The sequence below is a fragment of the Calliopsis andreniformis genome, unplaced genomic scaffold, assembly GCF_051401765.1.
Source record: "Calliopsis andreniformis isolate RMS-2024a unplaced genomic scaffold, iyCalAndr_principal scaffold0025, whole genome shotgun sequence".
Classification (NCBI taxonomy): domain Eukaryota; kingdom Metazoa; phylum Arthropoda; class Insecta; order Hymenoptera; family Andrenidae; genus Calliopsis; species Calliopsis andreniformis.
The window spans coordinates 7955949-8028037 of record NW_027480434.1 but is presented as its reverse complement, the minus strand read 5'-3'; positions in this window follow the sequence as shown (position 1 = coordinate 8028037).

Here is a 72089-nt window from a genome sequence, read left to right as displayed (position 1 = left end):
TAGGGCCTAAGAAGTGAACGCCAGAAGCATAAAATACAATATAAATACAACAGTTTTTTCATCGTATAAAACGAATAATCGCAACCAGTATGAAGGTTATGGTCTCTTCTACTTTCCGGGCAACCCAGGCTTCAACCTAGGGCGTTGCTCCAACAGATTGAATAGTTAGGGCCTTAGAAGTCATTGCCCGAAGCATAAAATGCAATAAAAATACAACAGTTTTTCCATCGTATAAAACGAATAATTGCTACCAGTGTGGAAGTTATGTTCATTTCTACGTTCCGGGCAACCTAGGCTTCACCCTAGGGCGTTGCTCCACCAGATCGAATAGTTAGGTCCTAAGAAGTCAACGCCAGAAGCATAAAATACGATATAAATACAACAGCTTTTCCATCGTATAAAACGAATAATTGCAACCAGTGTGAAAGTAATGGTCAGTTCTACGTTCCCGCCAACGTAGGTTTCACTCTACGGCGTTGATCCACCAGAGGGAATAGTTAGGTCCTAAGAATTCAACGCCAGGAGGATAAAATACAATATAAGTACAACAGTTATTCCATCGTATAAAATGAGTAGTTGCAAACATTGTGAAAGTAATGGTCATTTCTACGTTCCGGGCAACCTAGGCGTCACTCTAGGGCGTTGCTCTACCTGACCGAATAGTTAGGGCCTTAGAAGTCAACGCCAGAAGCATAAAATGCAATAAAGATGCAACAGTTTTTCCATCGTATAACAGGAATAACTGCAAACAGTGTGAAAGTTATGGTCATTTCAACGTTCCGGGCAATCTAGGCTTCACTCTAGGGCGTTGCTCCACCAGGTCAATCAGTTAGGGCCTTAGAAGACAACGCCCGAAGCATAAAATACAATATAAATACAACAGTTTTTCCATCATATAAAACGAATAATTGCAACCAGTATGAAAGTTATGGTCATTTCTACTTTCCCGGCAATCTAGGCTTCACCATAGGTCGTTGCTCCAACAGATGGAATAGTTAGGGCCTTAGAAGTCAATGCCCGACGCATAAAATGCAATAAGTATACAACAGTTTTTCCATCATATAACAGGAATAATTGCAACCAGTTTGAAAGTGATGGTCATTTCTACGTTCCGGGCAACCTAGGCTTCACTCTGGGTCGTTGCTCCACCAGATGGAATAGCTGGGGCCTTAGAAGTCAACGCCCGAAGCATAAAATACAATATAAATACAACAGTTTTTTCATCGTATAAAACGAATAATTGCTACCAGTGTGAAAGCTATGGTCATTTCTGCGTTCCGGGCAACCTAGGCTTCACCCTAGGTCGTTGTTTCACCAGTTCGAATAGTTAGGGCCTAAGAAGTGAACGCCAGAAGCATAAAATACAATATAAATACAACAGTTTTTTCATCGTATAAAACGAATAATTGCACCAGTATGAAAGTTATGGTCACTTCTACTTTCCGGGCAATCTAGGCTTCACCCTAGGGCGTTGCTCCAACAGATTGAATAGTTAGAGCCTTAGAAGTCAATGCCCGAAGCATAAAATGCATTAAAAATACAACAGTTTTTCCATCATATAACAGGAATAATTGCAACCAGTTTTTTTGTGATGGTCATTGCTACGTTCCGGGCAACCTAGGCTTCACTCTGGGGCGTTGCTCCACCAGATGGAATAGCTAGGGCCTTAGAAGTCAACGCCCGAAGCATAAAATACAAAATAAATAGTACAGTTCTTCCATCGTATAAAACGAATGATAGCAACCAGTGTGAAAGTTATGGTCATTTCTACGTTCCGGACAACCTAGGCTTCACTCTAGGGCGTTGCGCCACCAGATCGAATAGTTAGGGCCTTAGAAGTCAACGCCCGAAGCATAAAATACAAAATAAATAAAACAGTTTTTCCATCGTATAAAACGAATAATTGCAACCAGTATGAAAGTTAACGTCATTTCTACTTTCCAGGCAACATAGGCTTCACCCTTGGGCGTTGCACCAGCAGATTGAATAGTTAAGGCCTTAGAAGTCAACGCCCGAAGCATAAAATACAAAATAAATAGAACAGTTTTTCCATCGTATAAAACGAATAATTGCAACCAGTGTGAAGGTAATGGTCTTTTCTACGTTCCGGGCAACCTAGGCTTCACTCTAGGGCGTTGCTCCACCAGATCAAACAGTTAGGGCCTTAGAAGTCAACGCCCGAAGCATAAAATACAAAATAAGTGGAACAGTTTTTCCATTGTATAAAACGAATAATTGCTACCAGTGTGAAAGTTATGGTCATTTCTACGTTCCGGGCAACCTAGACTTCACCCTAGGTCGTTGTTTCACCAGTTCGAATAGTTAGAGCCTAAGAAGTGAACGCCAGAAGCATAAAATACAATATAAATACAGCAGCTTTTCCATCGTATGAAACGGATAATTGCAACCAATGTGAAAGTAATGGTCATTTCTACGTTCCGAGCAACCTAGGCTTCACTCTAGGGCGTTGCTCCACCAGATCGAATAGCTAGGGCCTTAGAAGTCAACGCCCGAAGCATAAAATACGAAATAAATAGTACAGTTTTTCCACTGTATTAAACGAATAATTTCTACCAGTGTGGAAGTTATGGTCATTTCTACTTTCCGGGCAACCTAGGCTTCACCCTAGGGTGTTGTTCCACCAGATGGAATAGTTAGGGCCTAAGAAGTCAACGCCAGAAGCATAAAACACGATATAAATACAGCAGCTTTTCCATCGTATGAAACGGATAATTGCAACCAATGTGAAAGTAATGGTCATTTCTACGTTCCGAGCAACCTAGGCTTCACTCTAGGGCGTTGCTCCACCAGATCGAATAGCTAGGGCCTTAGTAGTCAACGCCCGAAGCATAAAATACGCAATAAATAGTACAGTTTTTCCATTGTATTAAACGAATAATTGCAACCAGTGTGAAGGTAATGGTCATTTCTACTTTCCGGGCAATCTAGGCTACACCCTAGGACGTTGCTCCAGCAGATTCAATAGTTAGGGCCTTAGAAGTCAATGCCCGAAGCATAAAATGCAATACAAATACAACAGTTTTTCCGTCATATAAGAGGAATAATTGCAACCAGTTTGAAAGTGATGGTCATTTCTACGTTCCGGGCAACCTCGGTTTCACTCTAGGGCGTTGCTCCACCTGTTCGAATAGTTAGTGCCTTAGAAGGCAACGCCAGAAGCATAATATACAATATAAATGTAACAGTTTTTCCATCGTATAAAACGAATAATAGCAATCAGTGTGAAAGTTGTGGTCATTTCTACGTTACGGGCAACGTAGGCTTCACCCTAGGGCGTGGGTCCACGAGGTCGAATAGTTAGGGCCTTAGAAGTCATCGCCAGAAGCATAAAAGACAATAAAGACGCAACAGTTTTTCCATCGTTTTACAGGAATAACTGCAACCAGTGTGAATGCACTGGTCATTTCTACGTTCCGGATAACCTAGGTTTCACTCTAGGGCGTTGCTCCACCAGGTCGAATAGTTAGGGCCTAAGAAGTCAACGCCAGAAGCATAAAATGCGTTAAAAATACAACAGTTTTTCCACCATATAACAGGAATAATTGCAACCAGTTTGAAAGTGATGGTCATTGCTACGTTCCGGGCAACCTAGGCTTCACCCTGGGGCGTTGCTCCACCAGATGGAATAGCTAGGTCCTTAGAAGTCAACGCCCGAAGCATAAAATACAAAATAAATAGTACAGTTCGTCCATCGTATAAAACGAATAATTGCTACCAGTGTGGAAGTTATGGTCATTTCTACTTTCCGGGCAACCTAGGCTTCACCCTAGGGCGTTTTTCCACAAGATGGAATAGTTAGGGCCTATGAAGTCAACGCCAGAAGCATAAAACACGGTATAAATACAACAGTTTTTCCACCGTATGAAACGAATAATTGCTACCAGTGTGAAAGTTATGGTCATTTCTACGTTCCGCGCAACCTAGGCTTCACCCGAGGGAGTTGCTCCACCAGATCGCATAGTTATGGCCTGAGAAATCAACGCCAGAAGCATAAAATACAATATAAATACAAGAGTTCTTCCATCGTATAAAACGAGTAATTGCAACCAGTGTGAAAGTCATGGTCATTTCTACGTTCCGGGCAACCTCGGCTTCAATCTAGGGCGTTCTTCCAACAGATCGAATATTTAGGGCCTGAGAAGTCAACGCCCGAAGCATAAAATACAAAATAAATAGTACAGTTCGTCCATCGTATAAAACGAATAATTGCAACCAGTGTGAATGTAATGGTCATTTGTACGTTCCGCGCAACATAGGCTTCACTCTAGGCCGTTGCTCCACCAGATCGAATAATTAGGGCCTTAGAAGTCAACGGCAGAAGAATAAAATGCAATATAAGTCCAACAGTTTTTCCATCGTATAAAATGAATAATTGCATACATTGTGAAAGTAATGGTCATTTCTACGTTGCAGGCAACCCAGGCGTCACTCTAGGGCGTGGCTCCACCAGATCGAATAGTCGGGGCCTAAGAAGTCAACGCCAGAAGCATAAAATACAATAAAGATGCAACAGTTTTTCCATCGTATAACAGGAATAATTGCAACCAGTGTGAAGGTGATGGTGATTTCTACGTTCCGGGCAACCTAGGCTTCACTCTAGGTCGTTGCTCCACCAGATCGAATAGCTAGGGCCTTAGAAGTCAACGCCAGAAGCATAAAATACAATATAAATACAACAGTTGTTCCATCGCATAACAGGAATAATTGCAACAAGCGTGAAGGTAATGATCATTTCTACGTTCCGGGCATCGCAGGCTTCACTCTAGGGCGTTGCTCCACCAGATAGAATAGTTAGGGCCTTAGAAGTCAACGCCCGAAGCATAAAATACAAAATAAATAGAACAGCTGTTCCATGTATAAAACGAGTAATTGTTTCCAGTGTGAAAGTTATGATCATTTCTACGTTCCGGGCAACCTAGGCTTCACCATAGGGCGTTGTTCCACCAGATGGAATAGTTGGGGCCTAAGATGTCAACGCCAGAAGCATAAAATACGATATAGATACAACAGATTTTCCATCGTATAAAACGAATAATGGCAACCAGTGTGAAAGTTATGGTCATTTCTACGTTCCGGGTAACCTAGGTTTCACTCTAGGGCGTTGCTCCACCAGATCGAATAGCTAGGGCCTTAGAAGTCAACGCCCGAAGCATAAAATACAAAAAAATAGAACAGTCTTTCCATGTGAAAAGCGAATAATTGCTACCAGTGTGAAAGTTATGGTCATTTCTACATCCCGGGCAACCTAGGCTGCACTCTAGGGCGTTGCTCCACTAGATCGAATAGTTAGGGCCTTAGAAGTCAACGCACGAAGCATAAAATACAAAATAAATAAAACAGTTATTCCATCGTATAAAACGAATAATTGCTACCAGTGTGAAAGATATGAACATTTCTACGATCCGGGCTACCTAGGCTTCACTCTATGGCGGTCTTCCACCACATCGAATAGCAACGGCCTCAGAAGTCAACGCCAGAAGCATAAAATACGATATAAATACGACAGCTTTTCCATCGTGTAAAACAAACAATTGCAACCAGTGTGAAAGTTATGGTCATTTCTACGTTGCGGGCAACCTAGGCTTCACTCTACGGCGATGCTCCACCAGATCAAACAGTTAGGGCATTAGAAGTCAGCGCCCGAAGCATAAAATACAAAATAAATAGAACAGTTTTTCCATTGTATAAAACGAATAATTGCTACCAGTGTAAAAGTTATGGTCATTTCTACGTTCCGGGCAACCTAGGCTTCACCCTAGGGCGTTGCTCCACCAGATCGAATAGTCAGGGCCTAAGAAGTGAACGCCAGAAGCATAAAATGCAATAAAAATACAACAGTCTTTCCATCCTGTAACAGGAATAATTGCAACCCGTGTGAAAGTGATGGTCATTTGTACGTTCCAGGGAACCTAGGCTTCACTCTAGGGTGTTGCTCCAGCAGATCGAATTGTTAGGGCCAAAGAAGTCAACGCCCGAAGCATAAAATACAAAATAAATAGAACAGTTTTTCCATTTTATAAAACGAAGAATTGCTACCAGTGTAAAAGTTATGGTCATTTCTACGTTCCGGGCAACCTAGGCTTCACCCTAGGGCATTGTTCCATCAGATCGAATAGTTGGGCCCTAAGAAGTGAACGCCAGAAGCATAAAATACAATATAAATACAACAGTTTTTCCATCGTATACAACGAATAATAGCAACCAGTGTGAAAGTTATGGTCATTTCTACGTTCCGGGCAACCTAGGCTTCACTCTACGGTGATGCTCCACCAGATCAAACAGTTAGGGCCTTAGAAGTCAACGCCCGAAGCATAAAATACAAAATAAATAGAACGGTTATTCCATTGTGTAAAACGAATAATTGCAACCAGTGTAAAAGTTATGGACATTTCTACGTTCCGGGCAACCTAGGCTTCACCCAAGACCGTTGTTCCACCAGATCGAATAGTTAGGGCCTAGGAAGACTACGCCAGGAGCATAAAAAACGATATAAATACAACAGCTTTTCCATCGTATAAAACAAGTAATTGCAACCAGTTTGATAGTTATGGTCATTTCTACGTATCGGGCAACCTAGGCTTCACTCTAGGGCGTTGCTCCACCAGATCGAATAGTTAGGGCCTTAGAAGTCAACGCCCGAAGCATAAAATACAAAAAAATAGAACAGTTTTTCCATGTGAAAAGCGAATAATTGCTACCAGTGTGAAAGTTATGGTCATTTCTACATCCCGGGCAACCTAGGCTGCACTCTAGGGCGTTGCTCCACTAGATCGAATAGTTAGGGCCTTAGAAGTCAACGCACGAAGCATAAAATACAAAATAAATAAAACAGTTATTCCATCGTATAAAACGAATAATTGCTACCAGTGTGAAAGATATGAACATTTCTACGATCCGGGCTACCTAGGCTTCACTCTATGGCGGTCTTCCACCACATCGAATAGCAACGGCCTCAGAAGTCAACGCCAGAAGCATAAAATACGATATAAATACGACAGCTTTTCCATCGTGTAAAACAAACAATTGCAACCAGTGTGAAAGTTATGGTCATTTCTACGTTGCGGGCAACCTAGGCTTCACTCTACGGCGATGCTCCACCAGATCAAACAGTTAGGGCATTAGAAGTCAGCGCCCGAAGCATAAAATACAAAATAAATAGAACAGTTTTTCCATTGTATAAAACGAATAATTGCTACCAGTGTAAAAGTTATGGTCATTTCTACGTTCCGGGCAACCTAGGCTTCACCCTAGGGCGTTGCTCCACCAGATCGAATAGTCAGGGCCTAAGAAGTGAACGCCAGAAGCATAAAATGCAATAAAAATACAACAGTCTTTCCATCCTGTAACAGGAATAATTGCAACCCGTGTGAAAGTGATGGTCATTTGTACGTTCCAGGGAACCTAGGCTTCACTCTAGGGTGTTGCTCCAGCAGATCGAATTGTTAGGGCCAAAGAAGTCAACGCCCGAAGCATAAAATACAAAATAAATAAAACAGTTTTTCCATCGTATAAAACGAATAATTGCAACCAGTATGAAAGTTAACGTCATTTCTACTTTCCAGGCAACATAGGCTTCACCCTTGGGCGTTGCACCAGCAGATTGAATAGTTAAGGCCTTAGAAGTCAACGCCCGAAGCATAAAATACAAAATAAATAGAACAGTTTTTCCATCGTATAAAACGAATAATTGCAACCAGTGTGAAGGTAATGGTCTTTTCTACGTTCCGGGCAACCTAGGCTTCACTCTAGGGCGTTGCTCCACCAGATCAAACAGTTAGGGCCTTAGAAGTCAACGCCCGAAGCATAAAATACAAAATAAGTGGAACAGTTTTTCCATTGTATAAAACGAATAATTGCTACCAGTGTGAAAGTTATGGTCATTTCTACGTTCCGGGCAACCTAGACTTCACCCTAGGTCGTTGTTTCACCAGTTCGAATAGTTAGAGCCTAAGAAGTGAACGCCAGAAGCATAAAATACAATATAAATACAGCAGCTTTTCCATCGTATGAAACGGATAATTGCAACCAATGTGAAAGTAATGGTCATTTCTACGTTCCGAGCAACCTAGGCTTCACTCTAGGGCGTTGCTCCACCAGATCGAATAGCTAGGGCCTTAGAAGTCAACGCCCGAAGCATAAAATACGAAATAAATAGTACAGTTTTTCCACTGTATTAAACGAATAATTTCTACCAGTGTGGAAGTTATGGTCATTTCTACTTTCCGGGCAACCTAGGCTTCACCCTAGGGTGTTGTTCCACCAGATGGAATAGTTAGGGCCTAAGAAGTCAACGCCAGAAGCATAAAACACGATATAAATACAGCAGCTTTTCCATCGTATGAAACGGATAATTGCAACCAATGTGAAAGTAATGGTCATTTCTACGTTCCGAGCAACCTAGGCTTCACTCTAGGGCGTTGCTCCACCAGATCGAATAGCTAGGGCCTTAGTAGTCAACGCCCGAAGCATAAAATACGCAATAAATAGTACAGTTTTTCCATTGTATTAAACGAATAATTGCAACCAGTGTGAAGGTAATGGTCATTTCTACTTTCCGGGCAATCTAGGCTACACCCTAGGACGTTGCTCCAGCAGATTCAATAGTTAGGGCCTTAGAAGTCAATGCCCGAAGCATAAAATGCAATACAAATACAACAGTTTTTCCGTCATATAAGAGGAATAATTGCAACCAGTTTGAAAGTGATGGTCATTTCTACGTTCCGGGCAACCTCGGTTTCACTCTAGGGCGTTGCTCCACCTGTTCGAATAGTTAGTGCCTTAGAAGGCAACGCCAGAAGCATAATATACAATATAAATGTAACAGTTTTTCCATCGTATAGAACGAATAATAGCAATCAGTGTGAAAGTTGTGGTCATTTCTACGTTACGGGCAACGTAGGCTTCACCCTAGGGCGTGGCTCCACGAGGTCGAATAGTTAGGGCCTTAGAAGTCATCGCCAGAAGCATAAAAGACAATAAAGACGCAACAGTTTTTCCATCGTTTTACAGGAATAACTGCAACCAGTGTGAATGCACTGGTCATTTCTACGTTCCGGATAACCTAGGTTTCACTCTAGGGCGTTGCTCCACCAGGTCGAATAGTTAGGGCCTAAGAAGTCAACGCCAGAAGCATAAAATACGATATAAATACAACAGCTTTTCCATCGTATAAAACGAATAATTGCAACCAGTGTGAGAGTTCTGGTCATTTCGACGTTCCGGCAACCTAGGCTTCACTCTAGGGTGTTGCTCCACCAGATCGAAAAGTTAGGGCCTTAGAAGTCAACGCCAGGAGCATAAGATACAATAAAAATACAACAGTCTTTTCATCGTATTAGAGGAATAATTGCAATAAGCGTGAAAGTAATGATCATTTCGGCGTTTCGGGCATCCTAGACTTAACTCTGGGGCGTAGCTCCACCAGATGGAATAGCTAGGGCCTTAGAAGTCAACGCCCGAAGCATAAAATACAAAATAAATAGTACAGTTCTTCCATCGTATAAAACGAATGATAGCAACCAGTGTGAAAGTTATGGTCATTTCTACGTTCCGGACAACCTAGGCTTCACTCTAGGGCGTTGCGCCACCAGATCGAATAGTTAGGGCCTTAGAAGTCAACGCCCGAAGCATAAAATACAAAATAAATAAAACAGTTTTTCCATCGTATAAAACAAATAATTGCAACCAGTATGAAAGTTAACGTCATTTCTACTTTCCAGGCAACATAGGCTTCACCCTTGGGCGTTGCACCAGCAGATTGAATAGTTAAGGCCTTAGAAGTCAACGCCCGAAGCATAAAATACAAAATAAATAGAACAGTTTTTCCATCGTATAAAACGAATAATTGCAACCAGTGTGAAGGTAATGGTCTTTTCTACGTTCCGGGTAACCTAGGCTTCACTCTAGGGCGTTGCTCCACCAGATCAAACAGTTAGGGCCTTAGAAGTCAACGCCCGAAGCATAAAATACAAAATAAATGGAACAGTTTTTCCATTGTATAAAACGAATAATTGCTACCAGTGTGAAAGTTATGGTCATTTCTACGTTCCGGGCAACCTAGGCTTCACCCTAGGTCGTTGTTTCACCAGTTCGAATAGTTAGAGCCTAAGAAGTGAACGCCAGAAGCATAAAATACAATATAAATACAGCAGCTTTTCCATCGTATGAAACGGATAATTGCAACCAATGTGAAAGTAATGGTCATTTCTACGTTCCGAGCAACCTAGGCTTCACTCTAGGGCGTTGCTCCACCAGATCGAATAGCTAGGGCCTTAGAAGTCAACGCCTGAAGCATAAAATACGAAATAAATAGTACAGTTTTTCCACTGTGTTAAACGAATAATTTCTACCAGTGTGGAAGTTATGGTCATTTCTACTTTCCGGGCAACCTAGGCTTCACCCTAGGGTGTTATTCCACCAGATGGAATAGTTAGGGCCTAAGAAGTCAACGCCAGAAGCATAAAATACAATATAAATACAACAGCTTTGCCATCGAATAAAATGAATAATTGCAAACAGTGTGAAAGATACGGTCATTTCTACGTTCCGGGCAAGCTAGGCGTCACACTAGGGCGTTGCTCCACCACTACTAATAGCTACGGCCTTAGAAGTCAACGCCAGAATAATAAAATACAATAAAGATGCAACAGCTTTTCCATCGTATAAAACGAATAATTGCCACCAGTGTGATAGTTATGCTCATTTCTACGTTCCGGGCAACCTAGGCTTCACTCTACGGCGATGCTCCACCAGATCAAACAGTTAGGGCATTAGAAGTCAGCGCCCGAAGCATAAAATACAAAATAAATAGAACAGTTTTTCCATTGTATAAAACGAATAATTGCTACCAGTGTAAAAGTTATGGTCATTTCTACGTTCCGGGCAACCTAGGCTTCACCCTAGGGCGTTGCTCCACCAGATCGAATAGTCAGGGCCTAAGAAGTGAACGCCAGAAGCATAAAATGCAATAAAAATACAACAGTCTTTCCATCCTGTAACAGGAATAATTGCAACCCGTGTGAAAGTTATGGTCATTTCTACGTTCCGGACAACCTAGGCTTCACTCTAGGGCGTTGCGCCACCAGATCGAATAGTTAGGGCCTTAGAAGTCAACGCCCGAAGCATAAAATACAAAATAAATAAAACAGTTTTTCCATCGTATAAAACAAATAATTGCAACCAGTATGAAAGTTAACGTCATTTCTACTTTCCAGGCAACATAGGCTTCACCCTTGGGCGTTGCACCAGCAGATTGAATAGTTAAGGCCTTAGAAGTCAACGCCCGAAGCATAAAATACAAAATAAATAGAACAGTTTTTCCATCGTATAAAACGAATAATTGCAACCAGTGTGAAGGTAATGGTCTTTTCTACGTTCCGGGTAACCTAGGCTTCACTCTAGGGCGTTGCTCCACCAGATCAAACAGTTAGGGCCTTAGAAGTCAACGCCCGAAGCATAAAATACAAAATAAATGGAACAGTTTTTCCATTGTATAAAACGAATAATTGCTACCAGTGTGAAAGTTATGGTCATTTCTACGTTCCGGGCAACCTAGGCTTCACCCTAGGTCGTTGTTTCACCAGTTCGAATTGTTAGAGCCTAAGAAGTGAACGCCAGAAGCATAAAATACAATATAAATACAGCAGCTTTTCCATCGTATGAAACGGATAATTGCAACCAATGTGAAAGTAATGGTCATTTCTACGTTCCGAGCAACCTAGGCTTCACTCTAGGGCGTTGCTCCACCAGATCGAATAGCTAGGGCCTTAGAAGTCAACGCCTGAAGCATAAAATACGAAATAAATAGTACAGTTTTTCCACTGTGTTAAACGAATAATTTCTACCAGTGTGGAAGTTATGGTCATTTCTACTTTCCGGGCAACCTAGGCTTCACCCTAGGGTGTTATTCCACCAGATGGAATAGTTAGGGCCTAAGAAGTCAACGCCAGAAGCATAAAATACAATATAAATACAACAGCTTTGCCATCGAATAAAATGAATAATTGCAAACAGTGTGAAAGATACGGTCATTTCTACGTTCCGGGCAAGCTAGGCGTCACACTAGGGCGTTGCTCCACCACATCTAATAGCTACGGCCTTAGAAGTCAACGCCAGAATAATAAAATACAATAAAGATGCAACAGCTTTTCCATCGTATAAAACGAATAATTGCCACCAGTGTGATAGTTATGCTCATTTCTACGTTCCGGGCAACCTAGGCTTCACCCTAGGGCGTTGCTCCAACAGATCGAATAGTAAGGGCCTTAAAAGTCGATGCCCGAAGCATAAAATACAATATAAATACAACAGCTTTTCAATCGTATAAAACGAATAATTGCAACCAGTGTGAAAGTTATGGACATTTCTACATTGCGGCCAACCTAGGCTTCACCCTGGGGCGTTGCTCCGCCTGATCGAATAGTTAGGGCCTTAGAAGTCAACGCCAAAAGCATAAAATGCAATAAAGATGCAACAGTTTTACCATGGTATAACAGGAATAACTGCAAACAGTGTGAAAGTACTGGTCTCTTTTTCGTTTCGGGCAACCTAGGCGTCACACTAGGGCGTTACCCCACCTGATCGAATAGTTAGGGCCTTAGATGTCAACGCCAGAAGCATAAAATGCAAGAAAGATGCAACAGTTTTTCCATCGTATAACAGGAATAACTGCAAATAGTGTGAAAGTACTGGTCATTACAACGTTCCGGGCAATCTAGGCTTCACTCTAGGGCATTGCTCCACCAGATCAATCAGTTAGGGCCTTAGAAGTCAACGCCCGAAGCATAAAATGCAAAATAAATAGAACAGTTTTTCCATTGTATAAAACGAATAATTGCTACCAGTGTAAAAGTTATGGTCATTTCTACGTTCCGGGCAACCTAGGCTTCACTCTAGGGTGTTGCTCCACCAGATCGAAAAGTTAGGGCCTAACAAGTCCACGCCCGAAGCATAATATACGATAAAGATGCAACAGTTTTTCCATCGTATAAAACGAATGATTGCAACCAGTGTGATATTTATGGTCATTCCTACATTCCGAGCAACCTAGGCTTCACTCCAGAGCGTTGCCCCACAAGATCGAATAGTTAGCTCCTTAGACGTCAACGCCAGAAGCATAAAATACGATATAAATACAACAGTTTGTCCATCGTAGAACAGGAATAATTTCAACCAGTGTGAAAGTTATGGTCATTTCTATGTTCCGGGCAACCTAGGCTTCACTCTAGGGCGTTGCTCCACCAGATGAAACAGTTAGGGCCTTAGAAGTCAACGCCCGAAGCATAAAATACAAAATAAATGGAACAGTTTTTCCATTGTATAAAACGAATAATTGCTACCAGTGTGAAAGTTATGGTCATTTCTACGTTCCGGGCAACCTAGGCTTCACCCTAGGTCGTTGTTTCACCAGTTCGTATAGTTAGAGCCTAAGAAGTGAACGCCAGAAGCATAAAATACAATATAAATACAACAGTTTTTTCATCGTATAAAACGAATAATTGCAACCAGTATGAAAGCTATGGTCACTTCTACTTTCCGGGCAATCTAGGCTTCACCCTAGGGCGTTGCTCCAACAGATTGAATAGTTAGGGCCTTAGAAGTCAATGACCGAAGCATAAAATGCGTTAAAAATACAACAGTTTTTCCACCATATAACAGGAATAATTGCAACCAGTTTGAAAGTGATGGTCATTGCTACGTTCCGGGCAACCTAGGCTTCACCCTGGGGCGTTGCTCCACCAGATGGAATAGCTAGGTCCTTAGAAGTCAACGCCCGAAGCATAAAATACAAAATAAATAGTACAGTTCGTCCATCGTATAAAACGAATAATTGCTACCAGTGTGGAAGTTATGGTCATTTCTACTTTCCGGGCAACCTAGGCTTCACCCTAGGGCGTTTTTCCACAAGATGGAATAGTTAGGGCCTATGAAGTCAACGCCAGAAGCATAAAACACGATATAAATACAACAGTTTTTCCACCGTATGAAACGAATAATTGCTACCAGTGTGAAAGTTATGGTCATTTCTACGTTCCGCGCAACCTAGGCTTCACCCGAGGGAGTTGCTCCACCAGATCGCATAGTTATGGCCTGAGAAATCAACGCCAGAAGCATAAAATACAATATAAATACAAGAGTTCTTCCATCGTATAAAACGAGTAATTGCAACCAGTGTGAAAGTCATGGTCATTTCTACGTTCCGGGCAACCTCGGCTTCAATCTAGGGCGTTCTTCCAACAGATCGAATATTTAGGGCCTGAGAAGTCAACGCCCGAAGCATAAAATACAAAATAAATAGTACAGTTCGTCCATCGTATAAAACGAATAATTGCAACCAGTGTGAATGTAATGGTCATTTGTACGTTCCGCGCAACATAGGCTTCACTCTAGGCCGTTGCTCCACCAGATCGAATAATTAGGGCCTTAGAAGTCAACGGCAGAAGAATAAAATGCAATATAAGTCCAACAGTTTTTCCATCGTATAAAATGAATAATTGCATACATTGTGAAAGTAATGGTCATTTCTACGTTGCAGGCAACCCAGGCGTCACTCTAGGGCGTGGCTCCACCAGATCGAATAGTCGGGGCCTAAGAAGTCAACGCCAGAAGCATAAAATACAATAAAGATGCAACAGTTTTTCCATCGTATAACAGGAATAATTGCAACCAGTGTGAAGGTGATGGTGATTTCTACGTTCCGGGCAACCTAGGCTTCACTCTAGGTCGTTGCTCCACCAGATCGAATAGCTAGGGCCTTAGAAGTCAACGCCAGAAGCATAAAATACAATATAAATACAACAGTTGTTCCATCGCATAACAGGAATAATTGCAACCAGTGTGAAAGATATGGTCATACCTACGTTCCGGGCAACCTAGGCTTCCCTCTTGGACGTTGCCCCACCAGATCGAATAGCTAGGACCTTAGAAGTCAACGCCTGAAGCTAAGAATGCAATAAAAATACAACAGTTTTTTCATCGTATAACAGGAATAATTGCAACAAGCGTGAAGGTAATGATCATTTCTACGTTCCGGGCATCGCAGGCTTCACTCTAGGGCGTTGCTCCACCAGATAGAATAGTTAGGGCCTTAGAAGTCAACGCCCGAAGCATAAAATACAAAATAAATAGAACAGCTGTTCCATGTATAAAACGAATAATTGTTTCCAGTGTGAAAGTTATGATCATTTCTACGTTCCGGGCAACCTAGGCTTCACCATAGGGCGTTGTTCCACCAGATGGAATAGTTGGGGCCTAAGATGTCAACGCCAGAAGCATAAAATACGATATAGATACAACAGATTTTCCATCGTATAAAACGAATAATGGCAACCAGTGTGAAAGTTATGGTCATTTCTACGTTCCGGGTAACCTAGGTTTCACTCTAGGGCGTTGCTCCACCAGATCGAATAGCTAGGGCCTTAGAAGTCAACGCCCGAAGCATAAAATACAAAAAAATAGAACAGTCTTTCCATGTGAAAAGCGAATAATTGCTACCAGTGTGAAAGTTATGGTCATTTCTACATCCCGGGCAACCTAGGCTGCACTCTAGGGCATTGCTCCACTAGATCGAATAGTTAGGGCCTTAGAAGTCAACGCACGAAGCATAAAATACAAAATAAATAAAACAGTTATTCCATCGTATAAAACGAATAATTGCTACCAGTGTGAAAGATATGAACATTTCTACGATCCGGGCTACCTAGGCTTCACTCTATGGCGGTCTTCCACCACATCGAATAGCAACGGCCTCAGAAGTCAACGCCAGAAGCATAAAATACGATATAAATACGACAGCTTTTCCATCGTGTAAAACAAACAATTGCAACCAGTGTGAAAGTTATGGTCATTTCTACGTTGCGGGCAACCTAGGCTTCACTCTACGGCGATGCTCCACCAGATCAAACAGTTAGGGCATTAGAAGTCAGCGCCCGAAGCATAAAATACAAAATAAATAGAACAGTTTTTCCATTGTATAAAACGAATAATTGCTACCAGTGTAAAAGTTATGGTCATTTCTACGTTCCGGGCAACCTAGGCTTCACCCTAGGGCGTTGCTCCACCAGATCGAATAGTCAGGGCCTAAGAAGTGAACGCCAGAAGCATAAAATGCAATAAAAATACAACAGTCTTTCCATCCTGTAACAGGAATAATTGCAACCCGTGTGAAAGTGATGGTCATTTGTACGTTCCAGGGAACCTAGGCTTCACTCTAGGGTGTTGCTCCAGCAGATCGAATTGTTAGGGCCAAAGAAGTCAACGCCCGAAGCATAAAATACAAAATAAATAGAACAGTTTTTCCATTTTATAAAACGAAGAATTGCTACCAGTGTAAAAGTTATGGTCATTTCTACGTTCCGGGCAACCTAGGCTTCACCCTAGGGCATTGTTCCATCAGATCGAATAGTTGGGCCCTAAGAAGTGAACGCCAGAAGCATAAAATACAATATAAATACAACAGTTTTTCCATCGTATACAACGAATAATAGCAACCAGTGTGAAAGTTATGGTCATTTCTACGTTCCGGGCAACCTAGGCTTCACTCTACGGTGATGCTCCACCAGATCAAACAGTTAGGGCCTTAGAAGTCAACGCCCGAAGCATAAAATACAAAATAAATAGAACGGTTATTCCATTGTATAAAACGAATAATTGCAACCAGTGTAAAAGTTATGGACATTTCTACGTTCCGGGCAACCTAGGCTTCACCCAAGACCGTTGTTCCACCAGATCGAATAGTTAGGGCCTAGGAAGACTACGCCAGGAGCATAAAAAACGATATAAATACAACAGCTTTTCCATCGTATAAAACAAGTAATTGCAACCAGTTTGATAGTTATGGTCATTTCTACGTATCGGGCAACCTAGGCTTCACTCTAGGGCGTTGCTCCACCAGATCGAATAGTTAGGGCCTTAGAAGTCAACGCCCGAAGCATAAAATATAAAATTAATAGAACAGTTTTTCCATTGTATAAAACGAATAATAGCAACCAGTGTAAAAGTTATGTACATTTCTACGTTCCGGGCAACCTAGGCTTCACCCTAGGCCGTTGTTCCACCAGATCGAATAGTTAGGGCCTAAGAAGTGAACGCCAGAAGCATAAAATACAAAATAAATACAACAGTTTTTCCATCATATAAAACGAATGATAGCAACCAGTGTGAAAGCTATGGTCATTTCTACGTTCCGGGCAACCTAGGCTGCACTCTAGGGCGTTGCTCCACCAGATCGAATAGTTAGGGCCTTAGAAGTCAACGCCCGAAGCGTAAAATACAAAATAAATAAAACAGTTTTTCCATCGTATAAAACGAAAAATTGTAAACAGTGTGAAAGATATGGACATTTCTACGATCCGGGCTACCTAGGCTTCCCTCTATGGCGTTCTTCCACCACATCGAATAGCAACGGCCTCAGAAGTCAACGCCAGAAGCTTAAATACAATATAAATATAACAGTTTTTCCATCGTATACAACGAATAATAGCAACCAGTGTGAAAGTTATGGTCATTTCTACGTTCCGGGCAACCTAGGCTTCACTCTACGGCGATGCTCCACCAGATCAAACAGTTAGGGCCTTAGAAGTCAACGCCCGTAGCATGAAATACAATAAAGATGCAAAAGTTTTTTCATCGTATAACAGGAATAACTGCAAACAGTATGAAAGTACTAGTCATTTCTACGTTCCGTGTAACCTAGGTTTCACGCTAGGGCGTTGCTCCACCAGATCGAATAGCTAGGGACTTAGAATTCAACGCCATAAGAATAAAATACAATATAAGTACAACAGTTTTTCCATCGTATAAAACGAATAATAGCAACCAGTGTGAAAGTTATGGTCATTTCTACGTACCGGGCAACCTAGGCTTCACCCTAGGCGTTGTACCACCAGATCGAATAGTTAGGGCCTAAGAAGTCAACGCCAGGAGCATAAAACACGATATAAATACAACAGCTTTTCCATCGTATAAAACGAATAATTGCAGCCAGTGTGGAAGTTATGGTCATTTCTACGTTCCGGGCAACCTAGGCTTCACTCTAGGGCGGTGCTCCACCAATTCGAATAGCTAGGGCCTTAGAAGTCAACGCCAGAAGCATAAAATACAATAAAGATGCAAAAGTTTTTTCATCGTATAACAGGAATAACTGCAAACAGTATGAAAGTACTTGTCATTTCTACGTTCCGGGTAACCTAGGCTTCACTCTAGGGCGGTGCTCCACCAAATCGAATAGCTAGGGCCTTAGAAGTCAACGCCAGAAGCATAAAATACAATAAAGATGCAAAAGTTTTTTCATCGTATAACAGGAATAACTGCAAACAGTATGAAAGTACTTGTCATTTCTACTTTCCGGGCAACCTAGGCTTCACTCTAGGGCGTTGCTCCACTAGATCGAATGGCTAGGGCCTTAGAAGCCAACGCCAGAAGCATTAAATACGATGTAAATACAACAGCTTTTCCATCGTATAAAAGGAATAATTGCAAACAGTGTGAAAGTAATGGTCATTTCTACGTTCCGGGCAACCTAGGCTTCCCTCTACGGCGTTGTTCCACCAGATCGAATAGTTAGGGCCTAAGAAGTCAACGCCAGAAGCATAAAATACAATATAAATACAACAGTTTTTCCATTGCATAAAACGAATAACTGCTACCAGTGTAAAAGTTATTGTCATTTCTACGTTCCGGGCAACCTAGGCTTCTCCCTAGGGCGTTGTTCCACCAGGTCGAATAGTTAGGGCCTAAGAAGTGAACGCCAGAAGCATAAAATACAATATAAATACAACAGTTTTTCCATCGTATAAAACGAATAATTGCAAACAGTGTGAAAGTTATGGTCATTTCTACGTTCCGGGCAACCTAGGCTTCACCCTAGGGCGTTGTTCCACCAGATCGAATAGTTAGGGCCTAAGAAGTGAACGCCAGAAGCATAAAATGCAATAAAAATACAACAGCCTTTCCATCCTATAACAGGAATAATTGCAATCCGTGTGAAAGTGATTGTCATTTGTACTTTCCAGGCAACCTAGGCTTCACTCTAGGGCGTTGCTCCACCAGATCGAATTGTTAGGGCCAAAGAAGTCAACGCCCAAAGCATAAAATACAAAATAAGTAGAACAGTTTTTCCATCGTATAAAAGGAATAATTGCAAACAGTGTTAAAGAAATGGTCATTTCTACGTTCCGGGCAACCTAGGCTTCAATCTAGGGCGTTGCTCTACCAGATCAAACAGTTAGGGCTTTAGAAGTCAACGCCCGAAGCATAAAGTGCAAAATAAATAGAACAGTTCTTCCATTGTATAAAACGAATAATTGCTACCAGTGTAAAAGTTATGGTCATTTCTACGTTCCGGGCAACCTAGGCTTCACTCTAGGGCGGTGCTCCACCATATCGAATAGCTACGGCCTTAGAAGCCTACGCCTGAAGCATAAAATACAATAAAAGTACAACGGTCTTTTCATCGTATAAAAGGAATAATTGCAACAAGCGTGAAAGTAATGATCATTTCGGCGTTTCGGGCATCCTAGACTTAACTCTGAGGCATTGCTCCACCAGATCGAATAGTTAGGGCCTAAGAAGTCAACGCCAGAAGCATAAAATACAATATAAATACAACAGTTTTTCCATTGTATAACAGGATTAATTGCAACCAGTTTGAAAGTGATGGTCATTTCTACGTTCCAGGCAACCTAGGCTTCACTCTAGGGCGTTGCTCCACCAGATCGAATAGTTAGGTCCTTAGAAGTCAACGCCAGAAGCATAAAATACGATATAAATACAGCAGCTTTTCCATCGTATAAAAGGAATAATTGCAAACAGTGTGAAAGTAATGGTCATTTCTACGTTCCGGGCAACCTAGGCTTCACTCTACGGCGTTGTTCCACCAGATCGAATAGTTAGGGCCTAAGAAGTCAACACCAGAAGAATAAAATACAAAATAAATACAACAGCATTTACACCGTATAAAACGAATAATTGCAACCTGTGTGATGGTTATGGTCATATCTACGTTCCGGGCAACCTAGGCTTCACCCTAGGGCGTTGTTCCACCAGGTCGAATAGTTAGGTCCTTAGAAGTCAACGCTAGAAGCATAAAATACGATATAAATACAACAGCTTTTGCATCGTATAAAAGGAATAATTGCAAACAGTGTGAAAGTAATTGTCATTTCTACGTTCCGGTCAACCTAGGCTTCACTCGAGGGCGTTGCTCCACCAGATCAAACAGTTAGGGCATTAGAAGTCAGCGCCCGAAGCATAAAATACAAAATAAATAGAACAGTTTTTCCATTGTATAAAACGAATAATTGCTACCAGTGTAAAAGTTATGGTCATTTCTACGTTCCGGGCAACCTAGGCTTCACCCTAGGGCGTTGTTCCACCAGATCGAATAGTTAGGGCCTAAGAAGTGAACGCCAGAAGCATAAAATACAATATAAATACAACAGTTTTTCCATCATATAAAACGAATAATTGCAACCAGTATGAAAGTTATGGTCATTTCTACTTTCCGGGCAACCTAGGATACACCCTAGGGCGGTTCTCCAACAGATTGAATAGTTAGCGCCTTAGAAGTCAACGCCCGAAGCATAAAATGCAAAATAAATAGAACAGTTTTTCCATCGTATGAAACGAATAACTGCAACCAGTGTGAAAGTACTGGTCATTTCTACGATCCGGGCAACCTAGGCTTCACCCTAGGGTGTTGTTCCACCAGATGGAATAGTTAGGGCCTAAGAAGTCAACGCCAGAAGCATAAAATACGATATAAATTCAACAGCTTTTCCATCGTATAAAACGAATAATGACAACCAGTGTGAAAGTTATGGTCATTTCTACGTTCCGGTCAACCTAGGTTTCACTCTAGGACGTTGCTCCACCAGATCGAAGTGTTAGGGCCAAAGAAGTCAACGCCCGAAGCATAAAATACAAAATAAATAGAACAGTTTTTCCATCGTATAAAAGGAATAATTGCAAACAGTTTTAAAGTAATGGTCATTTCTACGTTCCGGGCAATCTAGGCTTCACTCTATGGCGTTGCTCCACCAGATCAAACAGTTAGGGCCTTAGAAGTCAACGCCCGAAGCATAAAATACAAAATAAAGAGAACATTTTTTCCATTGTATAAAACGAATAATTGCTACCAGTGTAAAAGTTATGGTCATTTCTACGTTCCGGGCAACCTAGGCTTCACCCTAGGGCGTTGTTCCACCAGGTCGAATAGTTAGGTCCTTAGAAGTCAACGCTAGAAGCATAAAATACGATATAAATACAACAGCTTTTGCATCGTATAAAAGGAATAATTGCAAACAGTGTGAAAGTAATTGTCATTTCTACGTTCCGGTCAACCTAGGCTTCACTCGAGGGCGTTGCTCCACCAGATCAAACAGTTAGGGCATTAGAAGTCAGCGCCCGAAGCATAAAATACAAAATAAATAGAACAGTTTTTCCATTGTATAAAACGAATAATTGCTACCAGTGTAAAAGTTATGGTCATTTCTACGTTCCGGGCAACCTAGGCTTCACCCTAGGGCGTTGTTCCACCAGATCGAATAGTTAGGGCCTAAGAAGTGAACGCCAGAAGCATAAAATCCAATTTAATACAACAGTTTTTCCATCGTATAAAACGAATAATTGCGACCAGTGTGAAAGCTATGGTCATTTCTACATTCCGATCAACCTGGGATTCACTCTAGGGCGTTGCTCCAACAGATTGAATAGTCAGGGCCTTAGAAGTCAACGCCCGAAGCATAAAATACAAAATAAATAGAACAGTTTTTCCATTGTATAAAACGAATAATTGCTACCAGTGTAAAACTTATGGTCATTTCTACGTTCCGGTCAACCTAGGCTTCACCCTAGGGCGTTGTTCCACCAGATCGAATAGTTAGGGCCTAAGAAGTGAACGCCAGAAGCATAAAATGCAATAAAAATACAACAGCCTTTCCATCCTATAACAGGAATAATTGCAATCCGTGTGAAAGTGATTGTCATTTGTACTTTCCAGGCAACCTAGGCTTCACTCTAGGGCGTTGCTCCACCAGATCGAATTGTTAGGGCCAAAGAAGTCAACGCCCAAAGCATAAAATACAAAATAAGTAGAACAGTTTTTCCATCGTATAAAAGGAATAATTGCAAACAGTGTTAAAGAAATGGTCATTTCTACGTTCCGGGCAACCTAGGCTTCAATCTAGGGCGTTGCTCTACCAGATCAAACAGTTAGGGCTTTAGAAGTCAACGCCCGAAGCATAAAGTGCAAAATAAATAGAACAGTTCTTCCATTGTATAAAACGAATAATTGCTACCAGTGTAAAAGTTATGGTCATTTCTACGTTCCGGGCAACCTGGTCTTCACTCTAGGGCGTTGCTCCAACAGATTGAATAGTCAGGGCCTTAGAAGTCAGCGCCCGAAGCATAAAATGCAATAAAAATACAACAGTTTTTCCATCGTATAACAGGATTAGTTGCAACCAGTTTGAAAGTGATGGTCATTTCTACGTTCCGGGCAACCTAGGCTTCAGTCTAGGGCTTTGCTCCGCTAGATCGAATAGCTAGGGCCTTAGAAGTCAACGCCAGAGGCATAAAATACAATATAAATACAACAGCTTTTCCATCGTAAAAAACGAATAATTGCAACCAGTTTGAAAGTGATGGTCATTTCTACGTTCCGGGCAACCTAGGCTGCAGTCTAGGGCGTTGCTCCACTAGATCGAATAGCAAGGGCCTTAGAAGTCAACGCCAGAAGCATAAAATACAATATAAATACAACAGTTTTTCCATCGTATAAAACGAATAATTGCAACCAGTGTGAAAGTTATGGTCATTTCTACATTCCCAGCAACCTAGGCTTCACTCTAGGGCGTTGCTCCACCAGATCGAATAGTTAGGTCCTTAGAAGTCAACGCCAGAAGCATAAAATACGATATAAATACAGCAGCTTTTCCATCGTATAAAAGGAATAATTGCAAACAGTGTGAAAGTAATGGTCATTTCTACGTTCCGGGCAACCTAGGCTTCACCCTAGGGCGTTGTTCCACCAGGACGAATAGCTAGGGCCTAAGAAGTGAACGCCAGAAGCATAAAATACAATATAAATACAACAGTTTTTCCATCGTATAAAACGAATAATTGCAACCAGTGTGAAAGTTATGGTCGTTTCTACATTCCGAGCAACCTAGGCTTCACTCTAGGGCGTTGCTCCAACAGATTGAATAGTTAGGGCCTTAGGAGTCAATGCACGAAGCATAAAATGCAATAAAAATACAACAGTTTTTCCACCGTATAACAGGATTAATTGCAACCAGTTTGAAAGTGATGGTCATTTCTACGTTCCGTGCAACCTAGGCTTCCCTCTAGGGCGTTGCTCCACTAGATCGAATAGCTAGGGCCTAAGAAGTCAACACCAGAAGAATAAAATACAAAATAAATACAACAGCCTTTACACCGTATAAAACGAATAATTGCAACCTGTGTGAAGGTTATGGTCATATCCACGTTCCGGGCATCCTAGGCTTCACTGTAGGGCGCTGCTCCACCAGATCGAAGTGTTAGGGCCAAAGAAGTCAACGCCCGAAGCATAAAATACAAAATAAATAGAACAGTTTTTCCATTGTATAAAACGAATAATTGCTACCAGTGTAAAAGTTATGGCCATTTCTGCGATGCGGGCAACCTAGGCTTCACCTTAGGCCGTTGCTCCACCAGATCCAATGGTTAGGTCCTTAGAAGTCAACGCCAGAAGCATAAAATACGATATAAATACAACAGCTTTTGCATCGTATAAAAGGAATAATTGCAAACAGTGTGAAAGTAATGGTCATTTCTACGTTCCGGGCAACCTAGGCTTCACCCTAGGGCGTTGCTCCACCAGATGAAACAGTTAGGGCCTTGGAAGTTAACGCCCGAAGCATAAAATACAAAATAAATAGAACAGTTTTTCCATTGTATAAAACGAATAATTGCTACCAGTGTAAAAGTTATGGCCATTTCTACGTTGCGGGCAACCTAGGCTTCACCTTAGGCCGTTGCTCCACCATTTCGAATGGTTAGGTCCTTAGAAGTCTCCGCCAGAAGCATAAAATACGATATAAATACAACAGCTTTTGCATTGTATAAAAGGAATACCTGCAAACAGTGTGAAGGTAATTGTCATTTCTACGTTCCGGGCAACCTAGGCTTCACTCTAGAGCGTTGCTACACCAGATCAAACAGTTAGGGCCTTAGAAGTCAGCGCCCGAAGCATAAAATACAAAATAAATAGAACAGTTTTTCCATTGTATAAAACGAATAATTGCTACCAGTGTAAAAGTTATGGTCATTTCTACGTTCCGGGCAACCTAGGCTTCACCCTAGGGCGTTGTTCCACCAGATCGAATAGTTAGGGCCTAAGAAGTGAACGCCAGAAGCATAAAATGCAATAAAAATACAACAGTTTTTCCATCGTATGACAGGGTTAATTGCAACCAGTGTGAAAGTTATGGTTATTTCTACATTCCGGGCAACCTAGGCTTCACTCTAGGACGTTGCTCCACCAGATCGAATAGTTAGGTCCTTAGAAGTCAACGCCAGAAGCATGAAATACGATATAAATACAACAGCTTTTGCATCGTATAAAAGGAATAATTGCTACCAGTGTAAAAGTTATGGTCATTTCTACGTTCCGGGCAACCTAGGCTTCACCCTAGGGCGTTGTTCCACCAGATCGAATAGTTAGGGCCTAAGAAGTGAACGCCAGAAGCATAAAATCCAATATAAATACAACAGTTTTTCCATCGTATAAAACGAATAATTGCAACCAGTGTGAAAGCTATGGTCATTTCTACATTCCGAGCAACCTGGGCTTCACTCTAGGGCGTTGCTCCAACAGATTGAATAGTCAGGGCCTTAGAAGTCAACGCCCGAAGCATAAAATACAAAATAAATAGAACAGTTTTTCCATTGTATAAAACGAATAATTCCTACCAGTGTGAAAGTAATGGTCATTTCTGCGTTCCGGGCAACCTAGGCTTCACCCTAGGGCGTTGTTCCACCAGATCGAATAGTTAGGGCCTAAGAAGTGAACGCCAGAAGCATAAAAAGCAATAAAAATACAACAGCCTTTCCATCCTATAACAGGAATAATTGCAATCCGTGTGAAAGTGATTGTCATTTGTACGTTCCAGGCAACCTAGGCTTCACTCTAGGGCGTTGCTCCACCAGATCGAATTGTTAGGGCCAAAGAAGTCAACGCCCAAAGCATAAAATACAAAAATGAATAGAACTGTTTTTCCATCGTATGAAAGGAATAATTGCAAACAGTGTTAAAGTAATGGGCATTTCTACGTTCCGGGCAACCTAGGCTTCAATCTAGGGCGTTGCACCACCAGATCAAACAGTTAGGGCCTTAGAAGTCAACGCCCAAAGCATAAAATACAAAAATGAATAGAACTGTTTTTCCATCGTATGAAAGGAATAATTGCAAACAGTGTTAAAGTAATGGGCATTTCTACGTTCCGGGCAACCTAGGCTTCAATCTAGGGCGTTGCTCCACCAGATCAAACAGTTAGGGCCTTAGAAGTCAACGCCCGAAGCATAAAATACAAAATAAATAGAACAGTTCTTCCATTGTATAAAACGAATAATTGTTACCAGTGTAAAAGTTATGGTCATTTCTTCGTTACGGGCAACCTACGCTTCACTCTAGGGCGGTGCTCCACCATATCGAATAGCTACGGCCTTAGAAGCCTACGCCTGAAGCATAAAATACAATAAAAATACAACGGTCTTTTCATCGTATAAAAGGAATAATTGCAACAAGCGTGAAAGTAATGATCATTTCGGCGTTTCGGGCATCCTAGACTTAACTCTGAGGCATTGCTCCACCAGATCGAATAGTTAGGGCCTAAGAAGTTAACGCCAGAAGCATAAAATACAATATAAATACAACAGTTTTTCCTTTGTATAAAACGAATAATTGCTACCAGTGTAAAAGTTATGGTCATTTCTGCGTTCCGGGCAGCCTAGGCTTCACCCTAGGGCGTTGTTCCACCAGGTCGAATAGTTAGGGCCTAAGAAGTGAACGCCAGACGCATAAAATACAATATAAATACAACAGTTTTTCCATCGTATAAAACGAATAATTGCAACCAGTGTGAAAGTTATGGTCATTTCTACATTCCGAGCAACCTAGGCATCACTCTAGGGCGTTGCACCAACAGATTGAATAGTTAGGGCCTTAGAAGTCAGCGCCTGAAGCATAAAATGCAATAAAAATACAACAGTTTTTCCATCGTATAACAGGATTAGTTGCAACCAGTTTGAAAGTGATGGTCATTTCTACGTTCCGGGCAACCTAGGCTTCAGTCTAGGGCTTTGCTCCGCTAGATCGAATAGCTAGGGCCTTAGAAGTCAACGCCAGAGGCATAAAATACAATATAAATACAACAGCTTTTCCATCGTAAAAAACGAATAATTGCAACCAGTTTGAAATTGATGGTCATTTCTACGTTTCGGGCAACCTAGGCTGCAGTCTAGGGCGTTGCTCCACTAGATCGAATAGCAAGGGCCTTAGAAGTCAACGCCAGAAGCATAAAATACAATATCAATACAACAGTTTTTCCATCGTAGAAAACGAATAATTGCAACCAGTGTGAAAGTAATGGTCATTTCTACGTTCCGGGCAACCTAGGCTTCACTCTACGGCGTTGTTCCACCAGATCGAATAGTTAGGGCCTAAGAAGTCAACACCAGAAGAATAAAATACAAAATAAATGCAACAGCCTTTACACCGTATAAAACGAATAATTGCAACCTGTGTGATTGTTATGGACATATCTACGTTCCGGGCAACCTAGGCTTCACTGTAGGGCGTTGCTCCACCAGATCGAAGTGTTAGGGCCTAAGAAGTCAACACCCGAAGCATAAAATACAATAGAAATACAACAGTCTTTCCATCGTATAAAACGAATAATTGCAACCATTCTGAAACTTATGGTCATTTCTACGTTCCGGGTAACCTAGGCTTCACCCTAGGGCTTTGTTCCACCAGATCGAATAGTTAGGGCCTAAGAAGTGAACGCCAGAAGCATAAAATGCAATAAAAATACAACAGTTTTTCCATCGTATAACAGGATTAATTGCAACCAGTTTGATAGTGAAGGTCATTTCTACGTTCCGGGCAACCTAGGCTTCACTCTAGGCCGTTGCTCCACCAGATGGAACAGTTAGGACCTTGGAAGTTAACGCACGATGCATAAAATACAAAATAAATAGAACAGTTTTTCCATTGTATAAAACGAATAATTGCTACCAGTGTAAAAGTTATGGTCACTTCTACGTTCCGGTCAACCTAGGCTTCACCCTAGGGCGTTGTTCCACCAGATCGAATAGTTAGGGCCTAAGAAGTGAACGCCAGAAGCATAAAATCCAATATAAATACAACAGTTTTTCCATCGTATAAAATGAATAATTGCAACCAGTGTGAAAGCTATGGTCATTTCTACATTGCGAGCAACCTGGTCTTCACTCTAGGGCGTTGCTCCAACAGATTGAATAGTCAGGGCCTTAGAAGTCAGCGCCCGAAGCATAAAATGCAATAAAAATACAACAGTTTTTCCATCGTATAACAGGATTAGTTGCAACCAGTTTGAAAGTGATGGTCATTTCTACGTTCCGGGCAGCCTAGGCTTCAGTCTAGGGCTTTGCTCCGCTAGATCGAATAGCTAGGGCCTTAGAAGTCAACGCCAGAGGCATAAAATACAATATAAATACAACAGCTTTTCCATCGTAAAAAACGAATAATTGCAACCAGTTTGAAAGTGATGGTCATTTCTACGTTCCGGGCAACCTAGGCTGCAGTCTAGGGCGTTGCTCCACTAGATCGAATAGCAAGGGCCTTAGAAGTCAACGCCAGAAGCATAAAATACAATATAAATACAACAGTTTTTCCATCGTATAAAACGAATAATTGCAACCAGTGTGAAGGTTATGGTCATTTCTACATTCCCAGCAACCTAGGCTTCACTCTAGGGCGTTGCTCCACCAGATCGAATAGTTAGGTCCTTAGAAGTCAACGCCAGAAGCATAAAATACGATATAAATACAGCAGCTTTTCCATCGTATAAAAGGAATAATTGCAAACAGTGTGAAAGTAATGGTCATTTCTACGTTCCGGGCAACCTAGGCTTCACTCTACGGCGTTGTTCCACCAGATCGAATAGTTAGGGCCTAAGAAGTCAACACCAGAAGAATAAAATACAAAATAAATGCAACAGCCTTTACACCGTATAAAACGAATAATTGCAACCTGTGTGATGGTTATGGACATATCTACGTTCCGGGCAACCTAGGCTTTACTGTAGGGCATTGCTCCACCAGATCGAAGTGTTAGGGCCTAAGAAGTCAACGCCCGAAGCATAAAATACAATAGAAATACAACAGTTTTTCCATCGTATAAAACGAATAATTGCAACCATTCTGAAACTTATGGTCATTTCTACGTTCCGGGCAACCTAGGCTTCACCCTAGGGCGTTGTTCCACCAGATCGAATAGTTAGGGCCTAAGAAGTGAACGCCAGAAGCATAAAATGCAATAAAAATACAGCAGTTTTTCCATCGTATAACAGGATTAATTGCAAACAGTGTGAAAGTAATTGTCATTTCTACGTTCCGGGCAACCTAGGCTTCACTCTAGGGCGTTGCTCCAGCAGATCAAACAGTTAGGGCCTTAGAAGTCAGCGCCCGAAGCATAAAATACAAAATAAATAGAACAGTTTTTCCATTGTATAAAACGAATAATTGCTACCAGTGTAAAAGTTATGGTCATTTCTACGTTCCGGGCAACCTAGGCTTCACCCTAGGGCGTTGTTCCACCAGATCGAATAGTTAGGGCCTGAGAAGTGAACGCCAGAAGCATAAAATGCAATAAAAATACAACAGTTTTTCCATCGTATAACAGGATTAATTGCAACCAGTTTGATAGTGAAGGTCATTTCTACGTTCCGGGCAACCTAGGCTTCACTCTAGGGCGTTGCTCCACCTGATGGAACAGTTAGGGCCTTGGAAGTTAACGCCCGAAGCATAAAATACAAAATAAATAGAACAGTTTTTCCATTGTATAAAACGAATAATTGCAACCAGTTTGAAAGTGATGGTCATTTCTACGTTCCGGGCAACCTAGGCTGCAGTCTAGGGCGTTGCTCCACTAGATCGAATAGCAAGGGCCTTAGAAGTCAACGCCAGAAGCATAAAATACAATATAAGTACAACAGTTTTTCCATCGTATAAAACGAATAATTGCAACCAGTGGTGAAAGTTATGGTCATTTCTACATTCCCAGCAACCTAGGCTTCACTCTAGGGCGTTGCTCCACCAGATCGAATAGTTAGGTCCTTAGAAGTCAACGCCAGAAGCATAAAATACGATATAAATACAGCAGCTTTTCCATCGTATAAAAGGAATAATTGCAAACAGTGTGAAAGTAATGGTCATTTCTACGTTCCGGGCAACCTAGGCTTCACTCTACGGCGTTGTTCCACCAGATCGAATAGTTAGGGCCTAAGAAGTCAACAGCAGAAGAATAAAATACAAAATAAATGCAACAGTCTTTACACCGTATAAAACGAATAACTGCAACCAGTGTGAAAGTTCTGGTCATTTCTACGTCCCGGGCAACCTAGGCTTCACTCTAGGGCGTGGCTCCACCAGATCGAATAGTTAGGGCCTTAGAAGTCAACGCCCGAAGCATAAAATGCAATAAAGATGCAAGAGTTTTTCCATCGCATAACAGGAATAATTACCACCAGTGTGAAGGTAATGGTATGGTCTACGTTCCGGGCAACCTAGGCTTCACTCTAGGGCGGTGCTCCACCAGATCAAATAGTTAGGGCCTAAGAAGTCAACGCCAGAAGAATAAAATACGATAGAAGTACAACAGTTTTTCCATCGTATAAAATGAATGATTGCGAACATTGTGAAAGTAATGGTCATTTCTGCGTGCCTGGCAACCTACGCGTCACTCTAGGGCGTTGCAGCTCCAAATCTGATAGCTACGGCCTTAGAAGTTAACGCCGGAAGCATAAAATACAATATAAATACAACAGCTTCGCCACCGTATAAAATGAATAATTGCAAACAGTGTGAAGGTAATGGTCATTTCTACATTCCGAGCAACCTAGGCTTCACTCTAGGGCGTTGCTCCATCTGATCGAATAGTTAGGGCGTTAGAAGTCCTCGCCTGAAGCATTAAATACAAAATAAATAGAACAGTTTTTCCATTGTATAAAACGAATAATTGCTACCAGTGTGAAAGTTATGGTCATTTCTACGTTCCGGGCAACCTGGACTTTACTCTAGGGCGTTGTTTCACCAGATGGAATAGGTAGGGCCTAAGAAGTGAACGCCAGAAGCATAAAATGCAATAAATATACAACAGTCTTTCCATCCTATAACAGGAATAATTGCAATCCGTGTGAAAGTGATGGTCATTTGTACGTTCCAGGCAACCTAGGCTTCACTCTAGGGCGTTGCTCCACCAGATCGAATTGTTAGGGCCAAAGAACTCAGCGCCCGAAGCATAAAATACAAAATAAATAGAACAGTTTTTCCATTGTATAAAACGAATAATTGCTACCAGTGTAAAAGTTATGGTCATTTCTGCGTTCCGCGCAACGTAGGTTTCACTCTACGGCGTTGATCCGCCAGAGGGAATAGTTATGGCCTAAGAATTCAACGCCAGAAGGATAATATACAATATAAGTACCACAGTTATTCCATCGTATAAAATGAATAATTGCAACCAGTCTGAAATTTATGGTCATTCCTACATTCCGAGCAACCTAGACTTCTCTCTAGAGCGTTGCTCCGCCAGATCGAATAGTTAGGTCCTTAGAAGTCAACGCCAGAAGCATAAAATACGATATAAATACAACAGCTTGTCCATCGTTGAACAGGAATAATTGCAACCAGTGTGAAAGTTATGGTCATTTCTGCGTTCCGGGCAACCTAGGCTTCACTCGAGGTCGTTGCTCCACCAGATCAAACAGTTAGGGCCTTAGAAGTAAATGCCCGAAGCATAAAATACAAAATAAATATAACAGTTTTTCCATCGTATAAAACGAATAATAGCAACCAGTGTGAAAGCTATGGCCATTTCTACGCTCCGGGCAACCTAGGCTTCTCTCTAGGCCGTTGCTCCACCAGATCGAATAGTTAGGGCCTTAGAGGTCGACGCCCGAAGCATAAAATATAAAATAAATAGAACAGCTGTTCCATGTATAAAACGAATAATTGTTTCCAGTGTGAAAGTAATGGTCATTTCTACGTTCCGGGCAACCTAGGCTTCACCATGGGGGATGCTCCACCAGATGGAATAGTTGGGGCCTAAGAAGTCAACGCCAGAAGCATAAAATACGATATAAATACAGCAGCTTTTCCATCGTATAAAACGAATAATGGTAACCAGTGTGAAAGTTATGGTCATTTCTACGTTCCGGTCAACCTAGGCTTTACTCTATGACGTTGCTCCACCAGATTGAATAGTTAGGGCCTATGAAGTCAACGCAAGAAGCATAATACACAATAAAGGTGCAACAGTTTTTCCATCGTGTAACAGGAATATTGCAACCAGTGTGAAAGTTATGGTCATTTCTACTTCCCGGGCAACCTAGGCTTCACTCTAGGGCGTTGCTCCACCAGATAGAATAGTTAGGGCCTTAGAAGTCAGCGCCCGAAGCATAAAATGCAATAAAAATACAACAGTTTTTCCATCATATAACAGGAATAATTGCAACCAGTTTGAGAGTGATGGTCATTTCTACGTACCGGGCAACCTAGGCTTCACTCTAGGGCGTTGATCCACTGGATCGAATAGTTAGTGCCTTAGAAGTCAGCGCCAGATGCATAAAATACAATATAAATACAACAGTTTTTCCATCGTATAAAACGAATAATTGCAACCACTATGAAAGTTAACGTCATTTCTACTTTCCGGGCAACCTAGGCTTCACCCTAGGGCGTTGCTCCAACAAATAGAATAGTTAGGGCCTTAGAAGTCAACGCCCGAAGCATAAAAGGCAATAAAAATGCAACAGTTTTTCCATCGTATAACAGGATTAATTGCAACCAGTTTGAAAGTGATGGCCAATTCTACGTTCCGGGCAACCTAGGCTTCACTCTAGGGCGTTGCTCCACCAGATCGAATTGTTAGTGCCTTAGAAGTCAACGCCAGAACCATAAAAGACAATATAAATACAACAGTTTTTCCATCGCATAAAACGAATAATTGCAACCAGTATGAAACTTATGGTCATTTCTACTTTCCGAGCAACCTAGGCTTCACCCTAGGGCGTTGCTCCAACAGATTGAATAGTTAGGGCCTTAGAAGTCAATGCCCGAAGCACAAAATACGATATAAATACAACAGCTTTTCCATCGTATAAAACGAATAATTGCAACTAGTGTGAAAGTTATGGTCATTTCTACGTTCCGGGCAACCTAGGATTCAACCTAGGGCGTTGGTCCACCACATCGAGTAGCTACGGCCTCAGGTAGTCAACGCCTGAAGCATAAAATACAATAAAAATACAACAGTTTTTCCATCATATAACAGGAATAATTGCAACCAGTTTGAGAGTGATTGTCATTTCTACGTACCGGGCAACCTAGGCTTCACTCTAGGGCGTTGATCCACTAGATCGAATAGTTAGTGCCTTAGAAGTAAACGCCAGATGCATAAAATACAATATAAATACTACAGTTTTTCCATCGTATAAAACGAATAATTGCAACCACTATGAAAGTTAACGTCATTTCTACTTTCCGGGCAACCTAGGCTTCACCATGGGGCGTTGCTCCAACAGATTGAATAGTTAGGGCCTTAGAAGTCAACGCCCGAAGCATAAAAGGCAATAAAAATACAACAGTTTTTCCATCGTATAACAGGATTAATTGCAACCAGTTTGAAAGTGATGGCCAATTCTACGTTCCGGGCAACCTAGGCTTCACTCTAGGGCGTTGCTCCACCAGATCGAATGGTTAGTGCCTTAGAAGTCAACGCCAGAAGCATAAAATACAATATAAATACAACAGTTTTTCCATCGTATAAAACGAATAATTGCAACCAGTATGAAACTTATGGTCATTTCTACTTTCCGAGGAACCTAGGCTTCACCCTAGGGCGTTGCTCCATCAGGTCGAATAGTTAGGGCCTTAGCAGTCAACGCCAGAAGCATAAAATACAATAAAGATGCAACAGTTTTTCCATCATACAACAGGAATAACTGCAAACAGTGTGAAAGTACTGGTCATTTCTACTTCCCGGGCAACCTAGGCTTCACTCTAGGGCGTTGCTCCACCAAATCGAATAGTTAGTGCCTTAGAAGTCAACGCCAGATGCATAAAATACAAAATAAATAGAACAGTTTTTCCATTGTATAAAACGAATAATTGCTACCAGTGTAAAAGTTATGGTCATTTCTACGTTCCGGGCAAACTAGGCTTCACTCTAGGGCGTTGTTCCACCATATCGAATAGTTCGGTCCTAAGAAGTGAACGCCAGAAGCATAAAATACAATATAAATACAACAGTTTTTCCATCGTATAAAACGAATAATTGCAACCACTATGAAAGTTAACGTCATTTCTACTTTCCGGGCAACCTAGGCTTCACCCTAGGGCGTTGCTCCAACAAATTGAATAGTTAGGGCCTTAGAAGTCAACGCCCGTAGCATAAAAGGCAATAAAAATGCAACAGTTTTTCCATCGTATAACAGGATTAATTGCAACCAGTTTGAAAGTGATGGCCAATTCTACGTTCCGGGCAACCTAGGCTTCACTCTGGGGCGTTGCTCCACCAGATCGAATGGTTAGTGCCTTAGAAGTCAACGCCAGAACCATAAAATACAATATAAATACAACAGTTTTTCCATCGCATAAAACGAATAATTGCAACCAGTATGAAACTTATGGTCATTTCTACTTTCCGAGCAACCTAGGCTTCACCCTAGGGCGTTGCTCCAACAGATTGAATAGTTAGGGCCTTAGAAGTCAATGACCGAAGCATAAAATACGGTATAAATACAACAGCTTTTCCATCGTATAAAACGAATAATTGCAACTAGTGTGAAAGTTATGGTCATTTCTACGTTCCGGGCAACCTAGGATTCAACCTAGGGCGTTGGTCCACCACATCGAGTAGCTACGGCCTCAGAAGTCAACGCCTGAAGCATAAAATACAATAAAAATACAACAGTTTTTCCATCATATAACAGGAATAATTGCAACCAGTTTGAGAGTGATTGTCATTTCTACGTACCGGGCAACCTAGGCTTCACTCTAGGGCGTTGATCCACTAGATCGAATAGTTAGTGCCTTAGAAGTAAACGCCAGATGCATAAAATACAATATAAATACTACAGTTTTCCATCGTATAAAACGAATAATTGCAACCACTATGAAAGTTAACGTCATTTCTACTTTCCGGGCAACCTAGGCTTCACCCTAGGGCGTTGCTCCAACAGATTGAATAGTTAGGGCCTTAGAAGTCAACGCCCGAAGCATAAAAGGCAATAAAAATACAACAGTTTTTCCATCGTATAACAGGATTAATAGCAACCAGTTTGAAAGTGATGGCCAATTCTACGTTCCGGGCAACCTAGGCTTCACCCTAGGGCGTTGCTCCAACATATTGAATAGTTCGGGCCTTAGAAGTCAACGCCAGAAGCATAAAATACAATAAAAATACAACAGTCTTTCCAGCCTATAACAGGAATAATTGCAACCCGTGTGAAGGTGATGGTCATTTCTACGTTCCAGGCAACCTAGGCTTCACTCTAGGGCGTTGTTCCACCAGATCGAATAGTTAGGGCCTAAGAAGTCAACGACAGAAGCATAAAATACAATATAAATATAACAGTTTTTCCATCGTATATAACGAATAATAGCAACCAGCGTGAAAGTTATGGTCATTTCTACGTTCCGGGCAACCTAGGCTTCACTCTAGGGCGTTGCTCCACCACATCAAACACTTAGGGCCTTAGAAGTCAACGCCCGAAGCATAAAATACAAAATAAATATAACAGTTTTTCCATCGTATAAAACGAATAATAGCAACCAGTGTGAAAGTTATGGTCACTTCTACGTTCCGGCCAACCTAGGCTTCACTCTAGGGCGTTGCTCCATCAGATCAAACAGTTAGGGCCTTAGAAGCCAACGCCCGAAGCATTAAATACAAGATAAATAGAACAGTTTTTCCATTGTATAAAACGAATAATTGCTACCAGTGTGAAATTTATGGTCATTTCTACGTTCCGGGCAACCTAGGCTTGACTCTAGGGCGGTGCTCTACCAGATCCAATAGTTAGGGCCTAAGAAGTCAACGCCAGAAGCATAAAATACAACATAAATACAGCAGACTTTCCATCGTATATAATGTATATTTGCAAACAGTGTGAAAGTAATGGTCACTTCTACGTACCGGGCAACCTAGGCTCCACTCTAGTGCGTTGCTCCACCAAATGGAATAGTTAGGGCCTTAGAAGTCAACGCCAGAAGCATAAAATACAATAAAGATGCAAAAGTTTTTCCATCGTATTACAGGGATAACTGCAAACAGTTTGAAAGTACTGGTCATTTCTACGATCTGGGTAACCTAGGTTTCACTCTAGGGCGTTGCTCCACCAGATTGAATAGCTAGGGACTTAGAATTCAACGCCATAAGAATAAAATACAATATAAGTACAACAGCTTTTCCATCGTATAAAATGAATAATTGCAAACAGTGTGAAAGTTATGGTCACTTCTACCTTCCGGACAACCTAGGCTTCACTCTAGGGCGTTGCGCCACCAGATCAAACAGTTAGGGCCTTAGAAGCCAACGCCCGAAGCATTAAATACAAAATAAATAGAACAGTTTTTCCATTGTATAAAACGAATAATTGCTCCCAGTGTAAAAGTTATGGTCATTTCTACGTTCCGGGCAACCTAGGCTTCACCCTAGGGCGTTGCTCCAACATATTGAATAGTTAGGGCCTTAGAAGTCAACGCCAGAAGCATAAAATACAATAAAAATACAACAGTCTTTCCAGCCTATAACAGGAATAATTGCAACCCGTGTGAAGGTGATGGTCATTTCTACGTTGTGGGCAACCTAGGCTTCACTCTAGGGCGTTGCTCCACCACATCAAACAGTTAGGGCCTTAGAAGTCAACGCCCGAAGCATAAAATACAAAATAAATATAACAGTTTTTCCATCGTATAAAACGAATAATAGCAACCAGTGTGAAAGTTATGGTCACTTCTACGTTCCGGCCAACCTAGGCTTCACTCTAGGGCGTTGCTCCACCAGATCAAACAGTTAGGGCCTTAGAAGCCAACGCCCGGAGCATTAAATACAAAATAAATAGAACAGTTTTTCCATTGTATAAAACGAGTAATTGCTACCAGTGTAAAAGTTATGGTCATTTCTACGTTCCGGGCAACCTAGGCTTCACCCTCGACCGTTGTTCCACCATATCGAATAGTTAGGGCCTAAGAAGTGAACGCCAGAAGCATAAAATACAATATAAATACAACAGTTTTTCCATCGTATAAAACGAATAATTGCAACCACTATGAAAGTTAACGTCATTTCTACTTTCCGGGCAACCTAGGCTTCACCCTAGGGCGTTGCTCCAACAGATTGAATAGTTAGGGCCTTAGAAGTCAACGCCCGAAGCATAAAAGGCAATAAAAATGCAACAGTTTTTCCATCGTATAACAGGATTAATTGCAACCAGTTTGAAAGTGATGGCCAATTCTACGTTCCGGGCAACCTAGGCTTCACTCTAGGGCGTTGCTCCACCAGATCGAATGGTTAGTGCCTTAGAAGTTAACGCCAGAACCATAAAATACAATATAAATACAACAGTTTTTCCATCGCATAAAACGAATAATTGCAACCAGTATGAAACTTATGGTCATTTCTACTTTCCGAGCAACCTAGGCTTCACCCTAGGGCGTTGCTCCAACAGATTGAATAGTTAGGGCCTTAGATGTCAATGCCCGAAGCATAAAATACGATATAAATACAACAGCTTTTCCATCGTATAAAACGAATAATTGCAACTAGTGTGAAAGTTATGGTCATTTCTACGATCCGGGCAACCTAGGATTCAACCTAGGGCGTTGGTCCACCACATCGAATAGCTACGGCCTCAGAAGTCAACGCCTGAAGCATAAAATACAATAAAAATACAACAGTTTTTCCATCATATAACAGGAATAATTGCAACCAGTTTGAGAGTGATTGTCATTTCTACGTACCGGGCAACCTAGGCTTCACTCTAGGGCGTTGATCCACCAGATCGAATAGTGAGGGCCTTAGAAGTCAACGCCAGAAGCATAAAATACAATAAAGATGCAACAGTTTTTCCATTATACAACAGGAATAACTGCTAAAGGGTAAAAGTACTGGTCATTTCTACGTTCCGGGTAACCTAGGTTTCACTCTAGGGCGTTGCTCCACCAGATCGAATAGCTAGGGCCTTAGAAGTCAACGCCCGATGCATAAAATATAAAAAAATAGAACAGTTTTTCCATGTGTAAAACGAATAATTGCTACCAGTGTGAAAGTTATGATCATTTCGACGTTCCGGGCAACCTATGCGACACTCTAGGACGTTGCTCCACCACATCTAATAGCTACGGCCTTAAAAGTCAACGCCAGAAGCATAAAATACGATATAAATACAACAGCTTTTCCATCGTATAAAACGAATAATGGTAACCAGTGTGAAAGTTATGGTCATTTCTACGTTCCAGTCAACCTAGGCTTCACTCTAGGACGTTGCTGCACCAGATCGAATAGTTAGGGCCTATGAAGTCAACGCCAGAAGCATAAAATACAATAAGGGTGCAACAGTTTTTCCATCGTATAACAGGAATAATTGCAACCAGTGTGAAGGTAATGGTATGTTCTACGTTCGGGGCAGCCTAGGCTTCACTCTAGGGCGGTGCTCCACCAGATCAAGTAGTTAGGGCCTAAGAAGTCAACGCCCGAAGCATAAAATGCAAAAAAATAGAACAGTTGTTCCATTGTATAAAACGAATAACTGCAACCATTGTGAAAGTACTGGTCATTTCTACGTTCCGGCGACCTAGGCTTCACCCTAGTGCGTTCTTCCACCAGATGGAATGGTTAGGGCCTAAGAAGTCAACGCCAGAAGCATAAAATACGATATAAATACAACAGCTTATCCATCGTATAAAACGAATAATAGCAACCAGTGTGAAGGTTATGGTCATTTCTACGTTCCGGGCAACCTAGGATTCACCCTAGGTCGTTGTTCCACCACATCGAATAGCTACGGCCTCAGAAGTCAACGCCTGAAGGATAAAATACAATAAAAATACAACAGTTTTTCCATCATATAACAGGAATAATTGCAACCAGATTGAAAGTGATGGTCATTTCTACGTTCCGGGCAACCTGGGCTTCACTCTAGGTCGTTGCTCCACCAGATCGAATAGCTAGGGTCTTAGAAGTCAACGCCCGAAGCATAAAATACAAAATAAATAAAACAGTTTTTCCATCGTATAAAACGAATAATTGCTACCAGTGTGAAAGTTATGGTCATTTCTACTTTCGGGGCAACCTACGCTTCACCCTAGGGCGTTGTTCCACCAGATGGAATAGTTGCGGACTAAGAAGTCAACGCCAGAAGCATAAAATACGATATAAATACAACAGCTTATCCATCGTATAAAATGAATAATTGCAACCAGTGTGAAAGTTATGGTCATTTCTACGTTCCGGGCAACCTAGGATTCACCCTAGGGCGTTGTTCCACCACATCGAATAGCTACGGCCTCAGAAGTCAACGCCTGAAGCTTAAAATACAATAAAAATACAACAGTTTTTCCATCATATAACAGGAATAATTGTAACCAGTTTCAGAGTGATTGTCATTTCTACGTACCGGGCAACCTAGGCTTCACTCTAGGGCGTTGATCCACTAGATCGAATAGTTAGTGCCTTAGAAGTCAACGCCACATGCATAAAATACAATATAAATACAACAGTTTTTCCATCGTATAAAACGAATAATTGCAACCAGTGTGAAGTTATGGTCATTTCTACGTTCCGGGCAACCTAGTCTTCACTCGAGGGCGTTGCTGCACCAGAACGAATGGTTAGGGCCTTAGAAGTCAACGCCCGAAGCATAAAATGCAAAATAAATAGAACAGTTGTTCCATTGTATAAAACGAATAACTGCAACCAGTGTGAAAGTACTGGTCATTTCTACGTTCCGGGCAACCTAGGCTTCACTCTAGGGCGTTGCTCCACCAGATCGAATAGTTAGGGCCTTAGAAGTCAACGCCCGAAGCATAAAATGCAAAATAAATAGAACAGTTTTTCCCCTGTAAAAAACGAATAAGTGCAACCAGTGTGAAAGTACTGGTCATTTCTACGTTCCGGGTAACCTAGGCTTCACTCTAGTGCGTTGCTCTACCAGATCGAATAGCTAGGGACTTAGAATTCAACGCCAGAAGGATAAAATACAATATAAGTACAACAGTTTTTCCATCGTATAAAATGGATAATTGCAGACATTGTGAAAGTAATGGTCATTTCTACGTTCCGGTCAACCTAGGCGTCACTCTAGGGCGTTTATCCATCACATCTATTAGCTACGGCCTTAGAAGTCAACGCCAGGAGCATAAAATACAATACAAATGCAGCAGTTTTTCCATCGTATAGCATGACTAATTGCAACCAGTGCGAAAGTAATGCTCATATCGACATTTCGGGCATCCTAGACTTAATTCTGAGGCGTTGCTCCACCAGATCGAAGACTTAGGGCCTTAGAAGTCAACGCCAGGAGCATAAACTGCAAAATAAATACAACAGTCTTTCCATCGTATAAAACGGATAATTGCAACCTGTGTGATGGTTATGGACATATCTACGTTCCGGGCAACCTAGGCTTCACTGTAGGGCGCTGCTCCACCAAATTGAATAGTCAGGGCCTTAGAAGTCAACGCCCGAAGCATAAAATACAATATAAGTACAACAGTTTTTCCATCGCATAAAACGAATAATTGCAACCAGTATGAAACTTATGGTCATTTCTACGTACCGGGCAACCTAGGCTTCACTCTAGGGCGTTGATCCACTAGATCGAATAGTTAGTGCCTTAGAAGTCAACGCCAGATGCATAAAATACAATATAAATACAACAGTTTTTCCATCGTATAAAACGAATAATTGCAACCAGTGTGAAGTTATGGTCATTTCTACGTTCCGGGCAACCTAGTCTTCACTCGAGGGCGTTGCTGCACCAGAACGAATGGTTAGGGCCTTAGAAGTCAACGCCCGAAGCATAAAATGCAAAATAAATAGAACAGTTGTTCCATTGTATAAAACGAATAAGTGCAACCAGTGTGAAAGTACTGGTCATTTCTACGTTCCGGGTAACCTAGGCTTCACTCTAGTGCGTTGCTCTACCAGATCGAATAGCTAGGGACTTAGAATTCAACGCCAGAAGGATAAAATACAATATAAGTACAACAGTTTTTCCATCGTATAAAATGGATAATTGCAGACATTGTGAAAGTAATGGTCATTTCTACGTTCCGGTCAACCTAGGCGTCACTCTAGGGCGTTTATCCATCACATCTAATAGCTACGGCCTTAGAAGTCAACGCCAGGAGCATAAAATACAATAAAAATGCAGCAGTTTTTCCATCGTATAGCATGACTAATTGCAACCAGTGCGAAAGTAATGCTCATATCGACATTTCGGGCATCCTAGACTTAACTCTGAGGCGTTGCTCCACCAGATCGACGACTTAGGGCCTTAGAAGTCAACGCCAGGAGCATAAACTACAAAATAAATACAACAGTCTTTCCATCGTATAAAACGGATAATTGCAACCTGTGTGATGGTTATGGACATATCTACGGTCCGGGCAACCTAGGCTTCACTGTAGGGCGCTGCTCCACCAAATTGAATAGTCAGGGCCTTAGAAGTCAACGCCCGAAGCATAAAATACAATATAAGTACAACAGTTTTTCCATCGTATAAAATGAATGATTGCGAACATTGTGAAGGTAATGGTCACTTCTACGTTCCGGGAACCTAGGCTTGACCCTAGGGCGTTGTTCCACCAGATGGAATAGTTAGGGCCTAAGAAGTCATCGCCAGAAGCATAAAATACGATACAAATACAACAGCTATTCCCTCGTAGAAAACGAATAATTGCAGACATTGTGAAAGTAATGGTCGTTTCTACGTTCCGAGCAACCTAGGCTTCACTCTAGGGCGTTGCTCCATCAGATCGAATAGTTAGGGCCTTAGAAGTCAACGCCAGAAGCATAAAATACAATAAAGATGCAACAGTTTTTCTATCATACAACAGGAATAACTGCAAACAGTGTGAAAGTACTGGTCATTTCTACTTCCCGGGCAACCTAGGCTTCACTCTAGGGCGGTGCTCCACCAAATCGAATAGTTAGCGCCTTAGAAGTCAACGCCAGATGCATAAAATACAATATAAATACAACAGTTTTTCCATCGTATAAAACGAATAATTGCAACCACTATGAAAGTTAACGTCATTTCTACTTTCCGGGCAACCTAGGCTTCACCCTAGTGCGTTGCTCCAACAGATTGAATAGTTAGGGCCTTAGTAGTCAACGCCCGAAGCATAAGAGGCAATAAAAATACAACAGTTTTTCCATCGTATAACAGGATTAATTGCAACCAGTTTGAAAGTGATGGCCAATTCTACGTTCCGGGCAACCTAGGCTTCACCCTAGGGCGTTGTTCCACCACATCGAATAGCTACGGCCTCAGAAGTCAACGCCTGAAGCTTAAAATACAATAAAAATACAACAGTTTTTCCATCATATAACAGGAATAATTGCAACCAGTTTCAGAGTGATTGTCATTTCTACGTACCGGGCAACCTAGGCTTCACTCTAGGGCGTTGATCCACTAGATCGAATAGTTAGTGCCTTAGAAGTCAACGCCACATGCATAAAATACAATATAAATACAACAGTTTTTCCATCGTATAAAACGAATAATTGCAACCAGTGTGAAGTTATGGTCATTTCTACGTTCCGGGCAACCTAGTCTTCACTCGAGGGCGTTGCTGCACCAGAACGAATGGTTAGGGCCTTAGAAGTCAACGCCCGAAGCATAAAATGCAAAATAAATAGAACAGTTGTTCCATTGTATAAAACGAATAACTGCAACCAGTGTGAAAGTACTGGTCATTTCTACGTTCCGGGCAACCTAGGCTTCACTCTAGGGCGTTGCTCCACCAGATCGAATAGTTAGGGCCTTAGAAGTCAACGCCCGAAGCATAAAATGCAAAATAAATAGAACAGTTTTTCCCCTGTAAAAAACGAATAAGTGCAACCAGTGTGAAAGTACTGGTCATTTCTACGTTCCGGGTAACCTAGGCTTCACTCTAGTGCGTTGCTCTACCAGATCGAATAGCTAGGGACTTAGAATTCAACGCCAGAAGGATAAAATACAATATAAGTACAACAGTTTTTCCATCGTATAAAATGGATAATTGCAGACATTGTGAAAGTAATGGTCATTTCTACGTTCCGGTCAACCTAGGCGTCACTCTAGGGCGTTTATCCATCACATCTATTAGCTACGGCCTTAGAAGTCAACGCCAGGAGCATAAAATACAATAAAAATGCAGCAGTTTTTCCATCGTATAGCATGACTAATTGCAACCAGTGCGAAAGTAATGCTCATATCGACATTTCGGGCATCCTAGACTTAACTCTGAGGCGTTGCTCCACCAGATCGAAGACTTAGGGCCTTAGAAGTCAACGCCAGGAGCATAAACTGCAAAATAAATACAACAGTCTTTCCATCGTATAAAACGGATAATTGCAACCTGTGTGATGGTTATGGACATATCTACGTTCCGGGCAACCTAGGCTTCACTGTAGGGCGCTGCTCCACCAAATTGAATAGTCAGGGCCTTAGAAGTCAACGCCCGAAGCATAAAATACAATATAAGTACAACAGTTTTTCCATCGTATAAAATGAATGATTGCGAACATTGTGAAGGTAATGGTCACTTCTACGTTCCGGGAACCTAGGCTTGACCCTAGGGCGTTGTTCCACCAGATTGAATAGTTAGGGCCTTAGAATTCAACGCCCGAAGCATAAAAGGCAATAAAAATGCAACAGTTTTTCCATCGTATAACAGGATTAATTGCAACCAGTTTGAAAGTGATGGCCAATTCTGCGTTCCGGGCAACCTAGGCTTCACTCTAGGGCGTTGCTCCACCAGATCGAATGGTTAGTGCCTTAGAAGTCAACGCCAGAACCATAAAATACAATATAAATACAACAGTTTTTCCATCGCATAAAACGAATAATTGCAACCAGTATGAAACTTATGGTCATTTCTACGTTCCAGGCAACCTAGGCTTCACTCTAGGGCGTTGTTCCACCAGATCGAATAGCTACGGCCTCAGAAGTCAACGCCTGAAGCATAAAATACAATAAAAATACAACAGTTTTTCCATCACATAACAGGAATAATTGCAACCAGTTTCAGAGTGATTGTCATTTCTACGTACCGGGCAACCTAGGCTTCACTCTAGGGCATTGATCAACTAGATCGAATAGTTAGTGCCTTAGAAGTCAACGCCACATGCATAAAATACAATATAAATACAACAGTTTTTCCATCGTATAAAACGAATAATAGCAACCAGTGTGAAAGTTATGGTCACTTCTACGTTCCGGCCAACCTAGGCTTCACTCTAGGGCGTTGCTCCACCAGATCAAACAGTTAGGGCCTTAGAAGCCAACGCCCGAAGCATTAAATACAAAATAAATAGAACAGTTTTTCCATTGTATAAAACGAGTAATTGCTACCAGTGTAAAAGTTATGGTCATTTCTACGTTCCGGGCAACCTAGGCTTCACCCTCGACCGTTGTTCCACCATATCGAATAGTTAGGGCCTAAGAAGTGAACGCCAGAAGCATAAAATACAATATAAATACAACAGTTTTTCCATCGTATAAAACGAATAATTGCAACCACTATGAAAGTTAACGTCATTTCTACTTTCCGGGCAACCTAGGCTTCACCCTAGGGCGTTGCTCCAACAGATTGAATAGTTAGGGCCTTAGAAGTCAACGCCCGAAGCATAAAAGGCAATAAAAATGCAACAGCTTTTCCATCGTATAACAGGATTAATTGCAACCAGTTTGAAAGTGATGGCCAATTCTACGTTCCGGGCAACCTAGGCTTCACTCTAGGGCGTTGCTCCACCAGATCGAATGGTTAGTGCCTTAGAAGTTAACGCCAGAACCATAATGTACAATATAAATACAACAGTTTTTCCATCGCATAAAACGAATAATTGCAACCAGTATGAAACTTATGGTCATTTCTACTTTCCGAGCAACCTAGGCTTCACCCTAGGGCGTTGCTCCAACAGATTGAATAGTTAGGGCCTTAGATGTCAATGCCCGAAGCATAAAATACGATATAAATACAACAGCTTTTCCATCGTATAAAACGAATAATTGCAACTAGTGTGAAAGTTATGGTCATTTCTACGATCCGGGCAACCTAGGATTCAACCTAGAGCGTTGCTCCACTAGATCGAATAGTTAGGGCCTTAGATGTCAACGCCCGAAGCATAAAATACAAAATAAATAAAACAGATTTTCCATCGTATAAAACGAATAATTGCTACCAGTGTGAAAGTTATGGTCATTTCTACGTTCCGCGCAGCCTAGGCTTCACTCTAGGGCGTGGCTCCACCAGATCGAATAGTTAGGGCCTTAGAAGTCAACGCCCGAAGCATAAAATACAAAATAAATAAAACAGTTTTTCCATCGTATAAAACGAATAATTGCTACCAGTGTGAACTTTATGGTCATTTCTACGTTCCGGGCAACCTAGGCTTCACTCTAGGGCGGTGCTCTACCAGATCAAATAGTTAGGGCCTAGGAAGTCAACGCCAGAAGCATAAAATACAACATAAATACAACAGACTTTCCATCGTATATAATGTATATTTGCAAACAGTGTGAAAGTAATGGTCACTTCTACGTACCGGGCAACCTAGGCTCCACTCTAGGGAGTTCCTCCACCAAATGGAATAGTTAGGGCCTTAGAAGTCAACGCCAGAAGCATAAAATACAATAAAGATGCAAAAGTTTTTCCATCGTATTACAGGGATAACTGCAAACAGTTTGAAAGTACTGGTCATTTCTACGTTCTGGGTAACCTAGGTTTCACTCTAGGGCGTTGCTCCACCAGATTGAATAGCTAGGGACTTAGAATTCAACGCCATAAGAATAAAATACAATATAAGTACAACAGCTTTTCCATCGTATAAAATGAATAATTGCAAACAGTGTGAAAGTTATGGTCACTTCTACGTTCCGGACAACCTAGGCTTCACTCTAGGGCGTTGCTCCACCAGATCAAACAGTTAGGGCCTTAGAAGCCAACGCCCGAAGCATTAAATACAAAATAAATAGAACAGTTTTTCCATTGTATAAAACGAATAATTGCTCCCAGTGTAAAAGTTATGGTCATTTCTACGTTCCGGGCAACCTAGGCTTCACCCTAGGGCGTTGCTCCAACATATTGAATAGTTAGGGCCTTAGAAGTCAACGCCAGAAGCATAAAATACAATAAAAATACAACAGTCTTTCCAGCCTATAACAGGAATAATTGCAACCCGTGTGAAGGTGATGGACATTTCTACGTTCCAGGCAACCTAGGCTTCACTCTAGGGCGTTGTTCCACCAGATCGAATAGTTAGGGCCTAAGAAGTCAACGACTGAAGCATAAAATACAATATAAATATAACAGTTTTTCCATCGTATATAACGAATAATAGCAACCAGCGTGAAAGTTAAGGTCATTTCTACGTTCCGGGCTACCTAGGCTTCACTCTAGGGCGTTGCTCCACCACATCAAACAGTTAGGGCCTTAGAAGTCAACGCCCGAAGCATAAAATACAAAATAAATATTACAGTTTTTCCATCGTATAAAACGAATAATAGCAACCAGTGTGAAAGTTATGGTCACTTCTACGTTCCGGCCAACCTAGGCTTCACTGTAGGGAGTTGATCCACTAGACGGAATAGTTAGTGCCTTAGAAGTCAACGCCGGATGCCTAAAATACAATATAAATGCAACAGTTTTTCCATCGTATAAAACGAATAATTGCAACCAATATGAAAGTTAACGTCATGTCTGCTTTCCGGGCAACCTAGGCTTCACCCTAGGGCGTTGCTCCAGCAGATTGAATGGTTAGGGCCTTAGAAGTCAACGCCCGAAGCATAAAAGGCAATAAAAATACAACAGCTTTTCCATCGTATAACAGGATTAATTGCAACCAGTTTGAAAGTGATGGTCATTTCTACGTTCCGGGCAACCTGGGCTTCACTCTAGGTCGTTGCTCCACCAGATCGAATAGCTAGGGTCTTAGAAGTCAACGCCCGAAGCATAAAATACAAAATAAATAGAACAGTTTTTCCATCGTATAAAACGAATAATTGCTACCAGTGTGAAAGTTATGGTCATTTCTACTTTCCGGGCAACCTACGCTTCACCCTAGGGCGTTGTTCCACCAGATGGAATAGTTGCGGACTAAGAAGTCAACGCCAGAAGCATAAAATACGATATAAATACAACAGCTTATCCATCGTATAAAAGGAATAATTGCAACCAGTGTGAAAGTTATGGTCATTTCTACGTTCCGGGCAACCTAGGATTCACCCTAGGGCGTTGTTCCACCACATCGAATAGCTACGGCCTCAGAAGTCAACGCCTGAAGCATAAAATACAATAAAAATACAACAGTTTTTCCATCATATAACAGGAATAATTGCAACCAGTTTCAGAGTGATTGTCATTTCTACGTACCGGGCAACCTAGGCTTCACTCTAGGGCGTTGATCCACTAGATCGAATAGTTAGTGCCTTAGAAGTCAACGCCAGATGCATAAAATACAATATAAATACAACAGTTTTTCCATCGTATAAAACGAATAATTGCAACCAGTGTGAAGTTATGGTCATTTCTACGTTCCGGGCAACCTAGTCTTCACTCGAGGGCGTTGCTGCACCAGAACGAATGGTTAGGGCCTTAGAAGTCAACGCCCGAAGCATAAAATGCAAAATAAATAGAACAGTTGTTCCATTGTATAAAACGAATAACTGCAACCAGTGTGAAAGTACTGGTCATTTCTACGTTCCGGGCAACCTAGGCTTCACTCTAGTGCGTTGCTCTACCAGATCGAATAGCTAGGGACTTAGAATTCAACGCCAGAAGGATAAAATACAATATAAGTACAACAGTTTTTCCATCGTATAAAATGGATAATTGCAGACATTGTGAAAGTAATGGTCATTTCTACGTTCCGGTCAACCTAGGCGTCACTCTAGGGCGTTTATCCATCACATCTAATAGCTACGGCCTTAGAAGTCAACGCCAGGAGCATAAAATACAATAAAGATGCAGCAGTTTTTCCATCGTATAGCATGACTAATTGCAACCAGTGCGAAAGTAATGCTCATATCGACATTTCGGGCATCCTAGACTTAACTCTGAGGCGTTGCTCCACCAGATCGAAGACTTAGGGCCTTAGGAGTCAACGCCAGGAGCATAAACTGCAAAATAAATACAACAGTCTTTCCATCGTATAAAACGGATAATTGCAACCTATGTGATGGTTATGGACATATCTACGTTCCGGGCAACCTTGGCTTCACTGTAGGGCGCTGCTCCACCAAATTGAATAGTCAGGGCCTTAGAAGTCAACGCCCGAAGCATAAAATACAATATAAGTACAACAGTTTTTCCATCGTATAAAATGAATGATTGCGAACATTGTAAAGGTAATGGTCACTTCTACGTTCCGGGAACCTAGGCTTGACACTAGGGCGTTGTTCCACCAGATGGAATAGTTAGGGCCTAAGAAGTCATCGCCAGAAGCATAAAATACGATACAAATACAACAGCTATTCCCTCGTAGAAAACGAATAATTGCAGACATTGTGAAAGTAATGGTCGTTTCTACGTTCCGAGCAACCTAGGCTTCACTCTAGGGCGTTGCTCCATCAGATCGAATAGTTAGGGCCTTAGAAGTCAACGCCAGAAGCATAAAATACAATAAAGATGCAACAGTTTTTCTATCATACAACAGGAATAACTGCAAACAGTGTGAAAGTACTGGTCATTTCTACTTCCCGGGCAACCTAGGCTTCACTCTAGGGCGTTGCTCCACCAAATCGAATAGTTAGCGCCTTAGAAGTCAACGCCAGGTGCATAAAATACAATATAAATACAACAGTTTTTCCATCGTATAAAACGAATAATTGCAACCACTATGAAAGTTAACGTCATTTCTACTTTCCGGGCAACCTAGGCTTCACCCTAGGGCGTTGCTCCAACAGATTGAATAGTTAGGACCTTAGTAGTCAACGCCCGAAGCATAAAAGGCAATAAAAATACAACAGTTTTTCCATCGTATAACAGGATTAATTGCAACCTGTTTGAAAGTGATGGCCAATTCTACGTTCCGGGCAACCTAGGCTTCACTCTAGGGCGTTTTTCCACCAGTTCGAATAGTTAGGGCCTAAGAAGTCAACGACAGAAGCATAAAATACTATATAAATATAACAGTATTTCCATCGTATAAAACGAATAATAGCAACCAGTGTGAAAGTTATTGTCACTTCTACGTTCCGGCCAACCTAGGCTTCACTCTAGGGCGTTGCTCCACCAGATCAAACAGTTAGGGCCTTAGAAGCCAACGCCCGAAGCATTAAATACAAAATAAATAGAACAGTTTTTCCATCGTATAAAACGAATAATAGCAACCAGTGTGAAAGTTATGGTCACTTCTACGTTCCGGCCAACCTAGGCTTCACCCTCGACCGTTGTTCCACCATATCGAATAGTTCGGGCCTAAGAAGTGAACGCCAGAAGCATAAAATACAATATAAATACAACAGTTTTTCCATCGTATAAAACGAATAATTGCAACCACTATGAAAGTTAACGTCATTTCTACTTTCCGGGCAACCTAGGCTTCACCCTAGGGCGTTGCTCCAACAGATTGAATAGTTAGGGCCTTAGAAGTCAACGCCCGAAGCATAAAAGGCAATAAAAATGCAACAGTTTTTCCATCGTATAACAGGATTAATTGCAACCAGTTTGAAAGTGATGGCCAATTCTGCGTTCCGGGCAACCTAGGCTTCACTCTAGGGCGTTGCTCCACCAGATCGAATGGTTAGTGCCTTAGAAGTCAACGCCAGAACCATAAAATACAATATAAATACAACAGTTTTTCCATCGCATAAAACGAATAATTGCAACCAGTATGAAACTTATGGTCATTTCTACTTTCCGAGCAACCTAGGCTTCACCCTAGGGCGTTGCTCCAACAGATTGAATAGTTAGGGCCTTAGAAGTCAATGCCCGAAGCATAAAATACGATATAAATACAACAGCTTTTCCATCGTATAAAACGAATAATTGCAACTAGTGTGAAAGTTATGGTCATTTCTACGTTCCGGGCAACCTAGGATTCAACCTAGGGCGTTGCTCCACTAGATCGGATAGTTAGGGCCTTAGATGTCAACGCCCGAAGCATAAAATACAAAATAAATAAAACAGATTTTCCATTGTATAAAACGAATAATTGCTACCAGTGTGAAAGTTATGGTCATTTCTACGTTCCGCGCAGCCTAGGCTTCACTCTAGGGCGTGGCTCCACCAGATCGAATAGTTAGGGCCTTAGAAGTCAACGCCCGAAGCATAAAATACAAAATAAATAAAACAGTTTTTCCATCGTATAAAACGAATAATTGCTACCAGTGTGAAATTTATGGTCATTTCTACGTTCCGGGCAACCTAGGCTTCACTCTAGGGCGGTGCTCTACCAGATCAAATAGTTAGGGCCTAAGAAGTCAACGCCAGAAGCATAAAATACAACATAAATACAACAGACTTTCCATCGTATATAATGTATATTTGCAAACAGTGTGAAAGTAATGGTCACTTCTACGTACCGGGCAACCTAGGCTCCACTCTAGGGAGTTGCTCCACCAAATGGTATAGTTAGGGCCTTAGAAGTCAACGCCAGAAGCATAAAATACAATAAAGATGCAAAAGTTTTTCCATCGTATTACAGGGATAACTGCAAACAGTTTGAAAGTACTGGTCATTTCTACGTTCTGGGTAACCTAGGTTTCACTCTAGGGCGTTGGTCCACCAGATTGAATAGCTACGGACTTAGAATTCAACGCCATAAGAATAAAATACAATATAAGTACAACAGCTTTTCCATCGTATAAAATGAATAATTGCAAACAGTGTGAAAGTTATGGTCACTTCTACGTTCCGGACAACCTAGGCTTCACTCTAGGGCGTTGCTCCACCAGATCAAACAGTTAGGGCCTTAGAAGCAAACGCCCGAAGCATTAAATACAAAATAAATAGAACAGTTTTTCCATTGTATAAAACGAATAATTGCTCCCACTGTAAAAGTTATGGTCATTTCTACGTTACGGGCAACCTAGGCTTCACCCTAGGGCGTTGCTCCAACATATTGAATAGTTAGGGCCTTAGAAGTCAACGCCAGAAGCATAAAATACAATAAAAATACAACAGTCTTTCCAGCCTATAACAGGAATAATTGCAACCCGTGTGAAGGTGATGGTCATTTCTACGTTCCAGGCAACCTAGGCTTCACTCTAGGGCGTTGTTCCACCAGATCAAATAGTTAGGGCCTAAGAAGTCAACGACTGAAGCATAAAATACAATATAAATATAACAGTTTTTCCATCGTATATAACGAATAATAGCAACCAGCGTGAAAGTTATGGTCATTTCTACGTTCCGGGCAACCTAGGCTTCACTCTAGGGCGTTGCTCCACCACATCAAACAGTTAGGGCCTTAGAAGTCAACGCCCGAAGCGTAAAATACAAAATAAATATAACAGTTTTTCCATCGTATAAAACGAATAATAGCAACCAGTGTGAAAGTTATGGTCACTTCTACGTTCCGGCCAACCTAGGCTTCACTCTAGGGCGTTGCTCCACCAGATCAAACAGTTAGGGCCTTAGAAGCCAACGCCAGAAGCATTAAATACAAAATAAATACAACAGTTTTTCCATTGTATAAAACGAGTAATTGCTACCAGTGTAAAAGTTATGGTCATTTCTACGTTCCGGGCAACCTAGGCTTCACCCTCGACCGTTGTTCCACCATATCGAATAGTTCGGTCCTAAGAAGTGAACGCCAGAAGCATAAAATACAATATAAATACAACAGTTTTTCCATCGTATAAAACGAATAATTGCAACCACTATGAAAGTTAACGTAATTTCTACTTTCCGGGCAACCTAGGCTTCACCCTAGGGCGTTGCTCCAACAGATTGAATAGTTAGGGCCTTAGAAGTCAACGCCCGAAGCATAAAAGGCAATAAAAATGCAACAGTTTTTCCATCGTATAACAGGATTAATTGCAACCAGTTTGAAAGTGATGGTCATTTCTACGATCCGGGCAACCTAGGATTCAACCTAGGGCGTTGGTCCACCACATCGAATAGCTACGGCCTCAGAAGTCAACGCCTGAAGCATAAAATACAATAAAAATACAACAGTTTTTCCATCATATAACAGGAATAATTGCAACCAGTTTGAGAGTGATTGTCATTTCTACGTACCGGGCAACCTAGGCTTCACTCTAGGGCGTTGATCCACCAGATCGAATAGCTAGGGCCTTAGAAGTCAACGCCCGATGCATAAAATACAAAAAAATAGAACAGTTTTTCCATGTGTAAAACGAATAATTGCTACCAGTGTGAAAGTTATGATCATTTCGACGTTCCGGGCAACCTATGCGACACTCTAGGGCGTTGCTCCACCACATCTAATAGCTACGGCCTTAAAAGTCAACGCCAGAAGCATAAAATACGATATAAATACAACAGCTTTTCCATCGTATAAAACGAATAATGGTAACCAGTGTGAAAGTTATGGTCATTTCTACGTTCCAGTCAATCTAGGCTTCACTCTAGGACGTTGCTGCACCAGATCGAATAGTTAGGGCCTATGAAGTCAACGCCAGAAGCATAAAATACAATAAAGGTGCAACAGTTTTTCCATCGTATAACAGGAATAATTGCAACCAGTGTGAAGGTAATGGTATGTTCTACGTTCGGGGCAGCCTAGGCTTCACTCTAGGGCGGTGCTCCACCAGATCAACTAGTTAGGGCCTAAGAAGTCAACGCCCGAAGCATAAAATGCAAAAAAATAGAACAGTTGTTCCATTGTATAAAACGAATAACTGCAACCATTGTGAAAGTACTGGTCATTTCTTCGTTCCGGCGACCTAGGCTTCACCCTAGGGCTTTCTTCCACCAGATGGAATAGTTAGGGCCTAAGAAGTCAACGCCAGAAGCATAAAATACGATATAAATACAACAGCTTATCCATCGTATAAAACGAATAATAGCAACCAGTGTGAAGGTTATGGTCATTTCTACGTTCCGGGCAACCTAGGATTCACCCTAGGTCGTTGTTCCACCACATCGAATAGCTACGGCCTCAGAAGTCAACGCCTGAAGGATAAAATACAATAAAAATACAACAGTTTTTCCATCATATAACAGGAATAATTGCAACCAGATTGAAAGGGATGGTCATTTCTACGTTCCGGGCAACCTAGGCTTCACTGTAGGGAGTTGATCCACTAGACGGAATAGTTAGTGCCTTAGAAGTCAACGCCGGATGCCTAAAATACAATATAAATGCAACAGTTTTTCAATCGTATAAAACGAATAATTGCAACCAATATGAAAGTTAACGTCATGTCTGCTTTCCGGGCAACCTAGGCTTCACCCTAGGGCGTTGCTCCAGCAGATTGAATACTTAGGGCCTTAGAAGTCAACGCCCGAAGCATAAAAGGCAATAAAGATACAACAGTTTTTCCATCGTATAACAGGATTAATTGCAACCAGTTTGAAAGTGATGGTCATTTATACGTTCCGGGCAACCTGGGCTTCACTCTAGGTCGTTGCTCCACCAGATCGAATAGCTAGGGTCTTAGAAGTCAACGCCCGAAGCATAAAATACAAAATAAATAGAACAGTTTTTCCATCGTATAAAATGAATAATTGCTACCAGTGTGAAAGTTATGGTCATTTCTACTTTCCGGGCAACCTACGCTTCACCCTAGGGCGTTGTTCCACCAGATGGAATAGTTGCGGACTAAGAAGTCAACGCCAGAAGCATAAAATACGATATAAATACAACAGCTTATCCATCGTATAAAACGAATAATTGCAACCAGTGTGAAAGTTATGGTCATTTCTACGTTCCGGGCAACCTAGGATTCACCCTAGGGCGTTGTTCCACCACATCGAATAGCTACGGCCTCAGAAGTCAACGCCTGAAGCATAAAATACAATAAAAATACAACAGTTTTTCCATCATATAACAGGAATAATTGCAACCAGTTTCAGAGTGATTGTCATTTCTACGTACCGGGCAACCTAGGCTTCACTCTAGGGCGTTGATCCACTAGATCGAATAGTTAGTGCCTTAGAAGTCAACGCCAGATGCATAAAATACAATATAAATACAACAGTTTTTCCATCGTATAAAACGAATAATTGCAACCAGTGTGAAGTTATGGTCATTTCTACGTTCCGGGCAACCTAGTCTTCACTCGAGGGCGTTGCTGCACCAGAACGAATGGTTAGGGCCTTAGAAGTCAACGCGAGATGCATAAAATACAAAATAAATAGAACAGCCTTTCCATCGTATAAAATGAATAATTGCAACCTGTGTGAAGGTTATGGTCATATCTTCGGTCCGTGCAACCTAGGCTTCACTGTAGGGTGTTGCTCTACCAGATCGAATAGGTAGGGTCATAGAAGTCAACGCCCGAAGCATAAAATACAATAAATATACACGTGTTTTTCCATCGTATAACAGGAATTATTGCAACCAGTGGGAAAGTGATGGTCATTTCTACGTTCCGGGCAACTTAGGCTTCACTCTGGGGCGTTGTTCCACCGGATCGAATAGTTAGGGCCTAAGAAGTCAACGCCAGAAGCATAAAATACAATATAAATATAACAGTTTTTCCATCGTTTAAAACGAATAATAGCAACCAGTGTGAAAGTTATGGTCATTTCTACGTTCCGGGCAACCTAGGCTTCACACTAGGGCGTTGCTCCACCAGATCAAACAGTTAGGGACTTAGAAGTCAACGCCCGATGCATAAAATACAAAGTAAATACAAGAGTTTTTCCATTCGTATAAAATGAATAATTGCAACCATTGTGAAAGTAATGGTCATTTCTACGTTCCGGGCAACCTAGGCTTCACTCTAAGGCGTTGCTCCACCAAATCGAATGGCTACAGCCTTAGAAGCAAACGCCAGAAGCATAAGATACAATATAAATACAACAGCTTTTCCATCGTAAGAACTGAATAATTGCAAACAGTGTGAAAGTAATGGTCATTTCCACGCTTCCGGCAACCTAGGCTTCACTCTAGGGCGCTGTTCCACCAGATGGAATAGTTAGGGCCTAAGATGTCAACACCAGGAGAATAAAAAACAATATAAATACAACAGTTTTTCCATCGTAGAACAGGAGTAATTGCAACAAGTGTGAGGGTAATGATCATTTCTACGTTCCGGTCAACCTAGGCTTCACCATAGGGCGTTGCTCCAACAGATTGAATAGTTAGGGCCTTAGAAGTCAGCGCCGGAAGCATAAAATGCAATAAAAATACAACAGTTTTTCCATCGTATAAAAGGATTAATTGCAATCAGTTTGAAAGTGATGGTCATTTCTACGTTCCGGGCAACCTAGGCTTCACTCTAGGGCGTTGCTCCACCATGTCGAATAGTTAGGGCCTTAGAAGTCAACGCCAGAAGCATAAAATACAATATAAGTACAACAGTTTTTCCACCGTATAAAATGAATAATTGCAAACATTGCGAAAGTAATGGTCATTCCACGTTACGGGCAACCTAGGCGTCACTCTAGGGCGCTGCTCCACCAGATCGAATAGTTAGGTCCTTAGATGTCAACGCCAGAAGTATAAAATACGATATAAATACAACAGCTTTTCCATCGTATAAAAGGAATAATTGCAAACAGTGTGAAAGTAATGGTCATTTCTACGATCCGGGCAACCTAGGCTTCACTCTACGGCGTTGTTCCACCAGATCGAATAGTTAGGGCCTATGAAGTCAACGCCAGAAGCATAAAATACAATATAAATATAACAGTTTTTCTATCGTATAAAACGAATAATAGCAACCAGTGTGAAAGTTATGGTCATTTCTACGTTCCGGGCAACCTAGGCTTCACTCTAGGGCGTTGCTCCAACAGATTGAATAGTTAGGGCCTTAGAAGTCAACGCCCGATGCATAAAATACAAAATAAATACAACAGTTTTTACATCGTGTAAAACGAATAATTGCTACCGGTGTGAAAGTTATGGTCATTTCTACGTTCCGGTCAACCTAGGCTTCACCATGGGGCGTTGCTCCAACAGATTGAATAGTTAGGGCCTTAGAAGTCAACCCCGGAAGCATAAAATGCAATAAAAATACAACAGTTTTTCCATCGTATAAAAGGATTAATTGCAATCAGTTTGAAAGTGATGGTCATTTCTATGTTCCGGGCAACCTAGGCTTCACTCTAGGGCGTTGCTCCACCAGGTCGAATAGTTAGGGCCTTAGAAGTCAACGCCAGAAGCATAAAATACAATATAAGTACAACAGTTTTTCCACCGTATAAAATGAATAATTGCAAACATTGCGAAAGTAATGGTCATTCCACGTTACGGGCAACCTAGGCGTCACTCTATTGCGTTGCTCCACCACATCTAATAGCTACGGCCTTAGACTTCAACGACAGAAGCATAAAATACAAGAAGGATGCAACAGCTTTTCCATCGTATAAAACGAATAATTGCACCCAGTGTGAAAGTTATTGTCATTTCTACTTTCCGCGCAACCTAGGCTTCACCCTAGGGCGTTGCACTAACAGATTGAATAGTTAGGACCTTGGATGTTAATGCCCGAAGCATAAAATGCAATAAAAATGCAACAGTTTTTCCATCATATAGCAGGAATAATTGCAACCAGTTTGAAAGTGATGGTCAATTCTACGTTCCGGGCAACCTAGGCTTCACTCTAAGGCGTTGCTCTACCACATCGAATAGCTACGGCCTTACAAGTGAACGCCTGAAGCATAAAATACAATAAAAATACAACAGTTTTTCCATCGTATAACAGGAATAATTGCAACGAGTGTGAGGGTAATGGTCATTTCTACGTTCCGGGTAACCTAGGCTTCACTCTAGGTCGCTGCTCCATCAGATTGAATAGCTAGGGCCTAAGAAGTAAACACCAGGAGCATAAAATGCAATATAAATACAACAGTTTTTCCATTGTATAAAACGAATAATTGCAACCAGTGTGAAAGTAATGGTCATTTCTACGTTCCGAGCACCCTAGGCGTCACTCTAGGGCGTTGCTCCACCACATCTAATAGCTACGGCCTTAGAAGTCAACGCCAGAGGCATAAAATACAATATGAATACAACAGCTTTTCCATCGTATAAAACGAATGATTGCAACCAGTGTGAAAGTAATGGTCATTTCTACGTTCCGGGCAACCTAGGCTTCACTCTAGGGCGTTGCTCCAACAGATTGAATAGTTAGGGCCTTAGAAGTCAACGCCCGATGCATAAAATACCAAATAAATACAACAGTTTTTCCATCGAGTAAAACGAATAATTGCAACCGGTGTGAAAGTTATGGTAATTTCTACATTCCGGTCAACCTAGGCTTCACCATAGTGCGTTGCTCCAACAGATTGAATAGATAGGGCCTTAGAAGTCAACGCCGGAAGCATAAAATGCAATAAAAATACAACAGTTTTTCCATCGTATAAAGGGATTAATTGCAATCAGTTTGAAAGTGATGGTCATTTCTACGTTCCGGGCAACCTAGGCTTCACTCTAGGGCGTTGCTCCACCAGGTCCAATAGTTAGGGCCTAAGAAGTGAACGCCAGAAGCATAAAATACAATATAAATATTACAGTTTTTCCATCGTATAGAACGAATAATTGCAACCAGTTTGAAAGTGATGGTCATTTCTACGTTCCGGGCAACCTGGGCTTCACCCTAGGGCGTTGTTCCACCACATCGAATAGCTACGGCCTCAGAAGTCAACGCCTGAAGCATAAAATACAATAAAAATACAACAGTTTTTCCATCATATAACAGGAATAATTGCAACCAGTTTCAGAGTGATTGTCATTTCTACGTACCGGGCAACCTAGGCTTCACTCTAGGGCGTTGATCCACTAGATCGAATAGTTAGTGCCTTAGAAGTCAACGCCAGATGCATAAAATACAATATAAATACAACAGTTTTTCCATCGTATAAAACGAATAATTGCAACCAGTGTGAAGTTATGGTCATTTCTACGTTCCGGGCAACCTAGTCTTCACTCGAGGGCGTTGCTGCACCAGAACGAATGGTTAGGGCCTTAGAAGTCAACGCCCGAAGCATAAAATGCAAAATAAATAGAACAGTTGTTCCATTGTATAAAACGAATAACTGCAACCAGTGTGAAAGTACTGGTCATTTCTACGTTCCGGGCAACCTAGGCTTCACTCTAGTGCGTTGCTCTACCAGATCGAATAGCTAGGGACTTAGAATTCAACGCCAGAAGGATAAAATACAATATAAGTACAACAGTTTTTCCATCGTATAAAATGGATAATTGCAGACATTGTGAAAGTAATGGTCATTTCTACGTTCCGGTCAACCTAGGCGTCACTCTAGGGCGTTTATCCATCACATCTAATAGCTACGGCCTTAGAAGTCAACGCCAGGAGCATAAAATACAATAAAAATGCAGCAGTTTTTCCATCGTATAGCATGACAAATTGCAACCAGTGCGAAAGTAATGCTCATATCGACATTTCGGGCATCCTAGACTTAACTCTGAGGCGTTGCTCCACCAGATCGAAGACTTAGGGCCTTAGGAGTCAACGCCAGGAGCATAAACTGCAAAATAAATACAACAGTCTTTCCATCGTATAAAACGGATAATTGCAACCTGTGTGATGGTTATGGACATATCTACGTTCCGGGCAACCTAGGCTTCACTGTAGGGCGCTGCTCCACCAAATTGAATAGTCAGGGCCTTAGAAGTCAACGCCCGAAGCATAAAATACAATATAAGTACAACAGTTTTTCCATCGTATAAAATGAATGATTGCGAACATTGTAAAGGTAATGGTCACTTCTACGTTCCGGGAACCTAGGCTTGACACTAGGGCGTTGTTCCACCAGATGGAATAGTTAGGGCCTAAGAAGTCATCGCCAGAAGCATAAAATACGATACAAATACAACAGCTATTCCCTCGTAGAAAACGAATAATTGCAGACATTGTGAAAGTAATGGTCGTTTCTACGTTCCGAGCAACCTAGGCTTCACTCTAGGGCGTTGCTCCATCAGATCGAATAGTTAGGGCCTTAGAAGTCAACGCCAGAAGCATAAAATACAATAAAGATGCAACAGTTTTTCCATCATACAACAGGAATAACTGCAAACAGTGTGAAAGTACTGGTCATTTCTACTTCCCGGGCAACCTAGGCTTCACTCTAGGGCGTTGCTCCACCAAATCGAATAGTTAGCGCCTTAGAAGTCAACGCCAGGTGCATAAAATACAATATAAATACAACAGTTTTTCCATCGTATAAAACGAATAATTGCAACCACTATGAAAGTTAACGTCATTTCTACTTTCCGGGCAACCTAGGCTTCACCCTAGGGCGTTGCTCCAACAGATCAAACAGTTAGGGCCTTAGAAGCCAACGCCCGAAGCATTAAATACAAAATAAATAGAGCAGTTTTTCCATTGTATAAAACGAATAATTGCTACCAGTGTAAAAGTTATGGTCATTTCTACGTTCCGGGCAACCTAGGCTTCACCCTCGACCGTTGTTCCACCATATCGAATAGTTCGGGCCTAAGAAGTGAACGCCAGAAGCGTAAAATACAATATAAATACAACAGTTTTTCCATCGTATAAAACGAATAATTGCAACCACTATGAAAGTTAACGTCATTTCTACTTTCCGGGCAACCTAGGCTTCACCCTAGGGCGTTGCTCCAACAGATTGAATAGTTAGGGCCTTAGAAGTCAACGCCCGAAGCATAAAAGGCAATAAAAATGCAACAGTTTTTCCATCGTATAACAGGATTAATTGCAACCAGTTTGAAAGTGATGGCCAATTCTGCGTTCCGGGCAACCTAGGCTTCACTCTAGGGCGTTGCTCCACCAGATCGAATGGTTAGTGCCTTAGAAGTCAACGCCAGAACCATAAAATACAATATAAATACAACAGTTTTTCCATCGCATAAAACGAATAATTGCAACCAGTATGAAACTTATGGTCATTTCTACTTTCCGAGCAACCTAGGCTTCACCCTAGGGCGTTGCTCCAACAGATTGAATAGTTAGGGCCTTAGAAGTCAATGCCCGAAGCATAAAATACGATATAAATACAACAGCTTTTCCATCGTATAAAACGAATAATTGCAACTAGTGTGAAAGTTATGGTCATTTCTACGTTCCGGGCAACCTAGGATTCAACCTAGGGCGTTGCTCCACTAGATCGAATAGTTAGGGCCTTAGATGTCAACGCCCGAAGCATAAAATACAAAATAAATAAAACAGATTTTCCATCGTATAAAACGAATAATTGCTACCAGTGTGAAAGTTATGGTCATTTCTACGTTCCGCACAGCCTAGGCTTCACTCTAGGGCGTGGCTCCACCAGATCGAATAGTTAGGGCCTTAGAAGTCAACGCCCGAAGCATAAAATACAAAATAAATAAAACAGTTTTTCCATCGTATAAAACGAATAATTGCTACCAGTGTGAAATTTATGGTCATTTCTACGTTCCGGGCAACCTAGGCTTCACTCTAGGGCGGTGCTCTACCAGATCAAATAGTTAGGGCCTAAGAAGTCAACGCCAGAAGCATAAAATACAACATAAATACAACAGACTTTCCATCGTATATAATGTATATTTGCAAACAGTGTGAAAGTAATGGTCACTTCTACGTACCGGGCAACCTAGGCTCCAATCTAGGGAGTTGCTCCACCAAATGGAATAGTTAGGGCCTTAGAAGTCAACGCCAGAAGCATAAAATACAATAAAGATGCAAAAGTTTTTCCATCGTATTACAGGGATAACTGCAAACAGTTTGAAAGTACTGGTCATTTCTACGTTCTGGGTAACCTAGGTTTCACTCTAGGGCGTTGGTCCACCAGATTGAATAGCTACGGACTTAGAATTCAACGCCATAAGAATAAAATACAATATAAGTACAACAGCTTTTCCATCGTATAAAATGAATAATTGCAAACAGTGTGAAAGTTATGGTCACTTCTACGTTCCGGACAACCTAGGCTTCACTCTAGGGCGTTGCTCCACCAGATCAAACAGTTAGGGCCTTAGAAGCAAACGCCCGAAGCATTAAATACAAAATAAATAGAACAGTTTTTCCATTGTATAAAACGAATAATTGCTCCCACTGTAAAAGTTATGGTCATTTCTACGTTACGGGCAACCTAGGCTTCACCCTAGGGCGTTGCTCCAACATATTGAATAGTTAGGGCCTTAGAAGTCAACGCCAGAAGCATAAAATACAATAAAAATACAACAGTCTTTCCAGCCTATAACAGGAATAATTGCAACCCGTGTGAAGGTGATGGTCATTTCTACGTTCCAGGCAACCTAGGCTTCACTCTAGGGCGTTGTTCCACCAGATCGAATAGTTAGGGCCTAAGAAGTCAACGACTGAAGCATAAAATACAATATAAATATAACAGTTTTTCCATCGTATATAACGAATAATAGCAACCAGCGTGAAAGTTATGGTCATTTCTACGTTCCGGGAAACCTAGGCTTCACTCTAGGGCGTTGCTCCACCACATCAAACAGTTAGGGCCTTAGAAGTCAACGCCCGAAGCATAAAATACAAAATAAATATAACAGTTTTTCCATCGTATAAAACGAATAATAGCAACCAGTGTGAAAGTTATGGTCACTTCTACGTTCCGGCCAACCTAGGCTTCACTCTAGGGCGTTGCTCCACCAGATCAAACAGTTAGGGCCTTAGAAGCCAACGCCAGAAGCATTAAATATAAAATAAATACAACAGTTTTTCCATTGTATAAAACGAGTAATTGCTACCAGTGTAAAAGTTATGGTCATTTCTACGTTCCGGGCAACCTAGGCTTCACCCTCGACCGTTGTTCCACCATATCGAATAGTTCGGGCCTAAGAAGTGAACGCCAGAAGCATAAAATACAATATAAATACAACAGTTTTTCCATCGTATAAAACGAATAATTGCAACCACTATGAAAGTTAACGTAATTTCTACTTTCCGGGCAACCTAGGCTTCACCCTAGGGCGTTGCTCCAACAGATTGAATAGTTAGGGCCTTAGAAGTCAACGCCCGAAGCATAAAAGGCAATAAAAATGCAACAGTTTTTCCATCGTATAACAGGATTAATTGCAACCAGTTTGAAAGTGATGGTCATTTCTACGATCCGGGCAACCTAGGATTCAACCTAGGGCGTTGGTCCACCACATCGAATAGCTACGGCCTCAGAAGTCAACGCCAGAAGCATAAAATACGATATAAATACAACAGCTTATCCATCGTATAAAACGAATAATTGCAACCAGTGTGAAAGTTATGGTCATTTCTACGTTCCGGGCAACCTAGGATTCACCCTAGGGCGTTGTTCCACCACATCGAATAGCTACGGCCTCAGAAGTCAACGCCTGAAGCATAAAATACAATAAAAATACAACAGTTTTTCCATCATATAACAGGAATAATTGCAACCAGTTTCAGAGTGATTGTCATTTCTACGTACCGGGCAACCTAGGCTTCACTCTAGGGCGTTGATCCACTAGATCGAATAGTTAGTGCCTTAGAAGTCAACGCCAGATGCATAAAATACAATATAAATACAACAGTTTTTCCATCGTATAAAACGAATAATTGCAACCAGTGTGAAGTTATGGTCATTTCTACGTTCCGGGCAACCTAGTCTTCACTCGAGGGCGTTGCTGCACCAGAACGAATGGTTAGGGCCTTAGAAGTCAACGCCAGATGCATAAAATACAAAATAAATAGAACAGCCTTTCCATCGTATAAAATGAATAATTGCAACCTGTGTGAAGGTTATGGTCATATCTTCGGTCCGTGCAACCTAGGCTTCACTGTAGGGTGTTGCTCTACCAGATCGAATAGGTAGGGTCATAGAAGTCAACGCCCGAAGCATAAAATACAATAAATATACACGTGTTTTTCCATCGTATAACAGGAATTATTGCAACCAGTGGGAAAGTGATGGTCATTTCTACGTTCCGGGCAACTTAGGCTTCACTCTGGGGCGTTGTTCCACCGGATCGAATAGTTAGGGCCTAAGAAGTCAACGCCAGAAGCATAAAATACAATATAAATATAACAGTTTTTCCATCGTTTAAAACGAATAATAGCAACCAGTGTGAAAGTTATGGTCATTTCTACGTTCCGGGCAACCTAGGCTTCACACTAGGGCGTTGCTCCACCAGATCAAACAGTTAGGGACTTAGAAGTCAACGCCCGATGCATAAAATACAAAGTAAATACAAGAGTTTTTCCATCGTATAAAATGAATAATTGCAACCATTGTGAAAGTAATGGTCATTTCTACGTTCCGGGCAACCTAGGCTTCACTCTAAGGCGTTGCTCCACCAAATCGAATGGCTACAGCCTTAGAAGCAAACGCCAGAAGCATAAGATACAATATAAATACAACAGCTTTTCCATCGTAAGAACTGAATAATTGCAAACAGTGTGAAAGTAATGGTCATTTCCACGCTTCCGGCAACCTAGGCTTCACTCTAGGGCGCTGTTCCACCAGATGGAATAGTTAGGGCCTAAGATGTCAACACCAGGAGAATAAAAAACAATATAAATACAACAGTTTTTCCATCGTAGAACAGGAGTAATTGCAACAAGTGTGAGGGTAATGATCATTTCTACGTTCCGGTCAACCTAGGCTTCACCATAGGGCGTTGCTCCAACAGATTGAATAGTTAGGGCCTTAGAAGTCAGCGCCGGAAGCATAAAATGCAATAAAAATACAACAGTTTTTCCATCGTATAAAAGGATTAATTGCAATCAGTTTGAAAGTGATGGTCATTTCTACGTTCCGGGCAACCTAGGCTTCACTCTAGGGCGTTGCTCCACCATGTCGAATAGTTAGGGCCTTAGAAGTCAACGCCAGAAGCATAAAATACAATATAAGTACAACAGTTTTTCCACCGTATAAAATGAATAATTGCAAACATTGCGAAAGTAATGGTCATTCCACGTTACGGGCAACCTAGGCGTCACTCTAGGGCGCTGCTCCACCAGATCGAATAGTTAGGTCCTTAGATGTGAACGCCAGAAGTATAAAATACGATATAAATACAACAGCTTTTCCATCGTATAAAAGGAATAATTGCAAACAGTGTGAAAGTAATGGTCATTTCTACGATCCGGGCAACCTAGGCTTCACTCTACGGCGTTGTTCCACCAGATCGAATAGTTAGGGCCTATGAAGTCAACGCCAGAAGCATAAAATACAATATAAATATAACAGTTTTTCTATCGTATAAAACGAATAATAGCAACCAGTGTGAAAGTTATGGTCATTTCTACGTTCCGGGCAACCTAGGCTTCACTCTAGGGCGTTGCTCCAACAGATTGAATAGTTAGGGCCTTAGAAGTCAACGCCCGATGCATAAAATACAAAATAAATACAACAGTTTTTACATCGTGTAAAACGAATAATTGCTACCGGTGTGAAAGTTATGGTCATTTCTACGTTCCGGTCAACCTAGGCTTCACCATGGGGCGTTGCTCCAACAGATTGAATAGTTAGGGCCTTAGAAGTCAACGCCGGAAGCATAAAATGCAATAAAAATACAACAGTTTTTCCATCGTATAAAAGGATTAATTGCAATCAGTTTGAAAGTGATGGTCATTTCTACGTTCCGGGCAACCTAGGCTTCACTCTAGGGCGTTGCTCCACCAGGTCGAATAGTTAGGGCCTTAGAAGTCAACGCCAGAAGCATAAAATACAATATAAGTACAACAGTTTTTCCACCGTATAAAATGAATAATTGCAAACATTGCGAAAGTAATGGTCATTCCACGTTACGGGCAACCTAGGCGTCACTCTATTGCGTTGCTCCACCACATCTAATAGCTACGGCCTTAGACTTCAACGACAGAAGCATAAAATACAAGAAGGATGCAACAGCTTTTCCATCGTATAAAACGAATAATTGCACCCAGTGTGAAAGTTATTGTCATTTCTACTTTCCGCGCAACCTAGGCTTCACCCTAGGGCGTTGCTCTAACAGATTGAATAGTTAGGACCTTGGATGTTAATGCCCGAAGCATAAAATGCAATAAAAATGCAACAGTTTTTCCATCATATAGCAGGAATAATTGCAACCAGTTTGAAAGTGATGGTCAATTCTACGTTCCGGGCAACCTAGGCTTCACTCTAAGGCGTTGCTCTACCACATCGAATAGCTACGGCCTTACAAGTGAACGCCTGAAGCATAAAATACAATAAAAATACAACAGTTTTTCCATCGTATAACAGGAATAATTGCAACGAGTGTGAGGGTAATGGTCATTTCTACGTTCCGGGTAACCTAGGCTTCACTCTAGGTCGCTGCTCCATCAGATTGAATAGCTAGGGTCTAAGAAGTAAACACCAGGAGCATAAAATGCAATATAAATACAACAGTTTTTCCATTGTATAAAACGAATAATTGCAACCAGTGTGAAAGTAATGGTCATTTCTACGTTCCGAGCACCCTAGGCGTCACTCTAGGGCGTTGCTCCACCACATCTAATAGCTACAGCCTTAGACGTCAACGCCAGAGGCATAAAATACAATATGAATACAACAGCTTTTCCATCGTATAAAACGAATGATTGCAACCAGTGTGAAAGTAATGGTCATTTCTACGTTCCGGGCAACCTAGGCTTCACTCTAGGGCGTTGCTCCAACAGATTGAATAGTTAGGGCCTTAGAAGTCAACGCCCGATGCATAAAATACCAAATAAATACAACAGTTTTTCCATCGTGTAAAACGAATAATTGCAACCGGTGTGAAAGTTATGGTAATTTCTACATTCCGGTCAACCTAGGCTTCACCATAGTGCGTTGCTCCAACAGATTGAATAGATAGGGCCTTAGAAGTCAACGCCGGAAGCATAAAATGCAATAAAAATACAACAGTTTTTCCATCGTATAAAGGGATTAATTGCAATCAGTTTGAAAGTGATGGTCATTTCTACGTTCCGGGCAACCTAGGCTTCACTCTAGGGCGTTGCTCCACCAGGTCCAATAGTTAGGGCCTAAGAAGTGAACGCCAGAAGCATAAAATACAATATAAATATTACAGTTTTTCCATCGTATAGAACGAATAATAGCAACCAGTGTGAAAGTTATGGTCATTTCTACGTTCCGGGCAACCTAGGCTTCACTCTAAGGCGTTGCTCCACCAGATCGAATAGTTAGGGCTTTAGAAGTCAACGCCCGAAGCATAAAATACAATAAAAATACAACAGTTTTTCCATCATATAACAGGAATAATTGCAACCAGTTTCAGAGTGATTGTCATTTCTACGTACCGGGCAACCTAGGCTTCACTCTAGGGCGTTGATCCACTAGATCGAATAGTTAGTGCCTTAGAAGTCAACGCCACATGCATAAAATACAATATAAATACAACAGTTTTTCCATCGTATAAAACGAATAATTGCAACCAGTGTGAAGTTATGCTCATTTCTACGTTCCGGGCAACCTAGTCTTCACTCGAGGGCGTTGCTGCACCAGAACGAATGGTTAGGGCCTTAGAAGTCAACGCCCGAAGCATAAAATGCAAAATAAATAGAACAGTTGTTCCATTGTATAAAACGAATAACTGCAACCAGTTTGAAAGTACTGGTCATTTCTACGTTCCGGGCAACCTAGGCTTCACTCTAGGGCGTTGCTCCACCAGATCGAATAGTTAGGGCCTTAGAAGTCAACGCCCGAAGCATAAAATGCAAAATAAATAGAACAGTTTTTCCATCGTATAAAATGAATAATTGCAACCATTGTGAAAGTAATGGTCATTTCTACGTTCCGGGCAACCTAGGCTTCACTCTAAGGCGTTGCTCCACCAATTCGAATGGCTACAGCCTTAGAAGCAAACGCCAGAAGCATAAGATACAATATAAATACAACAGCTTTTCCATCGTAAGAACTGAATAATTGCAAACAGTGTGAAAGTAATGGTCATTTCCACGCTTCCGGCAACCTAGGCTTCACTCTAGGGCGCTGTTCCACCAGATGGAATAGTTAGGGCCTAAGATGTCAACACCAGGAGAATAAAAAACAATATAAATACAACAGTTTTTCCATCGTAGAACAGGAGTAATTGCAACAAGTGTGAGGGTAATGATCATTTCTACGTTCCGGTCAACCTTGGCTTCACTCTAGGGCGCTGCTGCACCAGATCGAATAGTTAGGGACCAAGAAGTCACCACCAGGAGCATAAAATACTATATAAATACAACAGCTTTTCCATCGTATAGAATGAATAATTGCAACCAGTGTGAAAGTAATGGTCATTTCTATGTTCCGGGCAACCTAGGCTTCACTCTAAGGCGTTCCTCTACCACATCGAATAGCTACGGCCTTACAGGTGAACGCCTGAAGCATAAAATACAATAAAAATACAACAGTTTTTCCATCGTATAACAGGAATAATTGCAACAAGTGTGAGGGTAATGGTCATTTCTACGTTCCGGGCAACCTAGGCTTCACTCTAGGTCGCTGCTCCATCAGATTGAATAGTTAGGGCCTAAGAAGTAAACACCAGAAGCATAAAATGCAATATAAATACAACAGCTTTTCCATCGTATAAAACGAATGATTGCAACCAGTGTGAAAGTAATGGTCATTTCTACATTCCGAGCAAACTAGGCTTCACTCTAGGGCGCTGCTCCACCAGATTGAATAGTTAGGGCCTTAGAAGTCAGCGCCGGAAGCATAAAATGCAATAAAAATACAACAGTTTTTCCATCGTATAAAAGGATTAATTGCAATCAGTTTGAAAGTGATGGTCATTTCTACGTTCCGGGCAACCTAGGCTTCACTCTAGGGCGTTGCTCCACCAGGTCGAATAGTTAGGGCCTTAGAAGTCAACGCCAGAAGCATAAAATACAATATAAGTACAACAGTTTTTCCACCGTATAAAATGAATAATTGCAAACATTGCGAAAGTAATGGTCATTCCACGTTACGGGCAACCTAGGCGTCACTCTAGGGCGCTGCTCCACCAGATCGAATAGTTAGGTCCTTAGATGTCAACGCCAGAAGTATAAAATACGATATAAATACAACAGCTTTTCCATCGTATAAAAGGAATAATTGCAAACAGTGTGAAAGTAATGGTCATTTCTACGATCCGGGCAACCTAGGCTTCACTCTACGGCGTTGTTCCACCAGATCGAATAGTTAGGGCCTATGAAGTCAACGCCAGAAGCATAAAATACAATATAAATATAACAGTTTTTCTATCGTATAAAACGAATAATAGCAACCAGTGTGAAAGTTATGGTCATTTCTACGTTCCGGGCAACCTAGGCTTCACTCTATGGCGTTGCTCCAACAGATTGAATAGTTAGGGCCTTAGAAGTCAACGCCCGATGCATAAAATACAAAATAAATACAACAGTTTTTACATCGTGTAAAACGAATAATTGCTACCGGTGTGAAAGTTATGGTCATTTCTACGTTCCGGTCAACCTAGGCTTCACCATGGGGCGTTGCTCCAACAGATTGAATAGTTAGGGCCTTAGAAGTCAACGCCGGAAGCATAAAATGCAATAAAAATACAACAGTTTTTCCATCGTATAAAAGGATTAATTGCAATCAGTTTGAAAGTGATGGTCATTTCTACGTTCCGGGCAACCTAGGCTTCACTCTAGGGCGTTGCTCCACCAGGTCGAATATTTAGGGCCTTAGAAGTCAACGCCAGAAGCATAAAATACAATATAAGTACAACAGTTTTTCCACCGTATAAAATGAATAATTGCAAACATTGCGAAAGTAATGGTCATTCCACGTTACGGGCAACCTAGGCGTCACTCTATTGCGTTGCTCCACCACATCTAATAGCTACGGCCTTAGACTTCAACGACAGAAGCATAAAATACAAGAAGGATGCAACAGCTTTTCCATCGTATAAAACGAATAATTGCACCCAGTGTGAAAGTTATTGTCATTTCTACTTTCCGCGCAACCTAGGCTTCACCCTAGGGCGTTGCTCTAACAGATTGAATAGTTAGGACCTTGGAAGTTAATGCCCGAAGCATAAAATGCAATAAAAATGCAACAGTTTTTCCATCATATAGCAGGAATAATTGCAACCAGTTTGAAAGTGATGGTCAATTCTACGTTCCGGGCAACCTAGGCTTCACTCTAAGGCGTTGCTCTACCACATCGAATAGCTACGGCCTTACAAGTGAACGCCTGAAGCATAAAATACAATAAAAATACAACAGTTTTTCCATCGTATAACAGGAATAATTGCAACGAGTGTGAGGGTAATGGTCATTTCTACGTTCCGGGTAACCTAGGCTTCACTCTAGGTCGCTGCTCCATCAGATTGAATAGCTAGGGCCTAAGAAGTAAACACCAGGAGCATAAAATGCAATATAAATACAACAGTTTTTCCATTGTATAAAACGAATAATTGCAACCAGTGTGAAAGTAATGGTCATTTCTACGTTCCGAGCACCCTAGGCGTCACTCTAGGGCGTTGCTCCACCACATCTAATAGCTACGGCCTTAGAAGTCAACGCCAGAGGCATAAAATACAATATAAATACAACAGCTTTTCCATCGTATAAAACGAATGATTGCAACCAGTGTGAAAGTAATGGTCATTTCTACGTTCCGGGCAACCTAGGCTTCACTCTAGGGCGTTGCTCCAACAGATTGAATAGTTAGGGCCTTAGAAGTCAACGCCCGATGCATAAAATACCAAATAAATACAACAGTTTTTCCATCGTGTAAAACGAATAATTGCAACCGGTGTGAAAGTTATGGTAATTTCTACATTCCGGTCAACCTAGGCTTCACCATAATGCGTTGCTCCAACAGATTGAATAGATAGGGCCTTAGAAGTCAACGCCGGAAGCATAAAATGCAATAAAAATACAACAGTTTTTCCATCGTATAAAGGGATTAATTGCAATCAGTTTGAAAGTGATGGTCATTTCTACGTTCCGGGCAACCTAGGCTTCACTCTAGGGCGTTGCTCCACCAGGTCCAATAGTTAGGGCCTAAGAAGTGAACGCCAGAAGCATAAAATACAATATAAATATTACAGTTTTTCCATCGTATAGAACGAATAATAGCAACCAGTGTGAAAGTTATGGTCATTTCTACGTTCCGGGCAACCTAGGCTTCACTCTAAGGCGTTGCTCCACCAGATCGAATAGTTAGGGCTTTAGAAGTCAACGCCCGAAGCATAAAATACAAAATAAATAGAACAGTTTTTCCATTGTATAAAACGAATAATTGCAACCAGTGGAAAGTAATGGTCATTTCTACATTCCGAGCAACCTAGGCTTTACTCTAGGGCGCTGCTCCACCAGATCGAATAGTTAGGTCCTTAGATGTCAACGCCAGAAGCATAAAATACGATATAAATAGAACAGCTTTTCCATCGTATAAAAGGAATAATTGCAAACAGTGTGAAAGTAATGATCATTTCTACGATCCGGGCAACCTAGGCTTCACTCTACGGCGTTGTTCCACCAGATCAAACAGTTAGGGCCTTAGAAGTCAATGCCCGAAGTATAAAATGCAATAAAAATACAACAGTTTTACCATCATATGACCGGAATAATTGCAACCAGTTTGAAGGTGATGGTCATTTCTACGTTCCGGGCAACCTAGGCTACACCCTGGGGCGTTGCTCCAACAGATTGAATAGTTAGGGCCTTAGAAGTCAATGCCCGAAGCATAAAATGCAATAAAAATACAACAGTTTTTCCGTCATATAACAGGAATAATTGCAACCAGTTTGAAAGTGATGGTCATTTCTACGTTCCGGGAAACCTCGGCTTCACTCTAGGACGTTGCTCCGCCAGATCGAATAGTTAGTGCATTAGAAGTCAACGCCAGAAGCATAAAATACAATATAAATACAACAGTTTTTCCACCATATAACAGGAATAATTGCAACCAGTTTGAAAGTGATGGTCATTTCTACGTTCCGGGCAACCTAGGCTTCACTCTAGGGCGTTGCTCCACCAGATCGAATAGTTAGAGCCTTAGAAGTCAACGCCAGAAGCATAAAATACAAAATAAATAGAGCAGTTTTTCCATTGTATAAAACGAATAATTGCTGCCAGTGTAAAAGTTATAGTCATTTCTACGTTCCGGGCAACCTAGGCTTCACCCTAGGGCGTTGTTCCACCTGATGGAATAGTTAGGGCCTAAGAAGTCAACGCCAGAAGCATAAAATACGATATAAATACAACAGCTTTTCCATCGTATAAAACGAATAATTGCAACCAGTTTGAAAGTGATGGTCATTTCTACGTACCGGGCAACCTAGGCTTCATTCTAGGGCGTTGCTCCACCAGATCAAACAGTTAGGGCCTTAGAAGTCAATGCCCGAAGTATAAAATGCAATAAAAATACAACAGTTTTTCACCATATAACAGGAATAATTGCAACCAGTTTGAAAGTGATGGTCATTTCTACGTTCCGGGCAACCTAGGCTTCACTCTAGGGCGTTGCTCCACCAGATCGAATAGTTAGAGCCTTAGAAGTCAACGCCCGAAGCATAAAATGCAAAATAAATAGAACAGTTTTTCCATCGTATAAAATGAATAATTGCAACCATTGTGAAAGTAATGGTCATTTCCACGCTTCCGGGCAACCTAGGCTTCACTCTAAGGCGTTCCTCTACCACATCGAATAGCTACGGCCTTACAGGTGAACGCCTGAAGCATAAAATACAATAAAAATACAACAGTTTTTCCATCGTATAACAGGAATAATTGCAACAAGTGTGAGGGTAATGGTCATTTCTACGTTCCGGGCAACCTAGGCTTCACTCTAGGTCGCTGCTCCATCAGATTGAATAGTTAGGGCCTAAGAAGTAAACACCAGAAGCATAAAATGCAATATAAATACAACAGCTTTTCCATCGTATAAAACGAATGATTGCAACCAGTGTGAAAGTAATGGTCATTTCTACATTCCGAGCAAACTAGGCTTCACTCTAGGGCGCTGCTCCACCAGATCGAATAGTTAGGTCCTTAGATGTCAACGCCAGAAGTATAAAATACGATATAAATACAACAGCTTTTCCATCGTATAAAAGGAATAATTGCAAACAGTGTGAAAGTAATGGTCATTTCTACGATCCGGGCAACCTAGGCTTCACTCTACGGCGTTGTTCCACCAGATCGAATAGTTAGGGCCTAAGAAGTCAACGCCAGAAGCATAAAATACAATATAAATATAACAGTTTTTCTATCTTATAAAACGAATAATAGCAACCAGTGTGAAAGTTATGGTCATTTCTACGTTCCGGGCAACCTAGGCTTCACTCTAGGGCGTTGCTCCAACAGATTGAATAGTTAGGGCCTTAGAAGTCAACGCCCGATGCATAAAATACAAAATAAATACAACAGTTTTTCCATCGTGTAAAACGAATAATTGCAACCGGTGTGAAAGTTATGGTAATTTCTACATTCCGGTCAACCTAGGCTTCACCATAATGCGTTGCTCCAACAGATTGAATAGATAGGGCCTTAGAAGTCAACGCCGGAAGCATAAAATGCAATAAAAATACAACAGTTTTTCCATCGTATAAAGGGATTAATTGCAAT